A 72089-nucleotide genomic window follows, 5' to 3' on the forward strand; every position below is an offset into this window, starting at 1 on the left:
GTATGTAATCAACGTATTTACATCAATTGTCGCGGTGTTGTCACTATTTAACAGTCCGGTTCGATCATTGGCCCTCCCAGCATATACTGCGACTGGGCTGTATTGGGAAATCACTTCCAGTTCCAGCGAAATAGTATATCCTAATGGTATTCATGGATGAAGAGAAAAGATTTCGTATTTTGCATATAAAAATATATTTTTCCAAAAAAGATTATATCGCTCATGGCTGCAATAATGACGCTTTTTTAGTGTCACTATTACAGATAAAGATAAATGAGAAGTTTATATATATATATATATGTACATGTTTTTCGCTTGATAAAACGACAATCCAGAAGAATGCAACTAGGACACTTCTGCCATCTGACGGTAAAATATTTAACTATTCGACGTGACATTTGCTACAGGGACGAAGATTATTTTAAAATGTTGAAATGTGCACACTTCAAAAATACAAAATTTTTGAGTTGTGTCACTATTGCAGCTTATGAGCCTTATGTTATTTGACGCTATAGACTTTATTTTCCGAATCATAACAGATAGTTTTCATTTTATTCAATAGATGGCAGTAGGAGCCATAACTTAACGGCTTTATCATATTTATAATAAATACATAATATTATGTTAGAAAGTCAGGAAATTTTCGTCATAATAATTTTTTTTCACTGGTTCACGAAAATTTTCACTCATTTTCAGCGGTCTACAATGAGAAAAAGGTTGTGGAGCACAGAAGTAAATCGTGAAAGACCCCAAACTTTTGACCCCACTGGGTAGTTTTATCCATTGCCTCATGAATCGACAGTGTAATGCCCTCTAGAAGGAGATTTTATTTAGATGCCCCGGCTTTTATAAGTGAATTTTCGTTAGGTAATCTACCCATTCTTATCAAGATTTGACCCGGTTTCTCAGTCACATGGTCTGACCACCCTATCCTAGGCCTGCGCCTGTCCATGTCTGGTCCCGTACCGTAAATCAACTATGATTCTATGAGTGAGGCGAATTGTAACTTAACGACTTCTTTTCCGACGCCGTTATAATTAGTGGTTTGACCTATTTTAGATTTTTAATTCGTGACCACATTCTCTCCCCTTTTGAGTTTTGATGTTTCCTTCAAAAAAAATTGAATTAAAAAAATTACATTAAAGATATTTTTCAAGCAAATAAATCAATTTCTTTTTCTTTTCTTCAAGTAATACTTTGATTCGAGCATCTTCGACAGGAAATAAATTTCTGGATATTTGTCCAATCCTGGTCTTCATGCGTGCGCTATGCGTTGCACTTGAGTGGATAGCACATTATTTCCCATCCACATAAACGGCTGTCACGAAATATTTCATTGGGAGCCAAACAACGCGCACTAGATGAACGTCAAACTTGGGACGAACCGCCGACGGTCGGCAAATCGGAGGGTATCGTGTTGCATCTCTTGATTTTTGTTTTGCGAAGGCTGTGTGGTGCTGTGATTGAACGGGATAGTACGTGGAAAGGAAGGTGGAGGGGGTGGGATAAGACAAGGAAAGCAATAGCACGGTGAAAACAGAAGTCAAAGCGAGTATCACTGTGACTAGGGTAACCAAGCGTCTTCCTTTTTTATGCCATTTAAAGCGTCCACCTACATTTTAGAAAATTCTCCCTTTTGTCCTCTTTTTCAGGGGTTTTCGTCATTATTTTTCTTTTTCTTCGGGGGAAAATTTTTTCCCCACTCTAAAACATGTCTCTCTTCTTCGACACGAGAGTTTGGATGTGTGTTTTTTCTCACATAAATTTTTACTCGCTTTGACCGATCGCCGTCGAATTTCCCAGAATCATTGTTTGCTAACCAACAGCCAATGCAGTACGCTGAAGTGGGGAAGGAGATGGTGTCACCTCGTCTATTCAGAAATAAAGAAATTAGGATACAAACAACACTCAATACTGATTTTTATGACAAATCGCATCTGGCTCAAAACCAACGCTTTCGAAGGAAAAAGAAACCTTCTTTTAGGATAGAGATAGTAAGACTATAGTCCCGTTCACATGTGCAAGATTGGGGGTCGCTTTGGTGGTAATTACCGGCATGACAACTTTTTTCCCCTCGTAGGGAAGAAGAAGGTGGGAGAGAAGCTCATCAAAAAAAGCCCATCTTTCTTGGGGTGGATTGGATGTCGACACCGCCCTTCTCTCCCATAATCCTTTGCGCCGCGGAAACTGCTATAAGCTCCTTCGTCAACCATCTTGAATCAATCACTTCCGTTCAACCTACGTAACCAGTGACAACTTCCAGAAAGAAGAGGGGGGATTACCGGCATAAACTTAACGTCATGTGAACGGTTTGTAGCGAAAATCCCCGTTACCGGGAACTTCCCGGGATGTTTTATTGTACATGTGAACGGGGCTTTTGGGAGCTTTTTCAGAAATGCCCGCAAATGTAACAATTTTGCCTGACGAATATCAGTCAAGTTAATTGTTCGAATTATGACCGGTAATATCATGAACGCAATATTATTACGTACGGAACGTCAGCAGATGTAAATATGAAAAGCTGGGGGAACATGATGACGACGATAGCAACTCAAAAAAAAATCATATCCATTTGGTCAGTCGGCTCCGTGATTGACGCTGGGACGCATTGATCCCCCCATGCCCCGCGTATCTCCGCCTGTGGTACGGCATAAATATGCAGATAATGTAAAAAATAATTTGACTAGCAAAAATAGTATAGATTATTCGTATACCAATAAAATTTAAGGCGATTTTGCTCTCCCTCCAAGAATTTTTCATCACGGGCCGGCGTGGGTCCAAGGCGATGATCCAGAAGACCTTATTGTGCAGGTTCCTAGGATAGTCTAGTATTTTATGGGACCAACCAATCCAACCCAAATTATCCTGCTCTTCGGAGGGTGGTCCTCCTTTTGAACCAAACCAGGTTATTAGCAGCCACTGCATTCAGATCACTAAAATAGCACTGAAGACGCCAAACAGGGAGCTTCTGCAGCTGCATCAAAAAAAAAAAAACATACCACGTGATGAAGGCGTGAGACGGGTAATTACAAATCCTCAACACAACGAGATCCCAAAATTAACCTTCCAGCGGATGTATGCAGGAGATAAGCACGTGATAAATTCGGTCGAATTGTACGCTAGAAGACGCTACAGTCCTTGGCTATACAGGTTGATCTGTTAATGGACAAACAAACTCAGAGGGTTGTTAGTAGGCATCAAGAGGAACAAAAATTGAAATGAAACACAGTGTCGCAAATCACGTTGAGAGTGTGAAAATCGCGAAAAATGCATGCAGGCTCAGAGTCCAGAGGAGACGAAAGGTGGATGTCAGTTGATCGCTGAATGCGTTCGGGGGTTCACTCATCATATCTGACGTAAGCAGCGTCGCGAAACACATGCGCAGGGGTAGGATCACACTCCGCGGACGACGAAACGGACATCAAAAGCATACCTGGTATCTTCGAGGGCGTCTGGGAATTGTTTTAACGTCGTTCTAGACTGTGCGGCCGCCACTTTTCCAACAACCCTTGTAATAATTAATCAAATAAATCCTTCTGTACTTATTTTTGTACTTTTTGTCGTTCCAGCGTGATGTCGAAACCTGCATGCGATTTTCATCCTCTCAACGTGGTATGCGACACCATGTTCCATCGGAATTTTTGTTCTTCTTGATGTCTACTAACGGCCCTCAGAGTTTGTCGGTCAATTAACAGACCACCCTGTATAATGATACGGGCTGTTTCATGACGGAACAACACCATCTATATTAGAAGGCCTCCGCGCGAAGCTCGTGACATCATTGAAAGTCATCTCACCTTTAGCGATTGGATATACTACAAAAAAAAGTAAAGATGGCGCATGCGTCAGCTTGATATATCGAATGGCTGTAGGTGAGATGCCTTTCTTAAGAGACATCACGAGCTTCGCGCGGAAGCCTTCTGCTATAGATAGTGTTGGCCAGAGCTGGACAAGCTGACATCATGCGTGGCGTCATTGATCAAACACAACCGGTTGTGTCGCTTTGCTACCCTGTTAATGTTAGTTACGAGATTTTAATCGCTGTGCTGTCCATTTTTGCTCGGACTGCAAAGCTTCGATTTTGTGAATTGATAATTGTCGTATATGAGAAATGTAGTTTTTTAGGAAAATGTGTATAATGTTTGCAATGACTAGTCAGTAACTTTAGTCAAGAAATTTTTAGTTCCTTTGCTCATTTACATAATGATGTCGGGTTTTTGTGTAAAACTAAATGTAATTTTCATTTATACTGTATATTCGGTATTTATTAGCTATGTAAAATTATATCAAAATTTTTGTTACTGGACATTCGCAAATTTGAACTTTTCATTAACGTAACTAGAAAATACACGTGACTTTTCATGCTGATATAGAGGCCGCGCATGCGCTGGAAGGTTGAAATGAATTTTCATATTCAATACATTTATACGAGAATTTCAAATTTACTTCCAAATCAATTCAGTACAGAATCGTAAAAACTAGGAAACATAGAGCACACGTATACATATGTATAATATAACACAAAGCTCGTCAATTGAAAACAAATAAACATGGAGTTTTATCGAATGTCATAGTAATAATAGGAAAAAAAAAACACATGCGGAGAACATTTTAACTACATAATAACACGCTCACAAAATTCCTCAACCATCTCGAATACCAGCAAATAAAAGATTTAATTGCAAAAAAAATCAATAAATTTCTTAATATTTAGAATAACCAACAAGATGGCAGAGGGTGTTGAAATATCTCGTATCTACTACAAGAAACGTGTTTATTTTCAAGCGAAGGAACATTTATAAAATACTATTTTTAATGTGGGAAACACATGAATGTTCTTTGCGAAGAGGAAGAATGTCAAGACATTACTTTCCTATACATAGAGGAACACAGTCTCGAAAAGAATGATGGCGGTCTTCAGTGGAAGAACAAGCCAATCACATGGCGTATCCGCTTTCTTTCCTGATGTTGTACAACAGGCAATAACATACTAATAGTGCTAGTAATTGGAATAGCAGGATCGGGACAGATACTCCTCCGATGATCCCGGCTTTTGTTTTCAAGTAATGCAGCATTGTCGAAGCGCAGCCCTGTAAATAAATTATGAGTTATTGTAGATTATATATATATATATATATATATTACTGCCAAAGCCCGAAATTGGCCAATCCGCGATGAGGCCGGCCAGTTCGCAAAGTGGCAGCTGATCCCTGGCTGAAGTCCGATAACGAAAAGCATGATTCGGGATCATCGCCAAGTTGGTGTATTTTTTCGCGATAATCATGTCCACGTTAGTTATGGCAACCTATCAAACCACAGTCACAATGCGGTAATCATTTTTTTTCCAAAATTTGTGCAGAAAAAACTATATGTTGATAAAATTATTTTTATAATTTTTTCTCTCAAATTTCACTTTTGTTTTCTCTCATCACATGGAGCCTCCAATACACGTGCTATATATAGACACGTATCATATGTTGGCGATTAAAAAAAAACCAGATTTAGCTGTTACCGGCCCGTCTTAGATCAGTACATCAATCTTTGCCCGAGGATCTCCCGCCACTTCGCGAAATGGCCGGTTGAAGTCCGAAACATTTCCGCAATTCATGCCAATTTTTGGCCAAAACATTTGTCCAATTTGCGAATTGGTCGCACTTCGGGCTTTGGCCGTAACATATGTATTTAGCGTCATATTTGAAAATGTGGATAAAGATTTTCGAATTACGAGGTATTCACTTACTTTGCTGTAAGCAACGGCGTTTTCAGGATTCAGGCAAGAGCGAGGAGCTTGGAGAACGTAATCTTGTTGGGTTTCGGCACCACAACATTTCAGCTATGAGAAAAAACAGAAGCATAATTAGAATTGAAGGAATCTGAACCACAAGGGGTATAAGACCAATATTAAGTATATGCGTTTTATACTCAACATTGCCCAGCCATTTTATCAGACACCTCGTTGGGCATTTTGGCTGTTGTGACTGTGACAACAGCCAATTGTATTTATTTGTATTTATATCCCTTGTGCTCTAAACTCCTGAATTATTCAACACAAATAATTAATACATTTCAAAATCATGCGATAATTGTTGTCATATGATTTTGAAATAAATTAATTAATTATTTGACTTTTCTTGGAGCTCATGATACACAAATACAAATACAACGCCACAACAGGCAAAATGCCCAACGAAGTGGCTGAGAAAAAGATGCCCATAAAAATATGGATGTCATATATTTCAAAAATACAGCAACCCAATTAAAAATGAAATTAACAGAAACTATAAACAATATATACACATGATAAAATATTATACAATGCCCATAAAGAATACTTATGGTTGTCTTATTCTAAGTATGGATACCTTCTCGATTTACCCCAACATGTTTATCGCATTTCTTTTTAAATAAATAATATCGATAACTTAATTTTTAAATAAAAAAGAAAGAATATTAAAGCTCAATAATATTGATAACGCCATTAGTGATCCCAAATATTCAGTATTCTAAACAATGACTTGAAAAAAAAATTAAGCAGTATTTTTACTTTGTCCTACTGACAAAAGAACGCTTTGTCAGTAGGACATAATAACCTGTTCAGAACCGGACGTATAACCTGTTTAGAAATCCTTCAAAAAAGACCCATAAACATTTCATTCAAGACTGTACAGATACGCGAGGAATACCGTATGGATTATATTTATACTATGGATTTTATGGACCGCCTGACCGATAGTTTGTGATATCACAAGATTCTAATTGAGAGAGAAGATACCAAAATTGTTGAATTTCCGTTATGCTTGTTTACAGCTTTCAACTTTTAGCAGCTTGAAACCAGCAATGCTTGTTTACAGCTTTCAACTTTTAGCAGCTTGAAACCAGCAATGCTTGTTTACAGCTTTCAACTTTTAGCAGCTTGAAACCAGCAATGCTTGTTTACAGCTTTCAACTTTTAGCAGCTTGAAACCAGCAATGCTTGTTTACAGCTTTCAACTTTAGCAGCTTGAAAAGTTACGCAGAATGTTGTGGAAAGTGAATAGCACAAAAACGGTTAGAAATTCACTCTTTGCCAAAATTTTATTGGAGGAAGTTTTATTACAACAAATTTTAACCTGTACTGGATACACAAATTGCTTAAAAAAATTACCTGTAGATGCTGCTGCATGCGATCTGTCGAGCTTGACGAGATACTACTATTTAACTGTACATGTACCTCTTATGTAAACATTCCTGTATGGAATTTCTAACTGATTTATGGATAGCGGAAAGTGCTGCGTGTGTATTTGTATAGCTCCTATCATTTTTATCATATTTGAGTTACGCGTGTTTTACCTTCTAGTGTTGCTGCCATTATATTTTTTTCCATATAATGGCAGCCATATCCGAAAGCATTATATATCCGAAGTTAAAGTGGCAGATGACATCAATATGACGGAAGTGAAGTGAGTGAAGTTTAATGATTGAATATTTGTACCATTGTAGAGACCTGTTGCTTTCCGAGGCGAGACTTTTTGACTGAGAGACTGGGTTCGCATTCGCGCCACGAAGTTGGGAAACACAAATACTTATACCGTCTGAAAAACAACGAATAGTCAAGATGATTCATAAATGAACGGATTGGAAAGATTCTTTTTCGGCTTGGATGAGACAAAATTAACTCAATATTTTTATATTATTCTATCGGTAAATTTTGTAAACAGTTTCCGTGGCCTCCATCTTATTGACGCAAGAGTGGATGAAACAAAAACGGCCTCTGCATTTTAGACTGACGCATTATTTGAATAGCGTACTTTAAAAATGAAATTTAATACAATTTATTTCACAGGGATATTAAACATTTTTAAATATAATAATGAGCTGGTTAATGTGACCGACTGGTCTCGAGACAGTTAAGAGAGTGTGCGTGAGTGTCCTTATCTTTTGTCGCTTGCTGGACTAGGCAGGTGCCAGCGAGAAGCAGGTGCAAGAGTTCGCCACACGTACATTATGGATAGACTACATGTACCGTTGAGTCACCTCAAGACCATCATGATCTCAGTTGACTGACTTCGGATAAAAACTAATAACAGCAACTAATAACTAAACAACAGCTAATAATTCGATTACAATATTTCATGGTGGGATAAATTGTGAATCAATAAATACTTATATTAACAAAATCATTATCTTTTTTATGGGCACAGTGTATGGACTTACGTGCTGTTGTATGAAATCCATGAACATGGCGGCGCCTTGATCGTTTTCCCTACGGTCGACCTGTTTCTTGATCTGATCTTCTAGGGCTCTTGACATCTGTTGAGAGAAAACTTATCAAGACTTTTCATTCACAGCTCCAAAAACAACATACTACATGGGCTTTGCGCGAGAACAGACTTGCTGTGCATATTGTAGAGGTTTTAATATATTAAAGTAAGTTATATCTATATATATACAAAACTCTCTAAAGCTCCTCTATCTCCCATGTTTTTAATCTAAAGTTAAGGTCGGTCTCTTTGATTTCCATCCATGTGTAGCGTTGTGGGTGGAGGCATAACAAAAATACACTGTGCTTGACAACTGCTAAGGAACAGTATTATTTTTCGTTATACCTAATGACAGACATCCTTCGAAGAAATGAAACATGACACATGTTTAATAGACATCCTGAAGTATCTTTATTCTCCAGAATGGAACAAATATCGCCACATGGCATAAGAAGATGAGTAAAAGAAAAAAAAGATGCTCCTTACAGCAATTGTAAAAAGTTACGAAAAGTGCTCATTCTGCTGGAAATAATGAGATATGAGTTTATTTAAATGGTTTTAGTAAAGGTACACATATGATTGTGTACCGCATTTTTAAGTTTTAAATGGTTTTCAATGATACGTTTTTTTTTAAGTTGGGATCTGATGTACACATATATATACCTAACTTGAATGGTCTTAGTAAAGATATTGACCCAAATTCATTAATTAATTTGTTATTTTACTTAATTATTTTTATTCTTTTAAAGGACATTTTGACATACAGTGAACACAAATCAATCAAAAAAATAATAATTAATAGTCAGTTTTCGCTCAGGTGTGAAGAGATTGATGATATTCAAATGAGCTCAAAAAAATAGGTGACACTCAGCAAATTAATAGCCACCCATGATTGACACCCATCAAATTATTTCAGAAATTTTAGTGGCCCTGGGGTTCATAATGGTTGAGAAATGCTAAAATGTGAATCGACATCTCATCATCGTGACCCCCCACCCCAGGTCTCTGAAGAATATCTTCACCTGCGCGAAGTATTTCGGAAATTTAGGGAAGAATATTCATTATATTTCGAAAATAAAACTAGAATACAACACTACACAGAATAATTTTTCCTGCATAGCTGCTAAATAGTTAGTTTTTCCGACTTGATTGGCCAGCAAAAAACCTAGATTTCTTTTTACCTTCTCGGCAACACTTCCCATGGTGATATTCAGTGATAACGATAAAGTTTCAGAGTGACAGTAACGACAAATCCTGCTCGTACGCATTTCAAGTGGTGCCATCTGTTGGCTCTCGATGGGAATAGTCTTGTAATAATCCTATTCATTTTATTAATAATATTTTTAAATGATATATATATATATTATCGAATCCCGTAACATTTTGTGAACACGTGACGAGAGGAATCAAGGCTAAGCATCTTCTAGCGGTGGATGAAAGTCTATTCAGAGGCCTATAAATTAAACTTTTAAATGTTTCCTATTATGGAAGAAAATGCCTATTTGTGTGACTGCATTAGTGAGAATGAAAGCTACAAACCGTTTTGCTGTACGGTGCGCTGAAGATTAGGATCAAAGCAGCAAGTTCTATGATGAATATAATCGTGTAAATGATGAAATACTGTAAACGGAAAAACACAATTAAAATTTATAAATTATGAATATATCGATCTTTTAATCGTATTCTGCTAGAAAATATGTATAATAAACGTGAATCGATCGATTGGTACTCACCGCCAGGAGTATGTTCTGGCTCTCGAAGAAGACGCCGCAACAACCCAAGAAAGCCACCAGCAATAGTATGATCCCCGCGAAGATCAACAGGTAACACACCGTGTAGAATTCCTTAATTTGTAGAGTCTGACCATACCGGAAGAATTCGGGATCAGCCCTAACCCAAGTGGCCAGTATGACGATTAGTAATCCCAGCAGCTGCGTACATACACAATAAAAATAAAGCAAAATAAAGCATGCGATCAATCAGTTTGTGCGTAATTGGTATTATACAATATAGGGAAATAAGGAAAATCCTTGGGCTACATTTTAGAGGTGAACCGATGATCCTAGAGACATACATTCAATTAGAAAAAGTATCAAAATGAAAATGTATCCAACAAGAACTAACTTTTTGTTCTGACGCCTTGTACTCAAAAACCCAATTAGAGAAAGTTGTTGTTTCTTCTATGGCCAAAAAAAAAAAAAAAAAAAATTATACGTTCGTAAGTGCGATTTCCACTGCATATAAGAATTTAAAAAATCGGAGAAAAATTAGGAAAGAGCAGTGAAATCTAACGGAAAACGCTTCTTTCCTTTATATATGCTGTTTTTTCCTCCGATTTTTTAAAATTCTAATATCTCATTGAAAATTGCACTTACGGACGTAGTATTTTTCTCTTTCCCGAGAAGACACAGGGCTTAACACAACACAGGTTTTTAACACAGGGTTTAACACAACACAGGTTTTTAACACAGGGTTAACACAACTTTCTAATTGGATTTTTGAGGACAGGGTTTCCGTATAAAACGTTGGTTATTGTAGTTTAATAACTATGCAACCCCTTGCGATATGAATGACGTATCTGAGGTCTGCACGCTTATTTGTATACTTTTCTAATTGGATGCATGCCTCTATCAACGGTTCGGCAGTGAAATGGCCTAGGTACTTTCTTAATACCCTGTACATAAATAAGTTTATATTGAACTGAAACACTTGATGAAATGGGAGTCGAGAATTTCTCAATGCAATGTTCCTTTCAAGAATTTTCAGATCACTACAATCAAGGCATATAAGAAATAAGATAATAACAGATTTAAAATACAAATAAAAAATTGTAATTGTGCTTATATAGAAAGAGTAATGAATTATAAATATCTCGGATTGGTTATCTCGTCCAACTTGGAATGAAAAGATCACACTACTTTAATTGCCAATAAACTAACCAATTATGAGTTTGGTGTTTAAACTAAGATCTATTATTTGGTATAACAGTTGAAGAGAAGTGTTCTACGCATGGGAATTTAAACATATATTATATGGATTAACTGTCTGGGGGGAGGGAACATACAAAAAATATATTCTATCTATAAGTCGTTTATATGTTTTTTTCGGTGATATATTCTGCACATTAACAATATTTTCTCGTGAGTCAATGTATCACTAATTCATTTTAATGCACGTCAACTTTATTTATACAAAGCACTGCTCTTCATGTATTAAAAACCCTGACTGGTACCCTAACGGAGCAATTACACAAAGAATTACTTATACTTAATAGAGAATCTATATCATATACTATTACCAAGAAAAAAAATTTACAAAAAATCTTTATGCTTTCTTGCTCCAAGGTTATGTATGCAATGATTTTAATGGTATTAATAGACAACAGCTTACACTTAATATGTTTAAAAGAGCTAGTATAATAAATTGCGTATTTGAAATAACGAATATTGAACAGTTCATTTTATTTGATAATTAACTAATTACTGTAATTTTTAGAGAGAGGTGTAACGTTTAAACATTCATTCAATTCATTCAAGTAATATTTTTCAAAAAAAAAGTTAATTTGGATATTGAGTATAATTATTTATTATGTATTTACTATCGGTATTATTGTTTTTGTACACTTTTTTTAAGGTTGCCGAGAAAATTGTCGCATTTCCGTCAATGTTTTTAGGTTGGTTAATTGGTTTATGACCAATGGAAGGATTAATCAAATAGTGTTTGTTTCATAGTTTTCTTTTTGTCTTTCTGTCTTGTATGTTTTTGTCTAAAATTTAAAAAAAAAAAAATCAGAGTGAAAAGGGGAAATTCGTTTTATAGGTGACCGGGGAAAAAATACCCATAATATTGGATCAATATAGATTGTTCATTTGCAAATACAGAAACTCAAAAACACTATGAAGAGATGGTTACTGCAAAATGCCTTAGGGGCTCTCCGCTGCACTCGCTCCACCAAGCCTACATTATATTTCTCCAAAATACCGCACGATATGCTGTTGATCAGTACGAACTAAACAACGGAAGTATGACTTGACGAGGACGTGAATGGACCTGTTTTAGTATGAAACACAACATTATTTTCAATTTTCTTTGACCATCGCATAATTGTATTTAGAATATTCGTACCACTCATCAAAATGATAATCCTCGATTCCGTAAGCCGAGCTGCATCTGGAATAGTTTTACCATTCAATTCTTGAGGCAATTCATCTTCTCATGCTGTGATTGCTTTCAAGCTGGTCTGGAGAAAGTGCCTCTCACAAGGATTCCAGATTCCATACTATATTTTCTCATCTGCAGAAAAAGCTGATAATCTCATACGTTGATCCAATTTATCAATAAAAAACAGAAACATATTAAACCTAGGATACTTCCTTCAAGCTCCACTCCCCGAACTTTTGGCTGCCATCCAATCCGAAAATTCCACGTTGAACAAGGCATATTTTGTCATATCCCGCAACCACAACTCTATCCAATACACATACACCAAGTTGCTCCCAATCTCACGCAAACGCCCTAAGTCTGATCCAATCGAATGATTTTTAGCAATCCAGATAAACATCGTCCATATTTTTTTAGACCTTCCTATTGCATTAGTCCATAGTTTCCCAAACTGTTTGTGACTCGAAGCGTATATTCAGATCACTGGAATTGCCGTGGCACATATCCAGATCACTCAAGAGGCACATCTCCGTGGTAAACTTTCAAATCCCCTAAGTGACACGTGGCACATTTGCAGATCACACAAGTGGCCCGCAGGCCACTAAAGGTTGAGTACAGTTCTTTGAAATTTTTTTATCAAGTAACATTCATATAGAAAGTAATTACTTAGAAGTAACTGTTTAGACAAATTCTTGAGATTTTTTTTTTCTGTAAGGGTTTTTTTCTTCTTTCGAGGTTTCATACAGTAAAGTCATTAACATTAGACCTTTAACATGACACTTACAGAACATGAAAATTTCAATCATTTACAATCCTCACTGCAAAGTATGGAAAACAGGTGGCACCTGTTTCACACCAACAGAATATGCGCGCACACACACACGCGCGCGCGCGATAGCCATGCATATACATGAATGTGGACGTATGTTCTGTTCCGGCATGCACTGATTCGTTCGAAATTTCCCAGAGGAATGTGTACGAGGTGTATGTGCAGTTTTAAGTGGTAGTAGTACTCGAAAAGTGATTTCCAGTCAGAGTTCAATGTTAACTGCCGATCTAGAGATTCAAATTGGCAGTTAACATTCCCGCTAGTAATGCAATACAACAATTTCACATAGCAATCAATTTTGCAGTCATAATAATTCATCAGATGTGATACGAGTCAGATTGCTTCGAAATTAGCACAAATACAACTTCAAAAATCCACCATTCTCTGCTTGAAAGAAGAAATTGACTTATAGTTATTTTGGCAAAAACTGCTACAAACATATGCAATTCGAAAAGTAATTCCCGAAAGTATTTTTGAATTTCAACAAGCATGCCCCAGGTCTTCTTTCAACAAACTACTTTTTTTCTATTCATTCAGACAGAGCGGCGGGGCCATGATCTTGTTAGGGGGGGGGGGGTGTGATAATGGTAAAAAAGGCTTAGAAAAATCGCTACAGACTGATGACACCCAGATGGTTAGTCATGGCGCAGTATTGTTCCATGTTAACAGTCATGGGTTCTACGAGATGTATTTTGGGGGATAAAACTATGTATATTGAACATAATAACGTCATGATCCCAATCAGTGTGCCACTTCACTTTTGGGTGCCAGAGAAATGCTTGAAAAGCAAGCAAAGGTGCTGGGAGAAGCTCAAAATTTCAACCTCATTTCCAATGGTGCAGCTAACGTACAAACGGAATCCCTAGTGTAGATAGTTGCAGCTGTGGTGGTCGAGTGGTGGAGTCTCGCACCAACCTCTCGAGTGAGTATATATAAAAGGCTGCCGTTCGAAATCGGCACTAAATTGTAGGTCCCGGTCTAATTAGCCCTCGCGTGCATAAAATGACCGTGATGCGATAAAAATGATCAAATGATCAAAGAGAGCAACAGGCCTATAATGATAAAATTATTCAATCATTGCCCTTCACTCATAGTGAGAAAAACTGATGGCAGATGACAGCACTACACAGAAACAAACTCTTCACGTCAGGTTCACAACACATAAACGCACATTCCAACGTGTACCGATTCGTTATTAAAACCAGTAACTTTTTAGTTACTGATATCTATTGTTTCAGGGGGGGGGGATTTCAATTTAACGGACACCGTCCACCCCTATTAGTCAGTCAATCGGGGGGTTCCCGTATCAACTGCAAGATTGGTTTCCCACGCAAAAACACACATTTTAGAGAGTTTCGCAATGGGTGTTGCCATTCGACGACGGATAAGTACCTGTACGTTTCACACCCAGAGATAAAATGCCAAGGAAAAAAATGTCCTTGTTATCAGAGAAAGTTCACCGTTTCGAGAGGAAATTCAGTCGTCTCTTGAATAAAAAAAAAGAGACTATTATCAACTGTCCTCTTATCTTTTGCCAAGAAGAAGGCAACCTATGAATGATAACAGCTCAATAATCACCGCTGAAAGTATCTTATAACGGTTCTTGAAAAAAAGCGTGTATTTGTTGTAATCAGAAGCGAAACTTCTCCCATTTTTTTGGCAGAAAATATTCGATATTTAATAGAAATAATAAAATAAAAGAGCCAATCGGTTGACTACGCGTCCCGTCAAGACGTACACCTGCCGATTTTTGAGTTGTTCCGGGGGAATATAATTGAACGCACTATAGGCGAAAATGGTTGTAAATAAACAATATTTCGTGAAAATAGGGGATATTTGGCGAAAGTTGGCTTGATTTCTCAGTTTCGTGCTGTTGTCTGGTCACTCTGGTATACCCACAGGGTGTGGTCTGCATGGAATCGGAATTTACCGCTAAAATGCGAGAACTGATAGTACGCACACGTCAAAGCAAGCAGCTTCGCAATGTAACTAAGAGACTACTTTGCTTAGCGCGCATTATCCTGGAATATAAGCCACTGGCGCCAAACGTGAAGAAAAATTATCCTAAAAATATTAACCGTGGAAAAATATTTCACCAACTCAAGAGACCACCAACTATGGACAAAAAACTGCGCATTTTTTTTTAAATGCTTACACTCGTGATTGTTTTGAGTTCTTTCTTAGTATCACGATCATTATATACACACAGGAGCTGATTGGATTAGAGCATGAAGTATATAACTGATTTCAGACAGATTTTCTTTCTGTGTCTGGCAATCAGAGGTTCGCGGCCTAACTTCTTGGAATGAGCAATTTCGAAGATAGCTGCATGTTTTGCGTGGGCAGCTTGGCATCCATCCCTCTTCCATAAGTGGAAGCTCAAACATATGCGCCAAGTTAGATTCAAAAGCAGAAAGTGTTTTTAACTTATTTATCCTAGGACAGAGAGTGGGCATTTGATATAGAACAGAATAGAAGGAATCGATCACGGCTAGGCTCTGTCGCTCACGCTATATAAGCCCATTGCCCCGAAGGGCGTGGTCGTGCTGAAGAAAATTTTGAGTTACAAGCAGAAAAAAAAATATTAAGGTTCCCCCAGTCACGGGTATATGCGTTCAGATACAATCATAAAAAACATATGCGAAGTCAGACATATACGAAGAAAATCAGGTTACACAAGGAACTCGGGGACCTCATTGAAGGGTGCCTAGAGGATCCTATGAGAATATAAATTCAACTATGAGATTCAAACCAACGCGACGCGTATATATACAAGTATACAGATATGAACAGCGAGACAAATACAGTCCAACCTCTCCTAACGGACACTCCTCTGATTCCCGGTCCCATGGAATTTGGATTTGATGAATTTACAACAGGTACGGAAAACTGGCTCAATGAAGAGATATCGGTGTTTCAGGGAAGGAAAATTCACCGTTGCCCTCAAGGGGACTCGAACCCTTGGTCTCTTGTTTGCCGGAAGAGCGCTCTACCAACTATGGCAGATAGAATTATCCTCCCCCACTGGAGTATATGCTAAATGGCTTGGTGCAATGAACGGCTTCAACATTCTGCTAATAGCTCACAAATGACATCAACGGGGTTCGAGCCCCTATGAGGGCAGAAGTGAATTTTCCGTCCCTGTAACACCGATATCTCTTCATTCAGCCAGTTCTTCGTATCAGTCGTATCTGTTGCATTAGCAGGGAAGAATGACGTCTTTCTGCATATTTAATGCATTTCACTCCCTCTTAGCTGGCACTCTCGATAGCAGAAAATAAAACCAGGCAAAATAATTTTTCTCCACTCTAATTTATTAATTTTTGGTCATGAATCGAGAATTTATCACATTCAACCAAGTCCAAGCCCGTATTAGTAAATATGATAAGCTAGCAACATTACCCGGCGCTGCCCGGATTTTCAATTGCTGGGAGGATTGAAAAATCGACAAACCATTATAAAGGAATGAGCTATAATACTGGCAGCATCAAAGAAGGGACAAATCATTGTAAAGGCATGTGCATGTCTACGTCTACTAAACCAGACACGCACCTCGTCCATATTCCTCTGCGGAACTTCTAACATATTGGTAAAAGTTGGAATGTGTGTGTATGTATAGTGAACCTTCCGTGAAGTTTATTTCTGTGTAATGTTTGTTATGTGCTGCCATCTGCAATCAAATTTTTAAACTATGAGTTTTTTCTCAACTCATAATGAATGAAGTGTGATGAAAATGAATAATTGTAACGTAACGTTGTGTAGGCCTGTTTCCTCTGCGACGACATGTGCATGCCTGAAACGCATTGTTAGGGAACCACAAAAACCGAAGTAAACATTCCGAAAGTGTGAAACTGTTGGGGCCGAGGAACCATTGTTGTTCGTCGGTTTTTCGCCCATTTCGGGCACTTGCCTAGCTCTGATGAACTTCTAAGGTAACTTACGATTCAATCCTGGTTCTGTTTGGTGTATATGTGCAAAATTTGGGGACGATCGGTCTAAAATTGTATAAAGAACAGACATACATACATACTTTCACATTTACATATAAGACAGTCCACTAATTACTTAATTAACTGAACATAACTATGGACTAGCATGGGGCGAATTCGAATGGTAAGCGGTCATTCAGGTATTACGTCAGCATCGAGGGGGGGGGGGGTTTCGGATTTGCTGACTTTTGATGACAGGGGGGGGGGGGTTTGAAGGTTGCTTACGTCATCAACCACACCTTTTTGAAGACATGAAATATTCTAAGCTGCTGACGAAATTTTGCTGACGGGGGGGGGGGTCAGTGTTTTGCTGACAAGGGAGGGGGAGGGGGTCAAAAATGGCTGAAAATCTGCTTACGTAATACTTGAATGGCCCCTAATGTTTGTTTTAATTGTTGATAAATGTGTGAAGAAAGCTGACATTACGAGAATGATAATTGCTGTTATGAAAAAATGTCTTTATCTTCTTCACTTATTTTAGTTTAATTTTCATTGCAAAATATGTGTAGTGCACGTATCATGTATGGATAAAAATAATTAATTGGTGTAATGAATCTATATAAAAATCTATCTATATATATATATATATATGAAAGGTTATATAAATTTTGCTATGCATAATAGAAATATTTGGTCTATGGGTGTCCGTTATCGAGAGAGGTTCTACTATATTACTTAGCCGTACATGCAACTCCAACACATTCCTCTCCGGAATTTATAACGACTCGGTACATGTCGGAACGTGTTGCGTATGTATATGCGTGATCCTAAAGTATTTATGTTGTTAGACATGTGCTTGTTTCGTGTTCTTTCAGGTGCTGTCATCTGTGTTCCGTATTTTGAATTGAAGATGAACTTCCATCTTAAGTAAGTATCATGGTCAGAGTCTGCATACTCTCTGCGTGAACACTTTTTTTTAAATGGGAGACCGGTTCGCAAAAATCCAATGAAATCAGGGTGGGGAAAGAGACCTAAAGAACCCCGAGTCATGTTCATTCAAAGCAATTTCTTAAAGCACATCGATGTCAGGTGCATACAAAAGTATTCGGGTTTCGCATTTGGTACAGTTATCTCATGGACCTGAATTCCTACGTCCTACTTTTGCTAGTGTAAGTGCTGCGGTATACACATGTTCCTATATTATGGTAATCACAGTTGTACATCACAAGTTCCGATCACGTTTTCTGACTACTTTACCGCACACCATCTCCGGCAATGCGCCATCTATTGGTGGTCACCCCAGGCTTTGTCGGAAAAGAACATGTTCTTCCCCGGATTCGAACAGTTGAACCATGACGGTATCCTTCATGGGGGGAAGAAAATTTTAATCTTTCTACAACTAACTACTTAACCATGTACGGATCTCTACGCATTCCTCTATGGAACTTCTAACGAACAGATGCATGCCGGAATGTGCGTGTACGTGTTGTGAACCTAACATGAAGTTCCTTTCCGTGTAATGCTTGTTGTGCGTGTAGTGCTGCCGTCTTCCATCAATTTTTCTAACTACGAGTGAAGTGTAATGATTGAAGATTTTACCGTCGTAGGCCTGTTGCGCTGTGTGTGACAATATTTGACTCCTTTAGAACAAAATTTTCTCCTCGGAGGATCTGCGTTCCACGGCACCTTACCTTAATTCCAGATCGAGATCCTCTGTACTTATCCAATTGAGTTTAATCAAAACTAAATTTAGAATGAACAAAAAATTTTTATAATAAAATCGATCTTTGCAACACTGCGTCCAGACGGTGGGTGATCGTTCCCTCCACGGAATGAACTAAATGTGAAAAATAGGTCTGAGCAAAACATGGGACGACCCAATGAACCTACAATCGTCCCTCCGGACACATCACAAAAGGGGACGGGGGGTTCTAACCTTCATGGGGAAATCCCCCCCCCCAAGGCGAGATTATAGTATTATTTTGCAGGAAAAAACGTAACCCCCCCCCCCCTTCAGAATGAAAAATATTTCGAACCCCCACCCCCTCGGGTAAAATTTCGAACCCCCACCCCCTCGGGTAAAATTCTGCGTACGCCTGTGGTGCCTACCGCGGGGTCAGAGTTTGGCGAGCTTCCTTCTTGCAGAGGTTTTATCCATGGCCGTTTCAATATCATGGGTCCCAGGGCAAAGTGATGTCCGGGGCCCAAGCTTAGCAAGAGAAACCCCAGGCCATGTCCACATGGGCCCGTGGTTCAGGATGGCCCTGGTTCTATGGGCAACTAATAAAGATTCCATAAATAATGGAAAAATAATAATGTAATATTTCTCCTTTCACATATTTCATTTGAAAGCTAATTTTTCACAGCCCCCTTCACGGGGGGGAGGGTGAAGGGTCGTGGCTCCCCTTTTACCTGATTTTAACCCGTGCTCTCCCCCCCACCCCCGGAATATCCATGAACCGCAAGCGAGGGGGGCGCACATGGCTTCAGGTTGAGAACCACTGATGTAGAGGGTCGAAACTGGGACGACGACGAAAGGAAGCAACTGCCTCAGGAGGAAAATTTTGTGGGGGAGCGGAAACACTGCCATAAAATTCATCAACTTTACACTGAAGGGGCGGCGATCGCATTTTCAATAGTTACAAAATTCCTAGTTATGGTCCTGCTAATGTATATAGATACCATCTCCCAATTCATTGTCGAACCGATGGCTCTCGTTCGTATATGAACAATCAAATTTTACCGGCATTAAGAATGATCGATCGAATTCAAATATATTTCATACTCACCGCTAATATGCAGTTGAAAGACAAGAGAGCGTATTTCAAATGCGAAGTCTTCATCAAAGGTCTGTTGCTTCCCAAAACGACGGGCGGCGAATATTTCACTTCCTTGGGTTCCTGGACCTGGACTTTCTTCATCTCGATGTTTTCGGCTTCGTTATTCAGCCTCTGCTTTTCGGCCAATTCGTCCTCAGACGGTGGATTCTCTTCATCCCCAGTCTCGTGCTTTCCCAAACCCATTGTAACAACGTTATATGTCCGTTATAAGTTTTTAGTTATGAAAAAAAAAAGCGAGCGAGTTTTTCATGCACCGCTTTGACGATGACCGAGTTCAGTTTCGTCAGAGAAGAACAAAGTACGGCAATGGCAGCAACGACGGATGTCACCTTTGCTTTGAACAATGATATGTGTATGTACTGTAAGAGAGAGAGAAATCATATTCTCTTCAAGTTAAAGGTAAGGGCGTATACTTTGCTTGTGTTATCAGTAAATGTAAGAGGAGGAGGAGGAGGTCGTCCTCTGATATAAGAGGCTTCCAAGAGTTTTTCCATACGAGATATAAGGAACGTTTTTAAAGAAAGAGAAAAAAAAACCCAATAAATACCTCATATTATTTTTTGCGTGGGTTTTTACGCATTTGACCATATTATTTGAGTTCCGGTGACGAATCTCGGTTTTAGGTGGAAATCGCGTATGTCAGTCTATATCCAACATCGCATCCCGTTCCTAAAAAATGTACAGAATGTGACGCACCAGAATGTTATTTCTGATTTGCTAACACTTCCGGATTACCAGTCTTTTAAAACATTGGCATAATTTGAAGAATTTGTGGCCTATAATGTGTCATCACCGACTGCAGTAAATATAAGGCTGACACTAAGAGTATGCTGGGCGTGGTAGCCCAGGTCGATACGATATTCGCCTAAAGTACCAAAGGGAGTTTAAGAGATGTCTCGAGTTCAACACCCGGTTCGTCCTTGTCAGAAAACTTTCCTGACACAGGGGTACAACAGAAACGGCGACATGATGTCAGAAATAATTGCTACCGCAGGGAGTCCCCCATCGAGTGAGTTACCGCACCAACCTCTCGATGAGTGTAAAAACAAGCCTGCCGTTCGGAATCGGCAATGAATTGTAGGTCCCGGTCTAATTAACCCTCGTGTGCAGAAAATGATCGTGGTGCGACAGAAATGATCATGAGTATGCTGTCTTATTTTGGACGGGACCAACCGGCTTATTTAGATCAACTTTCTCAACCGGGGTTTCTCGTGACAATGCTAGTTTCTGCAAGAATAACAGAGAGGTAAATGGTTCTTCAATAGAATTTATTTTAGTGAAGGGATTGGTGATCTTGAACAGTTATTTTTTCGAATTCACTGTCCGCCGTAAAGTTTTACTATGAGAGAGAGAGAACCGTACTTTCATTGCAAATACTTTTCATGGATTTCAAAAAAAAAAAGCAACAGCCATGGTCCCACGCTCTGTCTCCATGGGCCAAATATAATAAGCTTGCTACCCCAAGGAGCGTGAGCTACGGTGGAGAGACCGGCACAAACAAACCCACCGATACTAGGCACGAACACGACGATGACCAGCTACATATTTGCAATGACAGTGATGACACCGAGAAAAAAAAAACGAAAATATAGCGTGACAGTTCTAGGGAATTTGTTGAATTCAAAAACCAAACCCAACCTCACACACACAACTGGGAGAATACCAAAGAACTTGATCTGAAACAGAGGTTCTTAACCTTCTGAGTTCCACGGATCTTTTGAATAGATAAAATGAAGGCCACGGACTCCTTTACCGAATACTCGGCACATAATAATGAAATAAAAACAATAAATTGTTTTCTGATCCAACCTCACGTAATAGTTGAAATCTCTCCAAGAACCCCTTTTCAAAAGACAATCTTCACTTATTCTTATCCTTAGACGAAGTATAAGGGAGGTAAGAGGTTTTAGACATCTTTTAGGGCAGTGTTTCTCAACTGCCCGGCCTTGGTATCATTCATACCGGCCCGCGAGTGTGATTTCACCGTTTAAGGTGTTCTCATTTACTTCCCATTAGCAGTGTGTATGACCGGGCCTTCCACTTGAAAAATTGACTGAGCTGGGGGCTTCCAGAGGTTGAGAATCACTGCTCTAATGTTCCATCCAAATGCTACGGAATAATGCTCGAGCTCATACACAGCGCGATATTTCTTGAGTGCATTTTCAAATTTACCGCGCCACTGTCTTCATTCAGCTGAACAAAAATGTTGTAGAAACAGGGCCTTCTTATTCAGGATTGATTTTGAAGCGGGCAAAAAAATTTTGAGTTACCACCCTTTAGAAAGCATTTAAATTAACAGAAATTGGTTGATATTGCATAAAAAAAACATTTTCTTCCGATAATTCAATGTTTTCACCTGAATATTGGTATTTCTTCTAATTTTTGGTCGACTAAGGCGGGGGCATAACCCTTCCCCCCCCCCACGAAGAACTATTTAAGAGGACCCCTACCTGTTTTTGTTTCCGTTGAGAAAAGGTAGAAATATCATTTAAAACATATGTAATCATTGATTAATTTCAAATTTTTTACACATGTTTGATCGTATATGCTATTCTGTGCCAGTACAAAATTTCACACATATCTCTCCAATACTTAATTTTTTTTGCAAATAAAAAAAATGTATTTTTAACAGCTTGTGCGAATGATAAAATAGCATGACAAAAAAAAAATCTAGTAAAAATTGATTCAAAATTAGGGAAATTGTTGTGTTTCATGAAATACCGAAAAGGATTCGAGATAAATTCCTAAATAGTTGTGTTAAAAAAAATATATATAAAAAATTAATCATAAACAAGACAGTCAATCAATCTTAAAAGTTTTCTTTATTTCGAATCAATTTTTATTCAATTTATTTGATGTCATGCTATTTCATCAAGCGAGCAAGCTGTTAAAATGTTTTTCTCTGTAATTTCAAAAATTAAGCATTGGAGATAACGTAAAACTTTGTACTAGCATATACAGTCAAATATATGTGTGAAGAAACTTTGAAATAAATTTAATTGTATTTCTGCCAGGGCATAGTTTCTCACTATATTAAAAGAAAGAGCCCTCAGTTTATTAGGGAAACATTAAAATTTCACTTGATTTGCATTCGATTTTTTCTTTTTTTAAGGAGGGGGGGGGGGAAGCAATTCAACAGGAAAAAAATCTACGCATACACTTCAATGAATCGATTACTTCCAAGCAATAAAAACCATTCCAAATAAACACTTAGTTTAATATTCTTTCACATTCGAAGTACACGTACAGTATATAACTGCCATAATACAACTTGTGAAAACATTGAAAAACATGCAAAGCACAGTATTCAGAATTTTTTTTTATTTCAAATCTGGGACATTTTGTAATGATAATAATTTGAAATAGATTGTTTTTCGTAATAAATTATCAATAAAGTCGTAAGAAGTCGATGCAGTTGTAAATGTCGCAATACAAAAATGACATAAAAGTCGAAAACACACAGATATTAACACAAACGGAATGAATATTTTTTCCCCAATTATTAGAAAAATAATAAAGTTGATAAAATTATAATGACTGGCCATTAATGTGAATCGATTTTTTTAATTAGGGATTTTTTTGTAATCATTGTATAGAATCAATGTCCCTTTTAGAGCCAAGTTTAGAACGTTGTATTTGGCAGAAAAGCAATTGAAAAATTGAAATGAGGCGAGTACAAGGCTCCCAGTCAAAAAAAAATTAGAAAAAAGTAGAATAGCCGCCCCATAACAAAAGCCACAATTATAGCCTTATGGGGGGGGGGGGAAACTCAATTTTCTTTTCTTCACAGCACTATTGCAGTATCCTATAAGGTTGACTCGAGCAAAAGCAAAATGAAAGAAATGACTTGATGACAAAAACAGTTTTGGGACACAACAGTGGGTACTAGCGAATACAGATAATTATTTTTTCAGTCTCACCTCAGAAGAATACTCTTTCTACATACTCTTTTCTTCAAGGAGTCTTCCCAAGTCCAGTTTGTGAATTCCCTTTCTTGATGCACAGCAAATTATCAACACATTGAAGATTTTTTAAGAATGATGCTCCTTTAAGCCTTAGAACTTTGAAACTAGAAAAATATGTGTATTACAAGATCAAATGTAACCCGGATAGTTTTAATGCACTGTCTATTCTTTTTTAAAAGAGATTTGTTTATATTTTTTAATATTCAATGCCAGTGTCATAGTTTTTGACAAATGAAGCGTTTTCATTTCCAGCTCTTTGTAGAGCTTTGTAAACATTGTTATGCCTAAAAATACAATTGAATGCAATTGGACAGCATCAGTCACAAAACCTAGAATAGGTCTATGTTCTAACTGCTTTGTTATGCAAACTGTTGTTTCATATACGCAAAATGAGCGCCATAATTTCGAATGGTGAATGTAAGCTACTGAACAATGAACAGTAGAGACCATATGAAGTAGTAAATTCAATTTTTTTTTTCCATCTAGACAGAAGTTTTAATGGCTACTCGAAACATTGACACAAAATGAGTTTTTAAATACACCCCCCCCCCCCCCACAAATCACTTGAAAAAACGATATAATTGGCAGAGTCATTAATTGCAATTTACTGCATTTGCATTATTTGGCAATATTTCAATGATCTACTTTTCATTCAGAAAAGTTCACACGAATTTTGATACATTTGGTAAAAAAAAAAAAGGACATTTTATCAAAAAGTAGGGAATGAAGAAAAAGTAGGACAAGTGGGAGCCCTGCGAGTAGAAATAATCACAAAAAAAATTGAATGCGAAAATTCACACATAATAATAACAATATCCACACAACCTTACCGCGATGTTGTGATGCATGTGGAGAGACAATAACACAAACAAATCCAAACAGAGTGACACGTGGTTTCGTGGAAAGAAATGACTTCTTCGTGGTATGACAATGCGTTATAAATTGCAACAAAAGGACAGTTAATTTATCTCCGCTCCATCCCGTCTTTCAGCAGGATTTGGTCCAGATCTAGATCGCCAGCGACGACTGAACGATTGATCATCAGTAGGAAAAGGGATGGCTGAACACCATCAATAAGACAGCGGCGGCCAGAGTCGTTAACAGTGACGTTGCGGACCACGAGATGGCGCCGTTGCAGTAGTTCTTGCTGCAGGTGCAGTGCTTCCACCGCCTCGCCCGGTCTTGGTCGTTGTAGCACGAGTCGTGGTATTTGGTCTTCTCCTGCATGCAGTTACGTCGCCAGTGCTCCAGCACATCTAATATAAATTTGGAAAAGACAACACAATTGATATTAATAATAACTTAAGTTTGAAATTACTTAGTACGTTATTAATATCCAGTGAAAAAATGTTGTACGAATACTTGTTTTTCGAAGATAAAACGCTATGAAAATTGAGATGAACATTTCAATTATTTTAGTTATTGATATCGAAATGATTGTTTATCGGTTTTCTGTGTAAGTATCGTGATTCTCATCGAACCTCGATTTTTCCGACGTACCGAAAACGGACCAGACTAATGTTCAAAAAGCTGGTACCTCCCCATGCTGGCTAATGCGGGGGACTACTGTAACCAAATTTACAACATTAGGTATATTGGTTATAATAAGACTATCGCGATTAGGTTAGAATTTCTCGGTTTGAGGTTAAATATCCTTCAACGAAATTTAAACTGGTTTGAACAGCTCATTCTGTAATAATATTGTGACAGGGTCAATGTTATTCGTCACCGCAGAGTTATATCACAAATAAAATTCTAACATTTCTTAGAATAATTTCTGGGAATTTAAAACAAGGAGCGTCTCAAATCATGGATTCCCATAAGTCATCCATGCTCAAGATAGGAAGCCATTAAAAGCCCTCCCCATCTTGAAGCAGTTTCTTAGTTTGATTTTCCGAAAAATTTACCGAGTAAAACTGTTGTAAGACGGAACCCTGAGTTTTACAGCCACCCTTATCAGAAGTCACTGATAGAAATTTCTTTATTACATAAAATCCTGAATACTTAACACTCTATGGTCCAGCGTATATCTGCAACATGATACTTACACAACATGAAAAATTCAAAATATGAAACACAGACGACAGCACCAGCAACAACACAAAGCAGTACGTTAAGGCTACGCATACGCCCACAGCACACACACATCAGCATGTACCAATTCGTTAGAAATCCCGCAGAAGAATGTGTACGAGGTGCATGTACGGCTGAGTAGTGTATATTTTAATATGCATGGGGGCAAACACATGGTTAGAAATCTCATTATAGCAATTTCTTATCTAAATATTTTTAGGTATTTTATAAAGTACCTTTTTTATGTCATTTCAGTACAAAATACGGCTACAATAACAATAATTGTTTTATCCACAAAGAGTTAATTCCTTGCCGTGTCTTTTTTTTTTTTTGAGGAAACAGTGCACATTTATATGAATATATGTGAGTAAAATATATGAAATGTATGTGGATATAGTGAGAAAATATTAAATTTAAATAAATAATACAAAAAAGGAGCAGTAATTATATAATGATAAATTAGATTAATTATATTCAAAGATAAAAAGAAAAGCACTTTCAAAGAAAATAAGAATTTACACACTGTACACATGCAAGTAGTAAAAAAGAAACCTTTGATTTTACTAAATAAGTCAAGAAATAGAAAGTTTCTTGTTCTCTTCCGAGATGAATCCTCCCCTTCAACTGAATTTTACATGAAAGAAGATGCAAGCGATCTTCTTCATTGGTTCCACATTACACAACAAACTACTTTCTTTCTTTCAAGCCGAGCACAACTCAGGTCTATCACCATCAATGGGTGATTTACTACCTAGTGAGTTGTGCCGGAAGTGTAACTGTGTGTGTACCTAACAGTCTGAGAGCGTATGTAGTGTTGTGTTTTGATTTTTCAGTGCTACTATCTACACTGCTGGCCACCCAAATTGCAACACCAAGAAAGACAAGAGATATCGCAACAATATTTATTTCGTAGATAACATGTTGACCAAGCATCAAATGATTAAATTTATAGACTTCTGTGAAGTGTGGTTCCTGCCAAAATCAGTAGCCAGAGTAGCCGCCATTGTTGGAGATCACCGCTGCCACACGCCTCGGCATTGATTCAAAGAGACTTTGGATGTGTTCTTGGGGTACAGCAGACCAAGCAGCTTCCACGCGTTGCCAAAGTTGATCTGGTGCGGCAGCTGGAGATGTAATCTGGGTCAATCGTTGAGCAACCATGGACCACATGTTTTCTATCGGCGAAAGATCCGGAGAGCGAGCTGGCCAGGGAAGCAATTCAATCTGGCGATTGACGAAGAACCTTTGGACAATGCGTGCCACGTGTGGTCGCGCATTATCCTGTTGAAATATGGCTGTGGGCAAGCCCTGAAGGTAAGGAAGGACAACTGTCTCCAACACCTCGGAGATGTAGCGCTGGCTTTTTAAAGTACCGGCAATGCGTACTAGAGGAGTGCGAGAGTGATATCCAATACCGTCCCATACCATAATACCCGGTGCAGGACCAGTGTGGCGGTGCATAACGCAGCTGTTCAGCATCCTCTCTCCACGGTGTCTCCAGACTCGAATCCGACCATCGTGTTGTTGCAGACAGAAGCGTGACTCGTCAGTAAAGACAATTTCATTCCATTGTGCCGTCCACATCCTTCTTTCATCGCACCATCGGCGGCGGAGACGTCTGTGGTTCTGCGTCAAGGGTAGACGAAGCAATGGACGTCTTGCGGACAGACCACTCTACTGTAAACGGCGTCGAATGGTACGCGCAGACACTGGATGATGCGGTACAGACTGAATGTGCTGTTCGTGATGTGGCTGAGCGATCCGTCACTGCCATACGCACAATACGCCTGTCATCACGTGAAGTGGTGCACTGAGGTGGATGCGATCGAACACGTCGGTCCGTCGTACCCTCCTGCATCCAACGATCACATATCCGCTTTACAGTTGTTTGGTTTCGTCCAACACGACTACCGATTTCCCTGAAAGATAATCCACAATCTCGGTAGGCCACTATCCTTCCTCTGTCGAACTCGGATACTTGATCAAAAGATGATCGCTGTTTTCTACGAGGCATAATTGATCGTTTTTTTGAAAAAACCACAAGAAAAACACAATTGCCGCACTTCAAATCGTCGAAATCTCCAAGCCTTAAATAGCGCTTTGAAGTGGCGCCACAGGCGCGCGTGATGTGCGTCTGCGCTGAAATTCTAATCATTTGCATATCTCACCTCCGCTAATGCATGTTGTAAATTTCATATTATTTGCATGCTTCCTTCAGGGTGTTGCATTTACGGTGGCCAGCAGTGTATATTTCAAAAGTGAAGTGAGTGATGTGTTATGACTGAATTATATTTGTACGTCTGTTGCTCTCTGTGACGAGACTTTTTAAAGGGGAGACTGGCTCGCATTCTCGCCTTGAAGTTGGGAACCACAGAAAACAGACTTCAGCCGACCACCACTGAGGCGACGGTGGGGGTTCGAATCCGGGACCTCGCGACGCGAGTCCGTCACTATGACCACTCGACCACAACAGCGCACAACGAACTACTCGCAAGTTTCATTCTGGCCAGGCTCTGAAAGTTCCCATGCCCAGTAATAAATTGTGTCAAGTGGAAGTTGGATGAGAAATGATGACACCAGATTTTGACTGGAATTGAAGGGAAGTTTTCAACTCTCATTTAGAAGCAAGACACTTTGTACGTATTGAAATGGTTTTTTTCAGTGAATTTACACTGCACGAAAATTTTGCAAAGAAAATTGGCCTCCAGACTAGCCTAGAATTTATTGATCTCCCCGCTAGTCCGAGTTCTATCAGGACCGTCTCAATATCATGGGGCCCCCTCCTTGGGAAAAGTGATGCTATGGTAGTCCTATACTTTAGCTGGAAATAAACAGCCTACATATTTTCTACTTATTTTCAAAATTAATTGTACTATACAAAATATCATAAGGTGGGGTCACTTATGGGCATGACACCCCTCACAAGAGTGGGACTGACAGAGCTACAGCCAGCCCGGGGCCTAATATGGTTTTCATCATTCTATTTTTTTTCATACAATAAATTTCATATAAGGAAGGGGGTCTGAAAAATTTAGCCGGGGACTTGAGAAAAACCCCATCTTAGGGAACTTGTTGCAAAATGTAGGCGGTGAGGCCTGGGTGGGTCCATGCCCTAAAGAAGGCCCTGGTTTTATGGGTGGTTTTGTTGGATTCTCTTTCTCACTGTAAATGTTAGTCACTAATGTAAAATCTTTATTTCTTCACACCTTAATTTTTGTTCTCAGCTCTCCAAACCACGTGTCATGGCCCCTTTCTCCATTTTCTTCCGTGGGCCCCTTGAAGTATCCCAGTACCCCAAGGGGGCCATATGGCCCCCGGTTGAGAACCACTGCCCTAGACAACATAATCATAGCACAGAAAACAATCCCTAATTATTATTACATAAATTTAAAATTAATCTTTTTTCCCATAACACTATTTCAGTATTCTGTAAGATTGACTTGAGCCAAAGCAAAATGACCGAAATGACTTGGTTAAAAAAACAATTTTTGCCCAAAACAGTGTACAAGCAACCACATACGATTCTTTTCTGTCTTTCCTCACAATTACATTATTTTTTTTGGAGTTTTCTGCAATCCTCTGTCAACAATACACAGCAAATTATGAAGACGTGTAAGACACTCTCTCGACACCATTTTCAAAAAGCACAGTGCAAAATGTGTTAAATTACAAGGTCTGATGTAAATAAGTGAAGGTGAACCGGATGGTTTTACCGTGTGTTGTCCATCCTCTTTTTTCAAAGGGCTTTGTTTAAATTTTACTGTTCAATGCCAGTGCAATAATTTTTGACAAATGAAGCATTTTCATTTCTAGTTCTTTGCTGGGCATTGTAAATATTACTTATGCCTCTGCATGCTGTAAAAATACAGAAGACAATTGAATGCTACAAACCTAGAACATCCTATGCATTCAACTGTTTTGTAATGCAAACTGTTGTTTCACCTATACGCAAAATGTGGGCTATAATTTTGAATGATGAATGTTGGTTACTGTCCAAGACCATAAAGTATAGTTAATACAAAATTATTTTTTCCATCCAGACAGAAATTTTAATGACTGCTATATACTTGTTGAACCCTCAAACTAAAAAAATTAAAAATTAACCAACCAAATGGTCCATATACTCCCCCCCCCCCTCCCCAAATAACCTTAAAAAGGATACAATTTCAGCTTTGGCAGAATCATTAATTACAATCTACAACATTTGCAATATATTGATGATTCCCTATTCAATTAAAATCGGTTACACGGATTTCGTTGATAAGATTTGGTAAAGAAAAAGTAGGACAAGTGGGAGCCCTGTGTATTTTTCCCTTAATTAAACTGCTATGCTGATGCATTTCTACTAAAAGCACCCATTTACATCCATATGTGTAAAAAAAACAAAAACAAAAAAAACAATATCATTTTAGGGGTGATTCAAACGGTTAAATGTTGACAATCACGATGAATTGTAACAACATCATTTTTCACGTCAACAAAAGTCTGGAAAAAAAGAACAAACAAAAAACCCAATAATTTCTCACCGTTCTTGTCCCAATACATGATAGTTTCACAACCGAGTTCACATTCGTGTATGTAAACGACATTGGGTTCAAAATTGTCACCGGTGCACCAATCGGTTCTGTTGTCTTCGTCTTTTAGTGACCAACTGCACACGTAGCATTGCACGGCAGCACCTTAAAAAAAAACAACAACAACAATTATTTGATCGCTGTTCTGTATAGTACTGGCTCTCCAATTGGACTTTCGAAAAAAATGATCTATTTTGTCATTGAGAAGACACGAAAAAAAAGTTTTCCGACATAGAGCATGAATTGTCTCTTTAGTTAGCCTTTATTCTGTAATTATTTCTTTCATTAATTCTAGATTTTTGTCGGTTCTAGAATAATTTATATTGTAAAAAAAAAAAAAAAAATGTGGGTGAATTTGTGTTGTTTTTTCTGTATATTTATTTATATTCTATAAATTCATGTTGTTTCAATGTACAATAGAGTATCGATTATCCGAATATCGATTAACCGAAACATCGGTTAACTGAAAACGTTCTAGTCGGCAAATTCACTGCCTTCAGACGGCTATGAAGTGGTTAGAAAACAAGAAGAGTGTGATGCTGTCAAATTGCTGTTTGACAATATAAAACGCTTGCAATATTTAGCGGTAAAAAAAATGCGAGTCTAAGCTTTGAAGCAAAAAAAAAATTCGGACTTCTTTCCTAAACCGTAGGCCTACTTTAATGGCCATTTTGAAACTTGCCAAACTATAGTCAGTTCTCTGTGCATGCCCCCCCCCCCAACAAGGGTGGGACGGACAGGGCGCCAGACCAGGTGCCCCGGACTATCATTCTTTTTGTTTCCATTGTGAAAGTGTTTAACAATTGTTAAAATTGTAAACGTTTACCTAAATGTGTCATTTCTTAATAAAAACGTCCTCTGGTGGTAACGTGTGCAACTAATTTCCCCCACCCTGAAACAAACTCTCATCACTTCATGAAGTCCTCCACAAAATCTCATAATTTTCTGATGACTGGTTTCTCCTGTAATATACTTTAAAATAGTGTCCTTTAAATATGGACGCCCCGTATAATAACTATTGCGTTATTATATGTTCAATTTCGTGGAAAAACGTAGCTAATCCAACTTTTTTTTTATGGTCAAATTCGTGTTCAGCACACCGAATTACATTATAAATGTCATGGTTTTGTTTCAAAAACTTGTCAAAATTTGTTGCTCACACAATGCTCAATCCCATTATTATATTCTAACCTGGTGCACTTTCACTGCAAATTTAAAAAAAATTCATTTTTAAACCAAATAATCATTATTAATTAGGAAGGCAGGGGCGTCTCTCTAGTGGTGTAGATGGAAGCATGCTTACCGGTTTGCAAGAATGGTCTAGTTTCGAGTCCCGACGAAGACCCGATCACTGTTTTTTTTACTAGTTCACCTCGGCATAACATCCAGAAAACATGTTTCCTTATATATTATGGTTATTAATCATTTATGCTCTATCTTTTTGAATTTTAAATAACTTTGTAGTATAATTTTTATTTATTATTTTTTGATTCTGTAATCTTAGTTTTCGACTATTTATTTCATTAATTTCCGATAACTATAATTCATTACTATTACATATTCATTTCATTACATTATATATTTTGGAATTAATTCTTTAATTCGGGAATTATTGACCTAAAAAAATTTTCAATTTACTTTTTATTCAAAAATTATTTATTTCCGGAGTTATTTCCATCACCGATTCTGTAATTTTCTTCAGTTTCCAATTATTTTTTCCTTAATTTTGGAATTAGTTCTTTCATATTTTGAATCAATTTATTCTGAAATTATTTCTCGCATTAATTTTCAATCATTTCTTCCCTTAATTTTGAAATTTCTCTCGTTAGCTGATTGGGATTCGCCAATAGTCCCGGTATTGAATATATAGGCAAAGTTCCCCCAAAATTATCCAGAAACATGTTGTGTTGATGAATGTTTCCTTAAGCTTAATGGCTGTCATAAGTTTTGAGTTATATTGTATGGGACATGGAGTATAGTGTTTCTAAACAGTACATTCCATACTTACTTTTTTGCACTAGAGTGACTATAATGGAAAAAATCGTCGTGAAAAGAATATATTGATCCATATTCGATGCTGATAAATCAGTGAATGAAAACTGCAAAATAAAAAAAAAAAATAGGAAAATAATTACCATAAAATTATAACTATCATGGTGTGATCGAGGAAATGCAAAATTTGAATTATATAAGTTCTACTGTATATTGAAAATAATGCTAAATAATAAAATATGAGAAGCATTCATTAATAAGCGGGAACGTTCATCAAAGCTCGAATATTGATGAAAAAGTCAGAACATCAGAAGAGATAATAATAAAAAAAGCAATTGAGAGAGAGATACCGTGTGAATATTGGGCGCCGGTCGTACTGGGGTAATGTCATTTTCGATGGCGCCGCCCAGAGGAAGCGTGTGTACTGTACAGTCGTACCTCCGCCCGACAGTCACCCGCACTCATTTAACACCAGAAGAGGCCCTTAAAACCCTCAGATAGAACTCAATCTTCCGTTTTGAAGAGGTTGTTTGGAGCATATCTCACGGCCGTCACACACACGAACAGCATAACCTTCCGTTAATTTCGTATCGTAAAATTCTAACGACGTGGAATCTCGAAAATCGATATGTTCCTCAGCGAGACTTAATTAAAGCAATGCTTTTATTGTAACTCCGATTATATTTCATATCGGAAATTTTCTTTTTCGGAAATATCCCGAGAGATATGATTTATGAGGGACATGGATGTAAGGAAATATACGAATTCCGAGAAAAGTAATATAAACGGTATTACTTGTTTCGGAAACTCCACCGATCGTGGGAAAAGATCCAGCAGGTTCTCCAGGAACACAAGCATGAGTCTTAAATAATGGCGGTGGGTAAACAAACTCAATGTTATCCTCCTTAAAAGAGTCCTGGACATAGCTCTTGTCACGAAACGTTGATGACGAGTTATTGTCTTTTATATATTTTAAAAAAAATTCTCCATAAGCATAACCGAATTTCATTTCCATTTAAGGTTCGATTACTGACGGCTCCAGGACTGCGGCTAATCTCTTTTATGAAAGAGTACCAAGGTACCTATGAAGGCGCCTAAATGACGGCACCAGTGCATTGACCCTACGAATTTCCCCCTAATAATCGACTGTACCTTTTGCACTGAGTAAGCTACTATTTGTCGAGCATTTGAATCAGGAGGAAATTATTTGAGTCATTCGAATATATTATGTCAGTCACATAGTCGAATGGTTATTCATCACGTGACAAAAGATATTCTGTATAGGTATAACGATTATTCCTAATAGAGTATTGAGGCGTTGCCCTTCGAAAGCCATGATGATATAAAATAACGAAATGCACATACCCTAAAAGTATTGTATTGCAGTTTCCAAAAAGTGATAAGAATAACGATACAGTACAAAAACATTACCGAGGTCTCCTATTTGAAAAATTCTCTTCGCAGTAAGGGGCCATTCAAGTATTACGTAAGCAAATTTTTGGCCATTTTCGATCCCCCCCCCCTTGTCAGCAAAACAGCACAACACTGCCCCCCCCCCGTCAGCAGCTTATAATATTTCATATCTTCAAAAAGGGTGGTTGATGACGTATAAGCAACCTTCAAACCCCCCCCCCCTTGTCATCAAAAGTCAGCAAATCCGAAACCCCATCCCCCCCCCCCTCGATGCTGACGTTATACTTGAATGACCCCTAAGCAGGCAGACAGTCAACACAATACTTACACAACATTAAAATTCGGGTATTGGTCATTTTCACTTTAAAATATAGAAGATGGCAGTTGGCCCTGCGTGTGAGGCGTATTTTCTCCCATTCATTCAAGTGTATGTATTTTTTTTAGCAGTTTCGATTAGCAGGGTGCTAGTATATATAGTTTCGCAGATCACCTCCTTTAATAACTAAAACTGAGCATATTCTACAACGTCAAAAAACGCCGATGGAAACACTTTATTTATATGTGTTACACGTACCATTACATACATTTCCGTCGTAAAAAGAAACCCTATCGGAAATAGTATATATATGTGTGTATATATATATATTTTTTTATCCTACTCATTCCAACATGGACATGATCATTTCCTGGAGCGACAACAAACGGCAACATCAAGGTTATTGCGTGTCGTGAATCGTTTTAGCTGGACGTCCGTCCGCAAAACTGAAATGGAAGTCCATTCAGCAACGGATTATAACGGCACCGAGTAACTGTAAATGATACTTCTCCAATGGATTTCGCAAACGGAAAAAGAAATTTCGTTCCCAGAAGAAATCTGTTCTTCCAATTTCACGGCGAATAATAACAAACACCGAAAAAACATCTCATCGATATTTACGAGTGGTTTTTCAATGGGAAAGAAATTTCTCTTCCATTCGGTCGGGATGCACAGAAAAAAAGAAATTAAATATTTTTCTAAATGTTCCAAGAGGTAATTTTCGTTGGAAAAGTTCTGGGGAAAAACAGTTTTTTTCCCCTTATTTCTAGATTAAATAGCTCTCGTTGCCATATTACATCTGTAGAAATTGAGTAAGCTGTCTTCTTTTCTATCTGTTCCTTTTTTTTTTTTATTATCCCGGAGGATTCGCGAACCGTTTCTTGGATAAAACGATCCTCCTATTTTGTTGCTTATTCAAACAAACTTCCCCGTTTTTAACGAATGCGTAAATTACTTTTCCGAGTTTTCTCGTTGATGCAATCGCTATGTTTTCTATTTCTTGTTAGGAAAAAAAATGATTCGAATGAAATTTTTCATTTGGAAAAACTGGTTTTTTTAAACGTTTAAGATTAGAATTTTTAGCTTTAAAATATCCAACGGCAGTGATTAATAGAAGTCAATATTGTATAAACACTTTTTGCAAGTGATATTTATCATGTTAATTTTCGGAAATATTTAAAATCTTGCACTTGTGTGAGAAATTAAACTGTCGTTCAGAAGTTTTATTGAAAAAATTATCATTCATTAAAAAAAAAATACTATTTACTTTAAAAAAATATATAAAAATATATGTAATTTATTTTTAAAAAATGCATTATTTATTATTTTAAAAAATATTAATATAAAAAGATGAAAAAAAAATACTATTTACATATACAGAAGATGAAAATAAATCATAACTACAGTCGAATCCCGTTTTAGTGAATACCTTTATAGCGAAAATCTCGTTTCGACGAAAACTTCTCTCATCCCCCCTGATAAGTGCAAAAACCTAGAATTCCTTCATAACAAAATTTCTTTGTAACGAAGGGATTCGTCCGGTCTCTTGGAGTTCGTTATAACGGGATTCGTATATATATAATTATACTGTATATATATATTCTGTATATATAAATTATATATATATATATAGTATATATATAATGCTCTGACAGCAACTATTTGTGATTACGGTAAAGTTCAAGTTGAATTCTTAACAGCCCGCAAAAAAAAGAAAACAAAAAAAAAATATTTCCTACATTTACAGTTTTGGCGTGTATTAGGCCATACAAAGAAACCTTTACTAACAAAACACTCACTAAGTGTTAAGAACAAATTCTAAGTATATTGTATTTGCCTTCGTATAATCTGTGATTTAAATACATTTAAAACATAGGAATATTTTTAGTACGCGGTTATATCAGGGCTGGACAAATCTCTTGCCCGACATGCATTAGAATTGAAAAAAAAAAGTTTTTCCTTTTTTTTTTTAATCGATGAATATGCAAGTGTTTCAACACACATGCGTCAAAATTGATAAAAATGCTTTCTTTGGCAGCCACGATGCAAATTTGTGCAAGCATTTTGATCTATTTTCACGGTTCTAACTAATATTTAGCAGCCCGATACGTCACGGGCTCTCGTGTACTGCAACTGGGCTGAAAATAGCATCACATAGCCTACTGCGACTGGACTGTTGATACTTTCCTTCAAAGAAGCTTAATTTGCATCTGCGGCTTATGTGCAGAAAATTATAGCGGTAGAAACGCAATTCTATTAACTAATATTGAAGATTAAGCGCTTCTGCTAATTTCAAAATTTTTCGAAGGGATTCTTTTCGAAACAAAAAACAACATATGCGTCGCAAGCGTCTACAGTGACGCATACCGATGTACTTGGCATGTACTCAGTACATTGGAATTTCTGTCATTTATTTAATTAATGTTCCTTGAGATAGCAGAAGAAAGATATGAGAAGTCTTTCCTCTTCCGACGCAGGAAAGTACCAACTAATTTCCACTTCGAATAACTTTACACAGGGTACCGTAGATTAATATACACGTCAAATGGGAGCGGGGTTTTTTTTTTTATTATGTTATACATCAACATGAAGCGAAACATCTCCATTAGTTATTTCAACCCCCGAAATGTGAAAAATGTTGAACAACTTTTTTTCTTTACTTAGTTGTTTCAGGCAGATCCCTCCTCCAAATCATTAAGGAAGCTTAATTAATGCTATGCACGAGGCTAATTAATTGAAGCGGGTACAGACGGAGATAACGGGGTGCATAACAATGAACTGAATGGGTATCTATCAACAACGTCATACGGTGAATTCTACTAGAATGCGGTATTTGCACCTCATAAGAAAATGTTTTGCGAGTGTAACTAACCGTATAATTTAAGGTATTTAAATACTGTAGTTCGTTATGAATGCAAACATTTCGTGAGAAGCCATGTTATTGATATGAGTCGTCAAGAGTCAATCAGGCCGAAGATGATCGACCTAATATCGTTAGTTACCAGATTTTCAATAAGACGAAACCATATCTGTACTGTAGTATAGGTATAGGCTAAACTGAACAAATCCGAGGACGACCAGGCTCTGTCACATTAGCTATGTAAGGTCAGTGCCCCAGAGGGTGCGGTCGTTCCGGAAAAAAATTCGGCTGGTTAATCAAGGAAACAGGAGAAAAGGAAAGTGAGAAAAAAAAGTAAAGAAATGGTAACAATTAAACTGCACACACAAAACATCACAAAAAACAGTTTTTGTCGATAGAAGGCACTGCACGAAAGCAAGTCAATGGAAATATGCAAATAAGTCAAATTCCTACTAAATGCAAGGTGTTGTTGGATTAACAGCTCATTCTCGAATTTTCCTATTACTGGCGCTTACATAAGGTTTTCATCGTGATGTTGTCATTGGTGGATAAAGCACTACCGTTGAGTGCAGTTCTCTCTTAACAGTATGTGAAGATAATTATTTCAGATACAGAATGTATGTGTGTATGCTCTAAAGCAGGTCAACTTATATATAATGACTCAAATTTATATTTTATACTTCGGCTCGACAAATTCCGTGTTCCAGGTCATCATAGTGGCTAAAAAATTTGCATTGCCACCTAAAAATTTCTGTATGTAATTACTAAAATAAACTGTCAAGCCAAAAATGTCTTTTCTTAAATTTTCAAAATTTATTGGTGGCCCTTTTTAATTTTTCTTGCCACAAAAAGTCTACGAAACGTAAAGGAACAAGAACTTTGGACCGTTTTACTCTAAGAAAAAACTAGGCTCCTGAAAAATTCCCTTGCGCCAAGTTTTTCTTCCATTTGTCTAGCCTTGCTTTACACTCGCTAATTAAGAAATAATTGAATCACAGATGAAGCTATTTGCTCGTCCAAATATCACGACTCAACACACAACCAAAATATTCAGCTCCTTCCAATAATTCGAACGAAAATTCCATCGACGGATAGTCACGATCTAGTCTAATTCAACTCGTAGTTTCAGAAATCGATCGATCAATCGAATCACGGGAAGCGAAATCATTCTGGATGGAGGCATCTAACGCTAATGGACGTTGCTTGCTATACAAGTATACAAATTCGAGTAGAATGAGATTAATCCATGCGTTATTATTGGAAGCATAATGAGATAGACGTGTTGCCTTCAGTCCCCAACAAAACATGTGAATTTTATTTTGACTATTCGAGGATTTATAAATGTTTATCGTCAAATGTAATAAAAGGGTGCATTCCAGGGATTCTTAATCTATGGGTTGCAGGAGCTTCTAAGATGGGTCGTACAAGTCCACGAACATTCCGGTTATAAATCCATTTGTTACACCGCAGGTATTCAAATACAAATTCCACAGTAGGCAAAACGAACGAGATGGATGGAAAAAATACCCATAAAAACTATGGATATGCGAGAAATGAACAACACTATTGACAGATTGCACAGGAATTCTGACAAATATGTAAACGAAAATATGAACTTTCTAAACAAACGTTATTGAAGATTCAGAATTGATGAGAACTAGAAATCACAATGAAAGAAATACATAATTCTAAAGTAAAGATAAAAATTTCCAGTATCAATAAGAAAATATTTAATGAATTAATGAGAACAATAACTAAAAAAAAATTACAGCAATAATTTAAAATTAATAAGAGCTCCAATCAGAGTAGTTCCGTAATTAATAAAAGTTCAGAATTTATGAAAGTAATAATTTTTAAATTTGGGGGGCCACTGTTAGATTGAGGACTCCGGTTCAAGTCCCGTTGCCACACCCGTTAAGACGTCACTGACTGAAGGGTGAACACAGGATCGATCTTTGGTGACACAAAACGCTCGGGAGGGGTGGGGGGAAAGGATTTTTTTCAGAAAAAATCTGAGTTACTAAACTTCAAAATGCATTCAAATTAACAAAAATTTAAAAATTTAGAAAGGTAGCATATAAATAAGTTTTTCGTTGGCTTGGACGAGGGCTGAAGCACCCCCCCCCCCCCGTTGTCGCATCTGCACTCCCGTACGCATTTCTTAAAATTCAAAATAGACTCATGGGTCGAGAAATTGATCGTGGGTTCCAGCAAAGAAAAGGTAAGAGAACCTCTGTTGTATTCGACGCAAAGATTTTGGTTCGAAATTCATGCAAGAGAAATTTCCTTCTGGATAAAAATAACATTATTTTTTTCCTATTCTTTCCTGAGACTGAGATGAATTTCCTGGGAGAGGAAATGATGTCAAGATGGCAGGAATTGAACTACTGCAATTTCTGTTAAATCGTGCGTAAGTGTAGGATAATATTCAGGTCACATTCAAGAGCACGAGGGAAGACAGAGCGATATCTTTCCAAAATTACCATATTCCCCAATTTCATCGAACCAGTTCACGTTCTCGGAGCAGGGGAAACGACGAAAGTGAATGAAATAGAAAACTGTGTGAGACAAGAAAGGGAGGATGGTACAGAGTATATCCATCATTGAAATTTTTCTGACAATGCACACTCTCATGTAGAAAAAGAAGAAGGGAGTAAGTAAGAGATAAGCGTTGTGGCCTTATTTTTCCTCCTTCATCATCATCTTTCTTATTTCCCACAGGAGAAATGTCTCAAGTCCTGGATCGCGTGAGAATGTTGGGAGTGGCGACGGATGATCCTCCTTTTACCTTTTCTACCCCTGAGTTTTGGGCATGTTTCAAAAATTATTCTCAACATCTATCTGAGTTTGAAGTTTCACTAAAACTGGTAGAAAATAATAGCTTGACAGTATTTATCGTTTATACAGGGTGCATACTGGGGGGGGGGAAATATGGCAGATTATGACATTTTAGTGGCGAACCGTTGATCCTACAGGTGTAGTTCCAATTAAAGAAAGTTTACAAATAACGTGTAGTACGCAGATATGTCAGCGTTTTTTAAATGCGGATGAAACGATTTATCCAGATTGTTTGTTATGCACCCTATATTTAGAGCGCGAGTGAAGAATGTACTAACCCAGGGACGAAAGAATCCGAAAAATTCTGGGAAGGTCAAGCGGGTCAGAAATTCAGAAATGGGCAATCTAGCTATTTAAAAAAACGGCAAAAAGGTCAGTAATTCAAAAAATGAGTTGGGGGGGGGGGGAGGGAGAGAGAGAGAGAGAGAGAGAGAGAGAGAGAGAATTCCCAAAGGGATAGAAGATAGGTCAAATTCCGAAAAATGGGGTGGAAATTTCGAAAAAAGCTGGAAGAGGAACAAAAATTTTATTCTGGGACAAAAACCAATGATGTAAATCATCAGACAAGTAAATAGTAAGGATTTATTATCTGTTGAATATCTTGAAAAAGCCTAAATAATGAAGTTTTATACCTTTCCAGAAAATGAGGACATAGATGAAATAAGGGACCAGTTGTATTTGAAGATCCTAATGAAGCCATGATTTAATCATAGAGTACATTAAAAGTTAGAAATTTAAAAGTAGAAACTGATTGTTTGATAAATGTGTTAAATGAAATTTTAATGCCTCAATGATTATTTTCACGAAATTTCATTATTATTTGGTATGACCATTGGGGTAAAGTGGTCATAAAAGTGAGGTCTAAAAAGTTGCTGAAAAAAAAACTGTTACTGTGCTAATGTACTTTGTACTAATGTACTTTCTAAGAATGTAATGTAAAATATCAGCCAAAAGATGTCCTATTTTTCAAAAATGCACATGGTTATACCTCTTCAAAGATGAAGACACCTCTTACATGACCATTTTACCCCACCTGACCCTCTGGTTTCGCGGACCAGTAGCGGAAGAACACTGATATAGTAGACTTCTAAATTAATTCTCGGGGTGTTCAAACCTGTGATACAAAATACTGTGAGAGATCGATCAGGACTGCATCCCCGGCCCGGACGCCACTAGCTTCATTTATTGTTGCACGTAATAATGGTTCATGCATTAGGGATGGGACGAATAGTGATTTGGCCGCATAATGAATATTCGGCTAATGTTTCGGCCGAATATCAATTTTCTTAACATTAATAAGAATTATATGAAAAAAATTGTTTTCAATTGAAAATAAAACACCAATCGATTAACTGCCTCTCGTTTAACCGTCAGTTTTTTTATCTGTCATAGTCTAAAAAAATACGGAAAAAACAGCCAAAGATTTTACGGTCCAAAAAGATCGGATCACTTCTATGGTCTATGGAAATACCACCGGCAATCATAGATTAACTCTGCTTGTAATTGGTAAATCAAAAAAAAAAAAAAAAAAGAATGCTTTGAAAGATTTAAGTGTGAAAGCACTGCCTTGTGAACTATTATGCCCAAAAAAGTGCTTGAATGGATCAAACAATTTTTTTCAGAATGGTTCTACAAAGTTTTCGTGCCTCCAGCTACAGCTCATATCGCCGTAAAGCAGTTGCCAGTAGGAATCACTGCTGTTGATGGCCAGTGCCACGACAAACCCCAATTGTGAACTCAAAAGTGATGACCACTATCATCAGATGACGGCCAGATAACATGCCTCTTTCTCCCAGCGAATACAACTCCACTTACATAGCCAATGGACCAGGCCATAATTGAAAATATGAAGCGACGTTACAGAAAAGCTTTCATTAAAGGCTTGCTCTTATCTGATGATACCACGACTGTTAATTAAAGAATTTTGGAAGAAAAGCACATAAACGACGCTATTTTCAATGTCACCACTGCCTAGGCTGCCTTATATTGAAGTTCATATTGTTCGTTTTGTGTGCAATAAAATTAAATACAATATTTACGTATTATTCACTTTTAGAGGATTTCATTTTCATCCCAACACCGCAGTGAAATCACGTCACTGTACATATGCATTAAGATATTTCTGTTATCCCTTTATTCGGTTATCCGTCATTGCCCTGGTCCGGCCGGTGACGGTTAATCGAAGTTGTACTTTTTTTTGTACTGAAAAGAATCTTTTTTTTTTCTACCCAGCACTTGTTAGAATTTTGCATTCCTTTAAAAGTAATGGTTCCCAAACTTTTGGCAGCGCGACCCCCTTTTGACGAGGAATTCATCGGCGACGCCCCACATTGGGTGACCACATGTCCCAGTTTTCCGGGACATTCCGATTTGTTTTTTTTTTTCGCCAGTGACTTTTAACGATATCTGTTATCTTTTTATTATATTTATTTTTTAAATATTATATTTATTTTTTAAAAGTACGTTGATGTTCCTTATGCGAGATGGAAATGCGGCGACGCGTGTATGATCCTTGATGTTGGTATACATGGTGATTAAGAAAGAACCATCCGATTTTAAAATGATTTAACACTTGAAATTGCCTGTTAATAACATTGTTCACAAAACACAGCCATTCCTTCCCCCATATTAACATATTATTTACCACATTGTGTTTTCAATTTAATATATATATATATAAACAATTTTGAAATTGGATGATTTTCTCTGAGTCATCCTATACAAATATTAACTTCAAATATATAAAATGAGTAAAATTTGATAAAATCGCATTGTATGATGCATGAATGTAAGTAACTTAACTGAGAAAAGTCATTTTTTTTTGGTTCTGACGTTATTAAAATAAAATTATTTGGACGTTTTTATTTTGAAGAATCTCTCGCGACCCACACTTTGGGAAACATTGATTAAGAGAAAATGTCTCAACCATACTTAAATCCCAACTAAAATTTGTAACCCCAATTTTTTTTTTTTTAGTAACGCACCATAAACTTAGCGACTTATTTCCTTATTTTTCCTGTCTAGATGTTCTTTGCCCCTTCTGCCTCCTTCAGTAGCTCAATACGTATCTTGTCTAGACATCCTTCAGCTAGTGAACTTGAGTATGTAATTCATGCTCACTTCCACCTTTTGCAGCAGGATTCTATTCAGAGCCGCAACTACAAGCTTGGTCAGCAGGGGCAAGAATGCATTTTGGCGCCCCCTTGTAATGTTGAAAGGGAGGTAAAAGTGTGAAATTTGAGCCCCTTCTGGTCCAGCACCCGGGGCGGCAGACCCGCCTGCTTCCCCCCCCCCCCTCCCCTAGTTGCGATCCTGATTCCATTTTCAGTTTCATGTGTTCTTTATACCAGAAATTCACCGCGTTATAACCTCTTTCACAGAGGGGATATACACCACACAATAAAATACAATCAGGAAATTTCCAATTTATTGAAAAATTTCAATTGATATGAATTTTTAAAATTAGTTTCATGTACTTAGATTCAAACAGATATAATCGGCTGGATACCTAATCAACATTCGGCCGAACCGAATACTCGGCAGAAGTTCCGAACACCGAATAGCAACCGAATTTCGTCCCATCACTGTCCCGCATTGTACTTCGATTCATTATACAAGAATGCAACTGGTCTCGGAATAGTCTCGGGTACTTGAAATTCCTACAATGGAATGAATAAACCTTGGAAAACAAAGAGAGAGAGAGAGAGAGAGACAGTTGCGTAAACACAGTGTAGTAAGAAAGAAAGCTCGTTTAGGTCCGTTAAACTCTCAGAGGAAGTACTAAAAAAGTCAGAAAACTAAAAGCAAACAAGCTGATTCTATAATAGTTTCCCGGATTTCCGCTTGGTTTAAGAAAAAGAAAAGCTTCTGTATGAAATATACTTGTATATAATAATATATAGGCTATATACAGTCAAACCTCGTTAGTGCGTCACCCGGTTAACACGTCACTCCGCTTACCGGGTCACTTTTTGGAAGTCCCAATTGTCCTCAGGCATGAATTGGCACAGCTATGACTTACTCCGTTTAACGAGTCGCTCCGCTTAATAAGTCATATTTTTGCTCTCCCAAGAGTAACTCATTAACGAGGTTTGACTGTATATAACCCTTATTATGGTTTTCAAGAATTTTATGCAGAATTTTCTTTTTTTGAAAAATTTCGTTTCCAACGAGTGATTTTGTATGAACTTGCTTTATTCAAATTTTTCAATTGGCACGTTACCACAGGGTTTGCCAATTATTCAGATTTAAAAAAAGTGGTGCCTAAATTTTATTGATGGCTAAAGTGGAGTCCGAGGACAACAAGCACGGGGGGGGGGGGGTCACTTAGTCCCAAAAAAGTCAATAAAAAGATTATTTCGGAGCGTTTTTATCTTTGGAAAATACTTCACTAATAAAAAAAATTTGGCTGGAAGTATTACAAGCCCGGAATAATGGCACCCAACAATTTCTGACTCCACGTGTGGAGCAAACAGTGACTTTCAACCAGCTTTAGCTAAAAAATCCTGGCCTTGGGGTGTTGCTTTAGGGGGAAGTGGGATCCTACATTCACTCGTTAAGTTCAGCTGCCATGATCCAATTCCCAACCACGTGCAGTGATGCCGTTACCGTTACCGTGAACAGTGATACGAAGCACCGGCTTTCGCCGCATCTTCTCCATCATGGGACTCATTTGTTTTAAAGCAATCGATATGGCTGTATACCTAATCTTGATTAGATATGAAGAGTAAATAGGGATAAATATAAATTCAACTAGGGGACAGTAGCCCTTAATTGCTTACATCATCTTATACATATAGTGTTCAGAATAAATGCGAGTATATAAAATTGTTTCTTGATGCCACTGACGCGCTCCTTAGCGCGCCCGATACTCAAAATTTTGATGAAGGACGAGTAAAAGTTTATTTCATGAACCTTCCACCGTATACTTTTAAGGGCGTTTTATTAATTTTATTCATTAAAGAACCCCAGTTCTTTAACATTCGGCTCCAGGAGATGAGACTCTATTTTGAATGACATCACTGCACGTGTTTAAGTAAAATGTCATGTTATATTATTGACGATTTTCTCGAGAATTTCTAGGGTAATTTAACTGGATATGCACATCTAGAAGTCAAAATTCTAGATGCAAAACGGTTAGGTTCCAAGCAAACTAAAATGTTAAGACATTTTTCTGGTGAAAACAGTTTCTCTTCACCCCTTTTCTTCTGCCTATACGCTCTCCATATATCCAGGATAGATAGAAATAAATTTAGTAGATACAAACGGCCTGAGAGTGTTTATTTATAGAAAAATCGATAAATCGAAGAAACTTCATAAACAACTAGGGTGGTCTTCACGAATTTTAGGAAGCTCAAGATCGAAAATGAGTTTGATACTACTTTTGCAGTGCATTTTACACTTTTTTACTTTATAAACTCATTAACGTTCTCAATTCCGTATCTATACGGCTTTTAATGCACTGTATGAGCGGATTATTCCCATACCAGGGCCCCCGGGCCAAGTGGTTTTTCTGAGGCCCTACCTGGTAAATTCCAGAAAATTTCAATTAGATCTAATTTTCGTTAGGCCCCTGTACTCTTGAGATCCCGGACCTTGCTCGGGTGGGCTCATGCGTTAAAACGGCACTGGCCTATACCCAGGGCCGCAATTAGGAGGAATCAGGCAGGTCTTGTGCCCCGGGCGACGGACCAGTAGGGACGCCGAATTCACCCTTTAGGTACTTTATCCACATGGCAAGGGGCGCCAAAATCCCGGTTTGCCCCGGCTGACAAAGTATATAGTTGCGGCCCTGCCTATACCTCTCTTGGTGATAACGAACACACACACACAATTCACGGATTATTCCGTTCACGGATGCAAATGGGTTAGGCACAAAACTGAATTGAACTGCCAATAGCACCATTAAGAAACTTATTAATAATTCAGAATGAATAAAATTCTTGAATATCAGGGCCACGTGTTTGATTCAACACTGTAACCCCGTACGGACCTCACATCGGATGACTTGAGTACTAAGAAAACCGCGATTACACGGTTGCAAGAGAAAAATCTGCTTTATCTTTAACTTGATTCAAATTGAAAAAAAATCAGTCCTGAACTTTTGAAGAAAGAAAAAATCACATTTTCCCCGATTTCTTTTTTTAATATTAGCCTGACTTTCCAGGTCACTGCTGGAGGACCCTGGATTTTAAAATAATAATATTAATAATTCATTAGTAATAGCAGCAAACTTTATGTGAGATATTGGCCGAGGTTTTTAATAGAGATTATTTAAATGTTACTGTTTCTCTCGATTTTTGGATGCAAGGCATGATTCATCGTGTAATCAAACTATCGCACATTTTACACACGTACTGTATATCATCAACGCAGGAGGGTTGCGTCACACGTACTGTATATCATCCTGGAGCGGGGGTACTTAGGATGGGACCTTTTGACGGGCCCCTTTATAGTAAATTTATGGCGTGAAAAAAATGAAAAAGCGATGAGAATCGTCCCGGGCCCTGTCAGCCTCCCCCTTGTGGGGGCCATGATCAACGCAGTTATATCAAGACGAAGGCCGTCTTAAAAGCGTCATGGGTCCCCGGGCCAAGTGGTTTTTCTGAGGCCCTACCATATAAATTCTAGAAAATTTTAACTAGATCTCATTTTCATGCGGCCCCTTTACTTTTGAGTAACCTTGGCCCCGGGAATTTTCTGAGGCCCTACTCGGGAAATTCTCGAAAAATTCAACTACTTGTCATTTTTCTGAGCCCCCTCCCCCTCCCCCCCGTCTTGCTTGAGGCCTCGGGCCATGACCGGGTGGGCCCATGCGTTAAGACGGCACTGGTCAAGACCTAGCTTCAACGTCGAATATATCGGGCACCTCACGGATATAAATTTTGTTTCACAACCTTGAACCTAATTAATTTATTAAACAAATGAATTCAATTTCTAGCTGAAACAAATCAAGCAAAGAAATAGTCACGACTACCGCAAGGTAAGGAGCCACAAAATAATATATTACCTCGAATCCATATCTGAACAAAATAAATACTTACCTTCTAGTTCCCACGCGAGACAATCCAATCTATTTCGCTGCACTTGTTGCGGAGGAATCCCAGTATATAGTTTTCGGTCTTTCTTATATTCGCAACAAATCCCCAGAAATGCGGCTTTGAGCAGCCAGCTGCGGGAATCTTCTCGTTTGTCGAATACAAGCAAGCACCACCGCACACCAAAACGCCTACTCTTCGAAGAATTGAAAAAAAAAAGGCAAAAATCCCTCGGGTTTTAACCTTTACCTCTCTCTCTGCTGGTTAAAAGAAAAGAAATGACTAGTGAGAAATAGATTATATATTTTTTTTACGAAGGGAGAGAATGTGCCGTCCGCGTGTTGTTGGTTGCATTTGAGATATGTGGTGTGTGTGTGTGGCTGTTTCTTGTCAAAAACTCGAAAACGACGTTCTTGGAGCCCGCCAAGCGGAGACCACGTGACTGACGGGGAGGAGACAAGAAGCCATTGATTTATTTTAAGGACGAGGTAGAAAAGATGGATATGGGGCCACGTGAAGACTCTGCTTCACCCCCCTATATTTTTTCTTTCTTATTTCTGCAAGGAGAGAGAGAGAGAGTCTTTGTTAAAAGTTTGTGGGAAAAAGATCACTTTGGAGGAAGAGTAATAATAACGGTATTTTTTTTTTCCCAAGGATATATTCAAGTGCAATCTCCAATTCGATTTGTTTTTTGAAGGTAGGGGAGGGGGGTCTTCAACGCATGGCCCGTGGGTCACGTGTGCAGGGCCGCAACTAGGGGGAGGGGGGGAGCAGGTGGGTCTCATGCTCTGAACCCGAGGTGCCGCAAATTCCATTTCGAAACCTTTTGTTCAACATTACAAGGGGGCGTTAAAATGCGCGCTTGCCCCGGGTGACCAAGTGTCTAGTTGCGACCCTGCACGTGTGTCCTTCGAAGCTTTTTCCAATTGGCCGCGGACTAAAACGCTCGAGTGGTTACATAATACAGTAAAAAAAAAATTATGGAGAAATGTATTCTATAATTGGTGAAAGAAGTAAGGTCACAATTGCAGTCGAATCCCGTTATAACGAACTCCAAGAGACCAGAGGAAATCACTTCGTTCTAACGAAATTTCGTTACAAAGGAATTCCAGGTTTTTGCATTATTGCTATGTAAACTTATCAGATGGCAGAATAAATGAAAATATTTTCAGAATGAGATATGAACAAGAAACTGGAACTTTAATAATTTGCACAATTATGCCTATATCAGTACAATAAAGTGGATTGGCGTGTATTAAATATGGCGAGTATTTTATTTATACAAATATTTGTTAGTAACTGAATTTTGCACTATACATAAGATATGAATAAGGTATAATATATTTTCAGAATAAGAATGAAAAATATTTTCATAATAAGAATGAAAAATATTTTCATAATAAGAATGAAAAATATTTTCATAATAAGAATGAAAAATATTTTCATAATAAGAATGCTTTTTTTCTATGCTATTATAAATACCAGAGACCACTTTCAGCTGGGACTTCTGCTGCCACCTATTGAATAAAAGTAAAATTGTCTGTTATAATTCGTAAAATAAAATTGTTGTTAGGTTTAAACAAACGTGCATAATGAAAAAATAAGCAACGTGTGGTGTGAACTAATTTTTTTTTTAATTTTTATTCTGCATATCGACGTAAATTATATGTGCCAAAAAAAGCCTCCCTTAGGGGGTTGTGTGACAGGTGCGGTTGCACCAGGCCCCTCAGTTTGGGGTCCCGCACTTACGGTAGTAAAAATTAAAAAATATGCATATATCAAATGTATTTTTCCTATCAGCAATGTTCTGCAATTTTTTTTTCATTAATTCTAAATTTTCATCAGTTCTGGAATATTTTTCTATCATTAATTCCGAATTTTCACCAATTCAGCAATTTTTTAGCTCATTAATTCTGAATTTCCTTCCGTTCTGGAATTTTTCTCTCTAATTAATTCTGAATTTTCATTAATTCTGCAATTTTTTTCGCATTAATTCTCAATTTTCATCAATTCTGCAATTTTCTCTTTCATTAATTCTGAATTTTCTTAAGTTCCGGAACATTTTTGTCCCATTAATTCTGAATTTTCATCAATTCTGCATTTTTTCCCTCATTAATTCTGAATTTTCTTTACTTCTGGAATATTTTTTTTCATTAATTCTCAATTTTCATTAATTCTGTAATTTCCTCTCTCATTAATTCTGAATTTTCCTCAGTTCTGGGTTTTTTTTGTATGATTAATTCAGAATTTTCATAGATTAGTAGATATTTTTTAGCATTCCTGTATATTCTATGATAATGCATGCCAATCCCTCCCTCCGGCAAATACATAAAATCGTGGGTAAGGAGCGCAGAAATTATTTTCGCACCAGACCCCGCGTCTGATAAGGGTGGCTCTGCGCCAAAATAACGGTAACTATGTGTTTTTGATAATTACAAAACGTCATTCAGTGGCAAACATAAAAACATTTTGGATCATAAAATTTACATCGCTATGCAGCCACAGAAACAAATAATATATTTGGTATCACAACCCATTCTCTTCATTTTCACGCTGCATACAGGTATAACACCAACAACTATCTTTTCTTCAAAAATTATAACAGACAGTTTAGCTTCTATTTGATAGATGGCAGCAGAAGTTCCATATTTTTGCGATCGATACTTTTACCGATGTATTTGTGTAAAAGAGGAAAGAGCATAAATATTTTCTGCAATTTTAGAATCAATCGCCGAATTTTAATCACTTCTGGACGCTTTATATACTGTATGATAAGGCCATGATTTTCTTAGAAAAATGTATATATTTACCTTTTTATGAAAACTAAGTTTTTTCTCCCGTGAATGCCTTCAGGGTAACAAAATTTTGCTGGTCGTGAGGTTTTTCGTTTTCAAGAAAATTCCAGTTGCAGTATATGATTCCATTTTGATCTAAGTTTCGGTATACGAGGGCCTATGACCGCACCGGACTACAAAATATTATTACCGTGGGAATAGATTTAAATACTTTGGCTATACACATTTGCATCCTGGCTGCCAAAGAAAGTATTTTTGTGGAATTTCACGTACGTTTGTAGAAAGACGAAGATACAAAAAAAAAGTTTCCAAGGGGTTCATGGACGAAAAAAGGTCAAGAAATAAATACCGTTTTGAAGTGCGTATACATTAGACAGCACCGATCTTGTAACGTACGATCCAGGTAGGGTTTGAGAAAAATCACTTAGGACGGGGCTCATGGTGCTCTTATGACGGTCCTGCTCCCCCTGCTTGCTGGGGTCAAAATGGCACCACTTCGCCAGTTACGCACAGAGTTTTTAAAACTCCAGTTAAGGGTTAAGACGGCCCCGCCACTGCATAGGTTCTAATCCATTTCTTTTCTCTGTGTTCTTTGGAAAAAAACCGATTCCCAGTAGTCCAATTCAAACAGGTCAAGAATCGTTCAGAGCACAGTACAAATTACTGAATAACCACTGATAATGCTTGCATTACATGATCCGCGCTAATGTATACGTGCCTTTAGACACACAAAACGCTTAGAAGTCACTCAAAGGTATTAGGGAGATCCGTGAGCTTGGACGGGAAAAAGCAGTTCACTCACTATTTTAAGTTATCATCCCCTGAATATTATTTTAAACAGGTTTCCGTGTGGTCCCCATCTTATTGGCGCGAGAGTGTCTATGGAATCGAAAAAGACAAAAAAGCATTTTGCTAGATGATATCTATGGCAGTGGATGTTTTCTGTTTTGTTCGATTATATGCGCCGGCATAATACTTAATCTGATTTCAACAACGAACCGGCTTTTGAAAAAGATAGTAAGAAAGAAATAAAAAATGCCTAACAATGTACAGGTGCGGCTGAATTAAGAAAGAAGGGCAAAGGGCTCATAAAAGAGAGAAGAAAAGAACCTGGTTCTACCTGCAGGTGTTGCGAGCGGTTTAAAAATAGCGATGCCTCTTCCAAAGAGGTTATCTTCAAGATTCCGGCGGAAGAAAAGAGCCCATTAATATCATTAAAATTCAGCCCTAGTATACGTTGACTTGTATCTCATTGATAGACCTTCATACTTAGTAGCCATAGGGCGATATTGATTTCTTGGTCAACGATGACGTGTTGAATCTTAACAAGTCTCAAATGAAAATCGAAAAAGAATTACTTCAGCTTAAAAAAAATGGTTGAGTATTTTATCACATTTCCATGGTTTGCGATCTAACAATGAATTTTTCTATCTATAATATTTCGAAAATTCTATCCTAACACGAGTTAATAAACCATTCTCTTGTCTTTCACTTATTCTGTAACAAAGCTGAGCTTTCTTTCAAACCGAGCACAACTCAGGTTTCTATCACCATCTATGGGCGATTTACTCCCTAGGGAGTTGTGCCGGAAGTGTAATTGTGTGTGTACCTAATAGTCTGAGTGCGTATGTAGTGTTGTGTTTGATTTTTCAGAGCCGCCAGCTATATTTCAGAAGTGAAGTTATTGATGTGTTATGATTAAGTTACAGTTGGGAACCACAGAAAACCAAATTCAGCCGACCACCACTGCGTCAACGGTGGGGTTCGAACCCGGGACCTCGCGACACGAGTCCGTCACTATGACCACAGCAACCACCACAAAGCTGAGCTGGAAGAGATCTCAGTAACGGGATAAGTCCGACGGTAGAGTTCTGGCGTTCATTCATTCATATCTCTCCGTTACACAATAAATTGACGAGCCAAAAGTACTCGATACTACCTAGCTTTCAAGGATTAGCACCTTGCTAATCCTGAGCTTTTACGAATGTTTGAATCTCGATACACAAGCGTTCATTCTCTGACGACATGAAAAGGTTGATAATCCCATTACTAAATCCCAAAGGATGTATTCTGCTTCCCCTCAGATGTCATGAGATTAGTCAGAGATGACACAAAATATTTCTGAGATAAAATCGCATTTAATGTGATAAACTGACTTATTTCCGATGAGTGTGTGTCTCAAAACTTTATGGTGATTCGAATTTGGGTAGGTGTGTGCGAATTTCATGTTATAAATTTTATTAGCAATGGCGCCGTGGACTTGGGGCGATGCCCCCCTGTTGCAACCATTTCCTCACTCTAAGTGTGGTAAAATCGTTGAAATTTAATGAAAGTTAATCAATTCATTCATAAATGACTCATATATTGTCACAAACGAGATAGTTTTGTCCTCCTTCAAGAGCTATGGGTCAACGAGCTAACCTCTCATACCTCTAATTGAAATCTTAAGACTCAGCCTGGACATAGGAGCATCAGAACAGGCTTCAAATATTAGGCCTTGGTCTAATAGACCCTCGTGAGCATTTAATGACATCGGTAAATATAATGGCCGAAACATATATCTATATATATATACATCTATTTCTATAAATTGCTTCTTATTAATATGCATAAAAAAGACTCGCTTGTTTCGGCATATATAGGCATATCACTCTTTTTTTCTAGTTCTATAGAGTTGATGATTTTAGTGAGAATATAATTGTTATTTTTTCCCCTGTAAGGTAGGGTCGACTTAATACATTGGGCCCATCCGCGCATGGCCTAGGGCCCTCAAGCAACACTACCTATAGAAGAAGGGCTCAGCACGAAGCTCGTGACATCACTGAAGAAAACCATTTCACCTATTGCCATTATAGCAGGCCTATGCATTTCTTTAACTTTTTTTTGTAGTGTATCCAATGACAATACGAGAAATGGCCTTATTCAGTGATGTTACAAGCTTCATGCGAAGGTCTTCTCCTGTGGATGATGTTGCCTCAAGTGCATATTGCGCCTCATGATTAAGAGATTTGGTATAGTCGATGCTCATTACAACGAACGAGGTTATAGCGACCGTTCCATTATAACGACCGGTAGGATAAGCCCCAAAAGTTTCCATATAACGACGACTACTACTACTACTAAACCACACATGTATCTCGTCCATATCCCTCTGCGGAACTTCTAACGAATTGGTACATGTTGGAATGTGCGTGTCCGTGTTGTGAACCTAATGTGAAGCTTGTTTCTGTGTAATGCTTGTTATAGTGCTGCCATCTACCACATATTTTTCGAAGTATGAGTGAAGTGTTATTGATTTTACCGTTGAAGGCCTGTTGTTCATATAACGATTACCTTATATCGTCCTCCTCGTGCCAGAACCATGAATGTGCAAATTTTAACTTTTTGTGTTTATCAACTGGTTGAATCCTTTATTTTTCTATGTAAATTTTGCCAATAACGCCAATGTTTAACCAACCCCCTATTGAAATGCAAGTTACGAAACATTTTAGGGAAAATGCCACTCAATGAGTATTTTTCACACTATTGACACTATTTCATTCGATATAGCTGTCATACGGAAAAATGCCTATTTCTGACGGAATGACGCGTGTCGTTATAACGAGCGTCGACTACACTTACATAACATGGATAATTCAAGCACTTTTTATCTAGAATTCAGCATTGGAAAGCAGATGGCAGGACAAGCAAGAAAACGAAACAAGCACAACTCTGATAACGTAAATATGTTAGAGCCACGCAAATTCACACACCCAAGTTCTGGCATACCGATTATATTAGAAATACCGATTTATTAGAAATTCCGCACAGGAATGTGTATGCGGTTAAATGGTAGTTAATTACATCCAAATGCGCTGAGGCCCTCAGAGTGTCATTTTTGGTTGGTGGTCCATGGCGCTGTTAAGACGTCCCTGCCTATAGACAGAAAAATTTTAGCTTGTTCGAGCCGATCTGTTAAGTAGCTAATCTGTCCATATGGATACATTTACATCTTCACTTCTAAAGAATTAGCCATGTCACCCACTTGGAAGAAGATGACAGAAGCTCCAGTTGAGCGTAGACGAATGATACCGAATGCTTACTTTCTCCGTCAATAAACATACGTCACAAGTAGAGTTCCTCAGGGAACTGTCCTTGGCACCATACTTTTTTCACTTTTTATAGATGGACTCGATCGGGGTATCGATGGGATTACTAGCAAATTCACAGATGATGTGAAGCTAATGGGGGTAATCGAGAATCAAAGCGATAGGGAGTTGCTCCAGACCAACTTAAACAGGATTGCAGCATGAGCAAATGAATGGAGCATGACGTTTATCATTGATAAGTGCATGGTCGCTCATTTTGTCGCTTCATCGAACAACCCACAGTTCTCTTACAAGTTGAATGGTGTCACTATCCCGGGTGCAACTAGGGTCACCGATTTGGGAATTCTCATTGACGAGCGGCTTAAATTTTCTGAACATTGTTCAGCGGCGGTCCAAAAATCGAATAGAATGCTCGGTTTCATTTTCAAAAATGTCTCTTCGCGTTCTCTTAAAGGCATTCTTCCGCTTTTTTGATTCTTAATTCGTCCTGGACTAGAGCATGCCGTAAGGTTTTGGAGACCATAAATACATTATGGGCATTGTATAATATTTTATCATGTGTATATATTGTTTATAATTTCTATTAATTGCATTTTTAATTGGGTTGCTGTATTTTTTAAATATGTGACATCCATGTTTTTATGGGCATCTTTTTCTCAGCCACCTCGTTGGGCATTTTGCCTGTTGTGGCGTTGTATTTGTATTTGTATAAAGGTGGGAGGGGGTGAAATGAATTTTTTTCTATAATTTTTTGTATTTTATACCATAAATTCATTATACGGGGAAATCCGCAAAAAAATCTGCTCTGGGAGCTCTAGGGTTAGTTGATAATATAACACGTATATTATACACGTATCTCTGAGAAACTAATTCAATGAAACCTCGACACAACGATACTCTGTGGGCCAATAAAAATATCGTTGTAGAGGGATTATTGTTACATCGAGACAACATTATAATCACATGAAATCAAATTTATACTGTTATTGTTATCCTTTCTAAATCGGCATTTTTAGTACCACTAGAAAATGCAATTTTTTGTATTTACTCGCCGCAAAAAAGAAATTGTAATTGATTAGTTGATAAGTAAAATTCCGTTTTTAGACTCCGTAAAATTGTTAACCGCGTTGCCGTTTCGTGTCATACATAGAAAATAGCAATACCAATTACAGTAAAACCTCCCTTAATAGACATCCCCCTCAGATGCGGTCACCCCCTCTTTTTCGGCCAAATAATAACTTCCCCTTGTATAATAAAAGTTTGCACTTCAAACCTTGACACATTAAGAAGAACGAAAACAAAATAACGAAATCAAAATCACAAACTCAAAAACAATTTTGAGCAAATTATTAAAAAAATACCGTTGTAATGGTTTTAAAAAATCTCAAATATATATATATATATATATATATCGTTATAGCGTGACTTATCGTATTAAAGGACATAGTTGTACATAGAGGAGTATAACATCAGACTGCAGGCAATTCCAAACAAGATTTGAAAAAATATCGTTGTAGAGGCATTTACCGTTGCATCGAGTGTCGTTGTAGTGAGGTTTCACTATGCTTATGTTAGACTAAAATCGAATATTTGTCTAGATTCAACAGCAGTTGCTTCCTCATTTCCGGGGGGTAATTTGACAAAAAAGGGCATAGGAAGGATCTGTAAAATCCCTCTCTCTCTCTTAGAGAATTTAACAAGGTATCTACAGCAGCTGCTGAAGAGAGAGAGATTTCAACTTTTCTCTTTCATAACTACACACATATGAAAAAGATGTGCTAATGTAATCCAGATGTTACAAACGAAAACACTCTTCTTAAAAAGATGTCGTGTCGGGCCTCCATCTTCCGATTTATTTTTCCCCCCATTCTCTTCGCCCCGGAAATAACAATAACGAGCTTCAGCAAGAATGCGTAATTCCGGCCTGTCACGAGCATCTGCTACTGCGGTTTTCGTGGGGGATTAAGTAGCAATTTCCTCAACATACATTAATAAGAAAGAGAGAAAAGAGAGGATTCTGTCCTATTAATTGAAAAGAGTCTTCTTCAACTGCAAGATTGAGACGGATGTGTACATCTTGTGACTCTGCGAGTGCGCAGAGTCATTGTCACATGAACGATGAAGTGACGGACGTGATGACAAATGAAATTTGAAGATTTTGAGTGCTGATCTATTTTACGTCTAATATATTTTCCATATTTTTTACTGTGTTTCATTTATCACTAATAAGAAAACACAGAATTACATCAATTACCTGAGTTTCGGGTTTTCTCAGATACGTTTATATGTTGAAAATTAAGAGCAGTAAAATGATGTAAAACGCCTTGCGTCACGACAAATGGCTTCACAGAATGCCACCGCCAACGTTTAAGAGTTAGCGATATCGCCTTTTCGGGGAAGACGGACCACTGGGGCGGTAAAAGATTCAGCAATGTATCTCATGAGTTGCCCGTTAGTTTCAGCTTCAATCTAATTACTCATTTAGTACAGTACCGACATTAGAAATGTTTTGTTTCATGAACAGAAAGTTCATGCATAAAAACATTTAAGAGCACGAAGGTCCGAAAATTTAGGATGTAGGCTACGTTGCTTGCAGCCGCGGCAGTTCATTCTCTGATAAGAAAATGTGTTTGACAACTATTAAATAAATTATATCTGAGGTTTAGGCTGATTGCACCTAGTGTTGCTAATATTCGACAACCTATACCAGAGCGTCTTTTTTGAATTTCGAATTTGAATATTCAAATATTGAAATTACAATCTTGGATTTTATTTGTGGCAAAAAACTTTGTTTTAAACAAGTAATAACATTGGAGAGTTCATACATAGTGAATCCCACTAATAGAGTTTTCCAAATACTCGTCATAAAAAACGTTGTAGGCGGGAAAACGCTTTAAACGGAAAGTTTCGATGACTGTTAGTAAAAGTTGGAGAGAGAGAGAGAGAGGATTACGATAATAAGTCCGTACTAAGCTTAAAAACTTTCTAAGTGGGAACGTTATAAGTGGGATGTACTGTAGTAATTTTAAATTAATCTACATTTTCAAATGCGGTTCTAACGTGCTTCAGAATGTTTTTTCTTTATTTTTCGGAACCCAAGTATTTGATTCCTTCACTTCTATTATTTACATTAATTAAACAAAAACAGCATTAAAAGATTCGAAAACTGATCAAAGTTATCGAATTGCAACAAATATTTGATTAAAAAAAACCTGCTATTATAAAAGTATGTCAGAAATGTATGTCTGTTCAATATGATTCGAGCCACGATGAAGTGTTAGCAGGTGGACCACGCAAATTACTATTAACCATTTATAAACGTTATCAAATTAATAAAACTCCATCTCAATATATCGTTTTTGATTCGATCACAACTATCAACGCGTTCCTAAAATAATGACAAAATGAGTGTAATAAAATGGGTTCTTTCTGAACAATTTTTCAATTTTTAAATACTATGAAATTTTCTGCGTCTAACTGTATTAAAGTTTTTGTTCTACCTGTACTAAAAATATTCCTCTCTCTCTAAAATATTTTGATATAAACTACTGGCAGGCATTACACATCCTAATGTTCTTCACTAAAAAATGCGTTTTTCTCAAAACTAAGTTTTTTCTTAGGTAAGAAACATTTCTTCGTACACCACTCATTCAAATATCTTAAAAAACTTTGTGTCTCTCTCAACACTATGGTATTATACTATAACACGACGATATTTTATTAAAATTATTGAAAAAAATTTTATGGCACAAAATATTGTTAAATTTTGGTGATTTTTGAAAAAGTTGCATGTCGTTGAAGTTGAAATTCGATAAAAAAAATTAACCAACAATTAAAATCCTAAAAGCTCGTGTTAAAGTATGTAGCACAATAGTGTTGAGACACGCAGTTTCAAGACATTTTTGAATGAGTGGTGTTCGATAAAAATGTTTCTTATCTAACAAAAACTTAGTTTTGGGAAAAAAAACATTTTAGTGAGAAACATTAGCATTAATGCTTGCCAGCAGTTTATATTGAAATATTTTAAAAATCCAGGGTGTTTCAGAAAGAATCATCCGATTTTAAAAAAATCATAACTATTCAGCTTTTAATCCATTTTGATCGAATAATGTATAGATAGAAAGAGGGAATTCTCGAGTTTCACGTAGTTGCCGACAGGTAGCGCTAACATTCTTCTTCCGGCCGCCACTTCAGTGTTTGTCAAGATGGGCTTTTCCCGCAATTAGAAACCGATTCGGATGACTTCATTTCCCAGCAGGACGGGGCACTTCCACACTGGACCTTGGACGTTCGAGAAATTTTGAACAATCACGTTCCTGAACGATGCATCGGCCGTACGGGTCCTGACGATTCATTTAAACATCTCTGGCCTCCAAGATCGCCGGACCTTACAGTGTGTGATTTCTTCCTATGGGGGTTTATAAAAGACTACGTTTATGTGCCTTCCCTTCCAGCTACGTTAGCCGAACTGAAGATACGCATAACAGCAACAGTGGATGCAAACATGCTCGCAAAAGTTTGGGACGAAGTTGACTACCATATAGACATATGCTGTGCATCCCAAGGTGGACATATTGAGCACCTTTAATTTGGTTTGTGAAAAAAACTTTATGATTAGCCATATAATATAAAATTAATTTTAAATGTCTATGTTCAATAATATTTTTCGTAATATACGCATTTCGAATCTTTTCATTTTTTCTTTCAAACCGAGCACAACTCAGATCTATCGCCATGGGCAATCGCATTTCCAACCGAGTGATTCTTTTTGAAACGCCCTGTGTTTTTAGTACAGGTAGAACAAAAACTTGAACCCACTTAGACGCAGAAAATTTCATAGTATTGAAAAATTTGAAAATTTGTTTTTTGGAAAGTTTGCGTGCACCAACCACTTTAAATGATGGGCCGAATGTACCACACTGTATTTCATTTTGTTAATCTTTTACCGACCGAATCAAGATTTTAATTGATATTCTACATTTTTTCCTGTTAATTTTCCTTCTCATCCTTCATTTTAGAGATATGAAACAAAAAAATCAAGAAAAAAAAATTTTCTGCATGTTTTCTGGACTTGCCCTTGTCCATAGAAACAAACAACAAAAGTAAAAACAAGCAAAAAGTTAAATTTTATTCTTCGTTAAAAATAGATGATTTCAAAAAATTGAAGTTATGATATAAGTGCTGAAATGAGTGAAATTTTTGTTTTGTAAATTGAGTTTGGAATCTGACACGTTCAGGAAAAAAAAAATCAGGTGCTTTGATGTAAGAAAAGTATTTTATTGTCATTAATAAAACCAATGTTCCCAATTGGAAAAATTTTCGCGTATGTTAAAAGTTCCAGCAGAAAACCGATTTGTTGTGCAGCAACATTACAATTTAGCTTGAGAAACAATCAAAGAGATTGCAAGAAATATAGTCTGCTTTATGAATGAAAACCTTACCAATATCAGCGCCATAGGCAGCTCAGCTGTAATATGCAGTATAGTGGAAAAACATTGTAAAAGAGTTTCATATATTAAATGAGATACTGCAAACAAAGAAAGTGAAGTGGAAAGATATAGCAAAATAAGAAAATTTAAAAAGGAATGAAAAATTCAAATAGGAATTCAAAAATGAAAAAAATTATATTATAGTTTTTTCTATTTTATATAATTTCATATTGACTGCTATTTTGCTTTCTCTCAAATTGACAAAAAACATTTGTTTTGCTTCTATTTTGATTTTTGAATTGTATGGTACTTCAGCAGAACGTCGGGGATCGAGCATATATTTAGGCTATGTAGTTTAAATGCTCTCAGAAACGTTCCGCGTTAAGCCAATGTCAGGGTGTTCCCCCGATGAGAGCCCTAGAAGGCATTTTGGCTATAACATTTTTCATTGTTGAATTCTGATTTGAATTTTCGTATTTTGCTATATCTTTCCAGTTCACATTTTTTGATATATATATCATCATCATCAACAACCATTTTCAATCCACTGCTGGATGAAGGTCACCTCTAAATTTTTCCATTTTGCTCTGTCTGATGCTTTAGCCATCCAGTTGATATATATATAGAAAAATGTACAAAATGAACATTATGAAAATTTAAAATTTGTCGAAACTCACCAATACCAGCGCCATACGCAGCTATAATACGCAGTGTAATGAAAAATGAAAAATCATTGAGAAATATCATTTTCTATATATCAAAAAAAGAAAACAAATTAATTAAGTGAACTGGAAAGCCAAAAATGAAAAATGAAAATGTAAAATTCAAAAATTCAAAAAATTGATTTCAAAAAAGTTTTCTTTTTCCATATATATATATATATATATACACAAAAAATGCTATTTTTCAATATTTATATATATTTATTTATTAGTTTCCTCTGTTTCTTATAAGGAAACTGAACAACAGCAGTTTTTTTTCAAACATTTGAAACAACATTAACTTGATAAGATAAGAAACAATAACTCAAAAGAGACGAAATAACGGTGAAATTATAAGTTCATATTGTTTAATATAATATTTTAGTGTAATTTTTTTTCACATTTTTTTTTAAGCTCGTGCATGCTTGCACATTTTCAACATTTTTAGGTTATAGAAATCCGAGCCCTACTTATTACCCAATTAGATCAATACCAGCTATAGAGAGGCTATGCTATAGAACAGTGTTTCTCAACCGCCGGGCCGCGGCCCAATACCGGGCCCTGATATCATTCATACCGGGCCGAGTAATTAGCCGTATCCTTTTTCCTCGTTCATTTTAAGGTGGTCGTGTGTTTGACCGGGCCTTCGACTCACAAAAATGAATGAAACCGGGCCGCGGGCTTGAAAAGGTTCAGAATCACTGCTATAGAAGATGTTGGCCAAATTCACTATGATTAGGGTTACCAGATCCGAACACTCAGAAAGGAGAACGTCTGCGAACACAACTTCAGTGACATCTTTTATCAATTTCCCCCAATAGGTGGCGCAATTGTTCCGGCCAATAAAAACCCCGGATACAACAATAATTTTTTTCCAACTCTAAAACTAAAAAGGTTACCAGATTCGAAAACTGGAAAAGGAGGACACCTGCGCTTAGATACGTCACTTTTCCTAATTTTTACAATAGATGGCACCACCATTTTTACGTATAAAACCGGAAACACACAACAATAATTTTTCCCCGCGCTAAAACACAACCGCTAAAAAATTCCGGGAATTTCGACGGATATTGGTGAATGCAGATAGAAAAAGAAAACACACACACACACACAAAACCACTTTTATATCAATGAAGAGATATATGTTTGCAAGTAGAGAAAAAAAAAATCCCCGGAAAAACAGAAAAAAAAATAATTTTCAGGTTTCCAGAATTAATTTTTGCCTTTATTTTTTTGCATTTTTTTCAAGGAGGATAAAAGGGAGAATTTCCCAAAACGTACGACGACGCTTGAAATGGCATCAAAAAAGAGGATATGTCCTCCTAAAGGAGGATGGTTGGTAACCCCCATCTAAAACGGAACCGCTAAAGAAAAGCAGTACAGAAAACATTCTGAAGACTCGACAGTTAACGGTGAATGCGTGTGGGGTGAAAAAAAACACTCATTATCAATGAAGAAATACACGTTCCGGAAAATTCGTACTTTTGTCCTCTTTTTCAGGTTCTAGGAATCATTTTTCATTCTTTCTAGTGAAAACAAATTATTTTTCTCAAAACATTTTTCCCCTAAAAAAATTTTTTTTTGAAACACTTTTCTTCATTGATGTGATTGATTTTGTGTTTTCTTTTCCCACACGCATTCGCCAATAGCCATTACAATTCCTAGAATTTTTTTTACTGTTTTTTGTTTTTTTATCCCTTCTGTTTTAGAAAATTGAGTAAAATTATTGTTGTGGTCGGAATAGTGGCGCCCTCTGTTGTGGAAATCGGGAAAAGTAACTTTTTTTTAAGATGCCAGCAGAAGTACTCCTTTCTGAGTTTTCGAATCTTGCCAACTATTGCTAAAATCACAGAAAAGTCACTAATCGCTAGAAATGAAGCACTACTGCAAATTGCAGTAAGTTAAAAAACAAAAAAAAAAAACGACAAATATACTAGATACATAAATAATTTTATTTATAGTCGTAATGGTAATGTCGTTTCTGAGGTGGGAAGATAATTCTAATTGATGATTTGAAGAATCAAGTCAAGTTGCTTTCGTTTGATAAAAACCGGGACGTTTTCACAAAAAAAGTCGGGATCTTAGAGGAGAAATAAGGAGGAATATAAGGAGAAGAATTATATTTCTTCTCAATGGTCGGGATGACTAGAAAAACATAAATAACCAGACTGTCACATGAAATGCGGGACGTATGGTCATGGTATTCACAGTCTATGATAAGATTCAATATGGTTAGATTCAGGTTGTGCTGTCATCTAGTGAGTACAAAAGTAAACAATAACGTGAGAATTATATATATTTTTTTAGTCGATTTATATAATTTAAAAAATTAAAACATGATCACTGATACATGAAACTTGACTTCTCATCATTTGCTTAATATATTTTTACAAATTAATATCTCCTTAAAGATTTTATTCAAGGAATAACTAAAAGCCATCAATTGCATCAAAATTCTTACTTGTTTATTGAACATCAAGCGATTGACCCAAGCATAGTGACTAAGTACCCAAGCATAGTGAGTATACATAGACACTCGTCTAAATTTAAAATATCATGTCGAGCAAGTGATAAAAAAAACCCAAATTGCAGGTCTCCGCTTTTGCTACTCAAAGTCACATGTATCACTAAAGAACAAGAAAATTATGTATGAACAAATTATCAGACCTGTTCTTACATGTGGTGCACCGGCTTGGGCTTTCGCTCAGAAAAGCAATATTTACAACCTCCAGAAACATCAAAATTATATTCTCAGGAGATTCACAGGAGCTCCAAAACACTTCAGACTAACCGACGTGCACGTTGATATCTTCAAATTCCATCCATCTACAAATATATAAAGAAACTGTCCAAAAAGTACTTTGAGAAGCAAGATGCTTCAGAAGTGGATGTTCTATGGAATATGATTCTGATGGGTCTATGAGGAGTGTATTGGTGTTCTGTAAATTCTAATGACCATTTGTAACCTTCTACTCTATTTTTATATTTTTTTATTATTATTATTATTTTTTTTTTTAATAGGTTTGTCAAATGTTTAGAAATCACATTTAATGGGTTTGGTGACATTGTTGGAATTTTTATGAATATACACATATAATTTTTTGTCTAAATGGAAATATATTGCAAAATATGCTGTAAACTTATGTTGTAAAACATTGGTAATTTTTGCAATTTGTGACAAAGTGGGTCACTTTGTGAAAGTGATTGTTTAATATTGTAGATATTGAGAATATTTGCAATTGACGAGATTTATTTTGAAAGTAAGTGTAATCTGATGGGGTAGAAGATTTTTTAACCCCTGAAAACTGTTAACAGTATATTGATATTGTTTTGTATTAGTGAGAACATTTTATATATAAAGGGTTATATATAATTAAAAAAAAAAAAAATACCGGTGGTTGTTTTTAAGCAACCATTTTGCCATTGACGGATCAATATCAAGACGAGAGCTCAGTGCTCAGTATTTCGCATCAACTAGCGACGGCAATTGCCGTATATCGCATAAAAATTTAAAATTCCTTTCTCCTTTAACGACTAGTCTTGAAAAATACAGATAGCCAGGACCCCATATCCTGGAGTACGGCCCCTAGGCTGGGATCTTTTGCGGGCCCCCCAGACCAGACTTTCACGGGCCCCTTTATGATGAATTTATAGCGTGAAAAAGCAAAAAAATTGTGAAAATTGTCCCGGGCCCCAGGGCCGGAGCCTAGACAGCCCACACCCCTTGTGGGGGGGCCATGCAGATAGCCATAGAATGTTTTTTTTAAAGATCGAAAAGAAATGGAGGATCTAGTACAGCACAACTTTTTCAGTCCGCTGGCCAGGTTTGTGGTATTTGCGGGCCAGAAACTTATATACGAAGGGTGGCCTATGACCTGTATTTCATGGGATAATAACGTAATTCTAGTCTTTTAAACTATTTTTTTTTTGATAAAATGCCCAATTTTTTGGCTATAATTAATAGTTTTACTTCCCTTTGACAACTCAATGTTTTGACAAAATTTAGTAACTTTACTTCCTTTTGACATTTAAATTTTTTGACAGTAACTAGTAATTTCACTCTTCCCTTTGACAATTCAATTTTTTTGACAAAATTTAGTAACTTTACTTGGCTTTGAAAATTTCATTTATTGACAAAATTTAGTAACTTTACTTCCCTTTGATAATTCAATTTTTGTCAAAATTTAGTAACTTTACTTCCCCTTGACATTTCAATTTTTCGGCTATAATTAGTAACTTTATATACTTTTTTTCGACAATTTTTTTCCATAATTAGCAACTTTACTTCCTTTTGACAATTTTTTTTTCCATTATTGACAACATTACTCACCTTTGGTGATAATTGCCGACGGCCCGTATGGGTACCAAGTTCCCGTATTTTTGATGAAGGAAATATGATCAGCCTTTTGCTAGTGATACTTTTTATTGGAACATATTTCGCGGGCCGGATGGAACCCTTTGGCGGGTCGGAAGATGTGCACTCGTGGCTATGAGGGAAAGATACAAATCATCAAGACGTCGAAAAAATGACGATAATTGACCAGTAGTTGACGATTGAAAACTCTTCGAGATTTATGATGAGTTTTTTAATTTATCAATCTCTTTTGATAATTTTTCTCTGTAGCGACATATTTTCGAGAATCTCGCATTTAATAAATTGATCGATTCTTCGGAATATTTTCTAAAAATTTTATTATTGAATAAATTTAATTTTTCTCCGCTACTAATTAGCCAAGAATCTATCTAAACGCATACATTTAATGAAATCCGTATCATGAATTTTACTTCATACTACATTGCAATTTTTTTACCTCATAGATAATATAGACGAGAATATTGGCGGGATTTTCACGAAAATCCCCTTCAGTTTTCACGAATAATTTCAGAATTACCAGTAATTCTGGAAAATCGGTGTTGTGAGAAATGGGGATTACAATGGTCTTATTATTATGTTTGAAAAAAAAGAAGACTTATTTGTCTCTCCGCTAAACCGAGTAATTAGATTGCTAATTATCGAGTGTGTTCAGGAGAATAATTATAAGATATTTAATAAAATAGGTTTTCCTCTCTAAGTTTCTGTGGCGTTCCCTGTTTTTTATTTATCGATTTTCCAGAAAAATAGTCTTAGGAACTACATGTCTTAGAACACAACCCAGGATGCGATTCTTTAAAAAAAAATTAGATCTGATAGGAAAGGAGGTGGAGTCTTGATTTACGTGAAATCATGTTTGAAGTCTATAGTGAGTTGTATATAACGTACAGGGAAGTGATAATAAAACTACATGGATTAAGTTTGAAAACGAAAAGCGTCATAAGCTTATTGTAGGATTTTGCTATAATCCACCAAATCGGGATCGAAACTTCATCTCAACAAGCTCGATGAAGAAATTTCGTACATGTGTAAGAGGGTAGTAATATATAATGGATTTTAATTAACCGGGTATCGATTGGGGGAATCTATCGGCTAAGGGTCAATATGCGAGAGAGATTTTCTTAAGTTTGTGCTTAATAATTTCTTGTATCAGCAGTGGGGGGGGGGGGTATCCGAATCTACTAGGGGCACTTCAATTTTGGATTTGATTCTCACCAGTTACGAGGATCTTGTTGAAGATGTTTCAGTTGGAGACAACTTTTCTTCTAATGATCATCGGGTTGTGAACCTTTTTTTTTTGCAACTTCTTTGCGGATAAGTCGAACTTCGAACTTCTTAAAGGAAAATTTAGGGTTTTTTTTTAAAGACCCGGTGGTATCAGTGGATGTGGCTATTCAGCGGAAAGAATTCAGAACAAAACTCTTCTCTGTTTTACACGATGTCCTACCCTTTGTTCGTAAAAAGCGGGTTTGTTCATCGCACCCGCTTTGGTTCACGGATAAACTGCGTAATCTTTATAATGAGAAGATAAGGGCATTCAGAGAATACAAAAATGGTTGGAGTGACCTGTCATGACATTTACTGAAAAAAGAGCGTTGAAGAAAGCAATAAGGGATATTGTAAAGGAAGTTGAATCTAGATTGGCAGATAACATTGGCTCTGAAACGAAATCATTTTTCAGATACTTCAATAATGGAAGTAAGGGGACATTGGACCATCTCTCGATAGGATGGTCTAGAGTAGAAAGCAATGTATGTATGTGCAGCGCCTTCAATGACTTTCCCCGTCCGTAATAGGGAAGGCAATATACAAAGTACCGGTGTGGTATGGGGATGACAAAGTCCTCAACGAAATTAAGGTGGAAGATGGTAAAGTCCTAAAACACACTTCTAAAAAATGTATGCGCAAGAAAAGAACCAGGACCAGATGATATCTATCTTAGGGTTCTCGGGGAATGCGCTAATGAATTGTTGGGGCCAGTCGCACAGATTTACAGGAGTAGTGTTGCCGGGGTATGTACCGTCTCGAGGGATTGTAAGCTTGCTAATGTTGTTCCGATATTTAAAAAGGGTAGTAGAAAAGCTGTGTCTAATTATCGTCCAGTGAGTTTGAGGAGCTTACTCTCGAAAATTTTGGAAATTATTATCAAAAGGCAGTTGGTGAAGTGGATAGACGAGAATTGTGTATTGTCGAGAATCAGCACGGACTAAGAAAGGCTTTGGGTAAGAGCAAAAACGTAGATTTTGTTTATCTTATTTTCCAGAAGGCATTCTACCGGGTAAAACCGTTTTTTCCGCATTCAATGCTGTTTTTCTCAACTTCCCTCCGTTTCTCGAATTCGAATATCTCAGTGAATATTGTAGTAAGAAACATGGAATGATTTTAGCCGTCATCACGAAAGACAGGGCAACAACTTTCTGATTGGGTTTTCGAGCATACGGGGACGGCGTATAAAAAGTGTTTTTATTTTATTTTAATAACTATAGAACCCCTTGCAACATAATTCACGTACCTGAGCTCTACACGTTTGTTGGATATTTTTCCTAACTAGAAGTATGCCCCCAGGACGACTGGTTTGCCAGTAAAATGCCATACGCCCCGTTACCCCTATGCACCTTATAAAATGGGCGATATATATAATTGAAAATTAAATAAATGTATAAATATTCTACCAAGCCTCTGTGGATTGCATTACTGTACCACTTAACATTGTGCATCATCTAATATATTAAGAGGGCTATGCCCCCCCCCCCAAGGGTAAAGCTAACAAGGCTTCAGCCCAGGGGCCCAGGACAATTCTTATCTTTCTCGTTTCCCTCCCCCCACCACTATAAACTCCCCATACAATATATATTATCCCTTGAAAATTCTGGTGTGAGGATCCGCCGAACATCAGAGTCCTGGAGCCGTGCTGTTGGATGTGAAGGGCCTTGGCCCAGGATCGTCTTAACAAGCAAGCGGGTTTTGCGCAATCATGATGATCATCCCCCTTGATGGAAAAAAAAAATTCAGAATTTTTGAAATAATTTCAAAATTGCTGAAAGAAATAACTTTAAAATTAGAGACGGAAATAATTTCTAGAAATATTAGAAGAAATATCAGAATTATTAGAAGAAATATCAGAATTATTAGAAGAAATATCAGAATTATTAGAAGAAATATCAGAATTATTAGAAGAAATATCAGAATTATTAGAAGAAATATCAGAATTATTTGAAGTAATTTCAAAATTATTGAAAGGAATAGTAACAGAATTGTTAATAATAACTTTCCAGCATGGCCCAGGTCTTCTTCGACCTGCCCTCCATACTTAGCTGGAAATAACAGCTTACATATGAAAATCATAGTATCACATCCCATATAGTACAGAGTCCCCTCCTTCCATTATAGACATGAAGACCCGGGTCATGCCCACATAGACCCAAGGGTTAATATGCCCCTGGTTCTATGGACGGATCTGATGGATTCTGAAAGAAGTAATATTTTTCAACCATGTTTACCTTTAAAGCTTTTTTCTTCACAGCTCTCTATGACTCCCTTCGCCACCTGTCGTGGATCACCTTTCTTCTGATTTTCTCCCGTGGCCCCCCCTAGAATATCTCAGGACCGCAAGGGGCGGTTGTGTGTATCGCGGCCATGTGTTGCGATAATCATTTTTCTTTAATTGAGAGAAGAAAAAAAGCCATGTGCTTCTTAATCGTCGCAAAAACTCTGTTAGATTCAGTGTTCTCAAAGTAGTAAAAATAGTTAAATAGTGGATATCATCCAAACTTGAGTGCGGCTAATTCCATCCCTAAAAAATAGTTGAATTTCAGCAATGTGATTTGAATACAACTCATATTCACTTAAGAAAGGGAATACAGAAAGTAGGAGGTATATACATATATCTATTCTATAATATAAAATCACAAACAAACTCGAAAAGGGCCTGTTGCTAAGCAACCGAGTGACGGAAACTCTGTTACGGAAGTGGGTTCGATTGATATATCGATATTCACATTCATATATCGATATGATATCATATATCATATATCGATATTGGGTCGATATTCACATATCGGGACCCATTTGACCCATCGGGACCATGTTATGTGCATGTACCAAGAGGCTCCTACATCCTACAGCAGAGCCCTTAGGCTGGAATTTAGATTTCGAGCCCCCAAACGAGCTTTTCAGGGGCCCCCCTGTGATTAATTTATAGTGTGAAAAATCAAAAAGTGAAAAGAATCGTTGTGGCCCCTGTCAGCCCTTCCTTTGGGGGGGGGGGGGAGGTCCATGCCGAGAGGTATATATATGTGTAATATACACACACAACAGCAGTGCTCCCAACACAGGGTCGGGGTACCCGGGGAAGATTTCACGTATAAGTAAAAAGTTTTCATTTCCAGGGGCCCTTGATGGATCTCATTGTTTTCTTGCTGCTTTAACGTTGAAAAATTTCGATAGCGGAAGCAAAAGATATATCCAGTCTGGGGCCCCACCAAAAGTATGCGAATTGGTGTCCCGGGTAATTGGTTGGGGGGTCCTGGATTTTATTCGTTGGTAAAACGAATACAAATGAAAATTTTTCATGGTACTCGCTCCGTGGGATGGCCGACAAGCTTCCAAGTCGGGGCCCATGTTTACAGGTTTCATTTTGGGTGCCCTGGACGAATCTCATTCTTTTCTTTTGTAGAATTCGCAACAGCGGAAGCCCGAGATAAAGTCAGTCTGGGGCCCCACCAAAAGTATGCGAATTGGTGTCCCGGGTAATTGGTTGGGGGCCCTGGATTTTATTCGTTGGTAAAACGAATACAAATGGACATTTTTCATGGCACTCGCTCCGGGGGATGACCGACAAGCTTCCAAGTCGGGGGCCCTATGTTTACAGGTTTCATTTTGGGGGCCCTGGATGAATCTCATTCTTTTCTGTTGTAGAATTCGCAACAGCCGAAGCCCGAGATAAAGCCAGTCTGGGGGCCCCACCAATTGCGAATTGGTGTCCCGGGTAATTGGTTGGGGGCCCTGGATTTTATTCGTTGGTAAAACGAATACAAATGAAAATTTTTCATGGTACTCGCTCCGGGGGATGACCGACAAGCTTCCAAGTCGGGGGCCCTATGTTTACAGGTTTCGTTTTGGGGGCCCTGGATTTTATTCGTTGGTAAAACGAATACAAATGAAAATTTTTCATGGCACTCACTCCGGGGATGACCGACAAGCTTCCAAGTCGGGGGCCCCATGTTTACAGGTTTCATTTTGGGGGCCCTGGATTTTATTCGTTGGTAAAACGAATACAAATGAAAATTTTTCATGGCACTCGCTCCGGGGGATGACCGACAAGCTTCCAAGTCGGGGGCCCTATGTTTACAGGTTTCGTTTTGGGGGCCCTGGATGAATCTCATTCTTTTCTGTTGTAGAATTTGCAACAGCCGAAGCCCGAGATAAAGCCAGTCTGGGGCCCCACCAAAAGTATGCGAATTGGTGTCCCGGGTAATTGGTTGGGGGCCCTGGATTTTATTCGTTGGTAAAACGAATACAAATGGAAATTTTTCATGGCACTCGCTCCGGGGGATGACCGACAAGCTTCCAAGTCGGGGGCCCCATGTTTACAGGTTTCATTTTGGGGCCCTGGATTTTATTCGTTGGTAAAACGAATAAAAATGAAAATTTTTCATGGCACTCGCTCCGGGGGATGACCGACAAGCTTCCAAGTCGGGGGCCCTATGTTTACAGGTTTCATTTTGGGGCCCTGGACGAATCTCATTCTTTTCTGTACTAGAATTCGCAACAGCCGAAGCCCGAGATAAAGCCAGTCTGGGGTCCCACCAAAAGTATGGGAATTGGTGTCCCGGGTAATTGGTTGGGGGCCCTGGATTTTATTCGTTGGTAAAACGAATACAAATGGACATTTTTCATGGCACTCGTTCCGGGGGATGACCGACAAGCTTCCAAGTCGGGGGCCCTATGTTTACAGGTTTCATTTTGGGGGCCCTGGATGAATCTCATTCTTTTCTGTTGTAGAATTCGCAACAGCCGAAGCCCGAGATAAAGCCAGTCTGGGGGCCCCACCAATTGCGAATTGGTGTCCCGGGTAATTGGTTGGGGGCCCTGGATTTTATTCGTTGGTAAAACGAATACAAATGAAAATTTTTCATGGTACTCGCTCCGGGGGATGACCGACAAGCTTCCAAGTCGGGGGCCCTATGTTTACAGGTTTCGTTTTGGGGGCCCTGGATTTTATTCGTTGGTAAAACGAATACAAATGAAAATTTTTCATGGCACTCACTCCGGGGATGACCGACAAGCTTCCAAGTCGGGGGCCCCATGTTTACAGGTTTCATTTTGGGGGCCCTGGATTTTATTCGTTGGTAAAACGAATACAAATGAAAATTTTTCATGGCACTCGCTCCGGGGGATGACCGACAAGCTTCCAAGTCGGGGGCCCTATGTTTACAGGTTTCGTTTTGGGGGCCCTGGATGAATCTCATTCTTTTCTGTTGTAGAATTTGCAACAGCCGAAGCCCGAGATAAAGCCAGTCTGGGGCCCCACCAAAAGTATGCGAATTGGTGTCCCGGGTAATTGGTTGGGGGCCCTGGATTTTATTCGTTGGTAAAACGAATACAAATGGAAATTTTTCATGGCACTCGCTCCGGGGGATGACCGACAAGCTTCCAAGTCGGGGGCCCCATGTTTACAGGTTTCATTTTGGGGCCCTGGATTTTATTCGTTGGTAAAACGAATACAAATGAAAATTTTTCATGGCACTCGCTCCGGGGGATGACCGACAAGCTTCCAAGTCGGGGGCCCTATGTTTACAGGTTTCATTTTGGGGCCCTGGACGAATCTCATTCTTTTCTGTACTAGAATTCGCAACAGCCGAAGCCCGAGATAAAGCCAGTCTGGGGTCCCACCAAAAGTATGGGAATTGGTGTCCCGGGTAATTTGTTGGGGGCCCTGGATTTTATTCGTTGGTAAAACGAATACAAATGGAAATTTTTCATGGCACTCGCTCCGGGAGATGACCGACAAGCTTCCAAGTCGGGGGCCCCATGTTTACAGGTTTCATTTTGGGGCCCTGGATTTTATTCGTTGGTAAAACGAATACAAATGAAAATTTTTCATGCCACTCGCTCCGGGGGATGACCGACAAGCTTCCAAGTCGGGGGCCCTATGTTTACAGGTTTCGTTTTGGGGGCCCTGGATGAATCTCATTCTTTTCTGTTGTAGAATTTGCAACAGCCGAAGCCCGAGATAAAGCCAGTCTGGGGCCCCACCAAAAGTATGCGAATTGGTGTCCCGGGTAATTTGTTGGGGGCCCTGGATTTTATTCGTTGGTAAAACGAATACAAATGAAAATTTTTCATGGCACTCGCTCCGGGGGATGACCGACAAGCTTCCAAGTCGGGGCCCATGTTTAGAGGTTTCATTTTGGGGGCCCTGGATGAATCTCATTCTTTTCTGTTGTAGAATTTGCAACAGCGGAAGCCCGAGATAAAGCCAGTCTGGGGCCCCACCAAAAGTATGCGAATTGGTGTCCCGGGTAATTGTTTGGGGGCCCTGGATTTTATTCGTTGGTAAAACGAATACAAATGAAAATTTTTCATGGCACTCGCTCCGGGGGATGACCGACAAGCTTCCAAGTCGGGGCCCATGT

General features: G+C 37.7%; 2 protein-coding genes across 2 annotated transcripts; both read right to left on the reverse strand.

The window, feature by feature from the left end:
- Positions 1–4534: 4534 nt before the first annotated feature.
- LOC149082599 (23 kDa integral membrane protein-like) lies at positions 4535–20364 on the reverse strand. Its single transcript, XM_089235866.1, has 6 exons — positions 19949–20364; positions 9974–10171; positions 9780–9860; positions 8194–8289; positions 5741–5833; positions 4535–5090 (listed from the first exon to the last, which is right to left on the reverse strand). Exons 1-6 carry the CDS (start codon positions 20180–20182, stop codon positions 4938–4940), a joined length of 855 nt encoding a protein of 284 aa, XP_089091992.1. The 5' UTR covers positions 20183–20364; the 3' UTR covers positions 4535–4937.
- Positions 20365–23190: 2826 nt separating this feature from the next.
- Positions 23191–47459, reverse strand: LOC149082600 (uncharacterized). Its single transcript, XM_089235867.1, has 4 exons — positions 47074–47459; positions 32620–32710; positions 30564–30716; positions 23191–25220 (listed from the first exon to the last, which is right to left on the reverse strand). The coding sequence occupies exons 2-4, from the start codon at positions 32678–32680 to the stop codon at positions 25006–25008; spliced, it is 429 nt and encodes a 142-aa protein (XP_089091993.1). The 5' UTR covers positions 32681–32710; positions 47074–47459; the 3' UTR covers positions 23191–25005.
- Between the last annotated feature and the right edge of the window lie 24630 nt (positions 47460–72089).

This window comes from Pholcus phalangioides, unplaced genomic scaffold (assembly GCF_987345545.1).
Source record: "Pholcus phalangioides strain wild (caught in Gottingen) unplaced genomic scaffold, Ppha-v1.0 ptg000009l_1, whole genome shotgun sequence".
In the NCBI taxonomy this organism is placed as follows: domain Eukaryota; kingdom Metazoa; phylum Arthropoda; class Arachnida; order Araneae; family Pholcidae; genus Pholcus; species Pholcus phalangioides.

Coding starts and splice junctions, on each gene's coding strand:
- LOC149082599 (XM_089235866.1), bottom strand. CDS start 20,182: ATGGGTTTGGGAAAGCACGAGACTGGGGATGAAGAGAATCCACCGTCT. Junction 9,861..9,973: donor GCCAGAACATACTCCTGGCG/GTGAGTACCAAT, acceptor TTCCGTTTACAG/TATTTCATCATTTACACGAT. Junction 8,290..9,779: donor GCGCACCGTACAGCAAAACG/GTTTGTAGCTTT, acceptor TTCTCTCAACAG/ATGTCAAGAGCCCTAGAAGA.
- LOC149082600 (XM_089235867.1), bottom strand. CDS start 32,680: ATGGATCAATATATTCTTTTCACGACGATTTTTTCCATTATAGTCACT. Junction 30,717..32,619: donor AGTCACTCTAGTGCAAAAAA/GTAAGTATGGAA, acceptor TTTTTTTTTAAG/GTGCTGCCGTGCAATGCTAC. Junction 25,221..30,563: donor CATGTATTGGGACAAGAACG/GTGAGAAATTAT, acceptor AATTTATATTAG/ATGTGCTGGAGCACTGGCGA.